At 46.6% G+C, this 72,089-nt stretch overlaps 1 protein-coding gene across 1 annotated transcript; it reads right to left on the bottom strand.

Annotated features, from left to right (window-relative positions):
- Window positions 1–18,047: 18,047 nt before the first annotated feature.
- On the bottom strand, window positions 18,048–61,531 carry CAPN13 (calpain 13). Its single transcript, XM_057743031.1, has 14 exons — window positions 61,334–61,531; window positions 52,228–52,306; window positions 50,514–50,629; window positions 47,165–47,298; window positions 41,559–41,733; window positions 40,556–40,630; window positions 35,907–35,992; window positions 32,157–32,231; window positions 31,001–31,146; window positions 29,110–29,249; window positions 25,328–25,339; window positions 22,715–22,917; window positions 21,226–21,282; window positions 18,048–18,102 (listed from the first exon to the last, which is right to left on the bottom strand). Exons 1-14 carry the CDS (start codon window positions 61,529–61,531, stop codon window positions 18,048–18,050), a joined length of 1,551 nt encoding a protein of 516 aa, XP_057599014.1.
- Window positions 61,532–72,089: the final 10,558 nt, after the last annotated feature.

Raw genomic sequence — 72,089 nt, 5'->3', positions numbered from 1 at the left:
CAGGCCCCACTCCCACAGATGCTGTTCAGGACCACCAGTCAACAGAGGCTGGCGAGGCTGGACTAGCTCCATCACACCCATGGCTCCAATGGATGGCAATGTCTCCACTTTATTCTTCAAAATCCCCCAGAGGCACCCTAGCCACCTACTCTGCCCTGCCTGAGTGCAAACCACAGTCCATTTAGCACCTGAGTGCCTACAGCAAAGTGGAAGGAGAGCTGGGGATCATATGTTCCTCTGACCCCCCAGGCAGGTTGCAAGGGCTGAGAACAGGGGCAGCTAGGATAACTACAACTCTGTCCTCTGGTCCAGCTGAGCTCTGGTCTGTGGCTGTGGACCCCCGGGGAAGAGTGGCTTTTCTCAAGGGCTTGTCTCTTGGATTCAAGTGACATTCTTGCATAGACATTTTTTCTACAACTATAATCAACCAGCTTTCCTGTCCACATGGTAAAGAAGCCGCCTCAACTCTTCTTCTCTGTCTCCCCCCCTCTTCTCTTGAGTCTTAAACTCATCTCTCAGATTATTTGCTAGTTTGCTTATTTATTTTTCATAGAAGTCTAGCCTAAGGTACATCATTAAAAAATTCAAAGCCTGAAGAAAAAACAGCAGTCCCCTGCTATCCGAAATTCCTCTCTCCAAACTCTTTTTTTCTGAACTCCTTACTTCTCAATAATATTTTATATGGTTACCCTTTGACTTACCAATTTTAAATGGCTACTGACTCCTCACGATGGAAGATGGGGCTGGGGTGCTCCCAGCCCACTTTCGTGCCTGTCTCTTCTCTCCCTCCATTCTCTAATATATCTATGTCACATTTTTTGTTAAATCAATACTCAATTTTTATTTTATTACAATTATGTATGTTCAGTTCACTGCTGAGTGAAGAAAAATTCTAGGTTCATATTTCCTTTCTTCTAGAAGCCTTTGTTCTTCCAGGTGTTAATAATTACCTCATTTAAAAAATCAGCTTGGTCTATGTCATTATCCTAATAATTCTTCCAAAACCCTCCAGCAGAAATTCACAATCCTTCTGAACACAATTTTCCCCATGATTAAGCGATTAGATAAAACTACTGGTTCCTTTTTTCCCAAAGGTCGCTCTTCCTGCTCCCCGCTGGGCTTCTGGCTCTCTTGTTCAGCTGCGCAGCCCTGGCCTTTGGACTTCTGTAGTGAGTGAAGGATACAGGGCTGGACCTCCTGTTCCCTCGATTCCAAGTCTTTCTCCTTCTTGGTTTATGCCCTTGGAGTGTTTATGTTATTGTCCTAGTTGGATACATTTCTCTTTAAAGGCCAGCTCTGGAAAGCTGCACACCTTAGGTGTGAAAGGTGTCTGGTAATCACCAGGTGTATGTTTGCCAAAGGAGGTGGGGAGTTTTCCTGTCACCAGAGGCAAATCTAGACTCCCAGCTCTCAAAAAGAATTTGTTTGGTCTGGAGGCTGGTGAGGTGGATTCATTAGGATAGACGCAGACCGACTCTTGTGAAAACTGCTGGTGGTAAATCAGCAGGATCAGGGCCACTGCTGCCCGGAATTCACCCTCATGCAGAGTAAGAGGAGACGGCCTATTTCGCAAGACATTTTATTTCCGTGTAGCGGGAAATTGTTCTAAATGCTAACTTTCTCAGAACAAGGCACTTTACTGCCATATTGACAGTAGATGAACGTGAATGTAGATGACATCATCTAGACAAACACTTAGCAGGGTGTGACTTGAGGTGTACGAAACCTCTAGACTCTGAAGTCAGTTAAGATCAAATGTCCGAGGACCATACCCCAAAGCACCAAATATTAGCATTCTTTAAAGAAGGAATTCAATATTTTTAAACAATTTTAACATAAACATTGCCCCCAGTGTGATAACGAAAACATGTGCTTTGTTCAAAAGAAACAGATATGATGGGGGGGAGGAAGAGGAGTTTTCTGGTTGTACATTTTGATATCCTAGTTTACTAAGTCAGAGGAGAGGAGAGCAGATGGGTTGAAGATGAGAGAGGAACAGAAGTGTTCTCACAATGGGAGTACAGCCCAGCCTGCCTGATGAGTCCAAGGGCAGGTAAAAGCTTCTTGCACATAGTTTGTAGGGAGCAGCCCAGCAGGGAAGCAGACTGGAGAAGGGCTTCAGCAACCCCAGTCTCTGGGGAGAAGCTCACATAACCCATCTAACGACACTGTCACTATTTCCTGTGACTGCTTCCTTGCACAGAAGATCAAATGAACGAGGAGAGGGAATCTGCCTCTGGATTGAGTGTTGGTCAACAGTGAACCTGGGAGTGATGAGAATCCTAGAAGAAAGTAACTTTGACTTTGTAATAGCAGAGTAAGGGAATGCTGGCCAGAGTTGAAATGTTCCTGGGACCCTGGAAAGCAGATTTCAAAATAGTGAGAGGATCAATAGATCAGACAATAGCTTTTATAAAAGACTACAGATCATGATGTACTGGATATTATAATAAGATAATGTTAACTATCTGTCTCCAGTAATCCCAGTGGGGAAGAAAATAGAAATAGCTGAAATAGCAGGCAGATGTGGATTTAAGACAATATTTACAAAAGTTGGGATGAGAACAAAACAAAGGAAGACACAGACCTGAAAGGACAATTCCTTTCAGTCATCTGAAAATTGTTACTGAGTGGTTTCTCTACATGGTAAGGAGATAGCAACAAATAAGACATACCTAGGCGTGCAGTGTAGCAGGGAATACAGATGTCAAGCAAATAATTAAAAGTATGTTGACTCAGCAAAGTACAAATAGAGGGGAACTTCCTCAACTTGACAAATGGTATCTACAAAAACCCCACAGCTAACATCATACTTATTGGTGAAGGTTTGAGAGTTTTCTCCCAAGATCAGGAACACAAGAATGTCTGCTTTCTCCACCTCTTCTCAGCATTGTATTAGAAGTTCTAGCCAGGACAATTAGACAAGAAAAGTGAATAAAAGTTATCCAGATTGGAATGGAGGAAACAAAACTATCTCCATTTGCAGATGACATGATTATATGTATATAAAACCCTAAGGAATCCCCTAAAAAATTATTAGAACTAAGAAATAAGTTCAGAAAGGTGGCAGGACATACAAAAATCAATTTTATTTCTACATATTAGCAATGAATAATCTAAACATGAAATTATGTATACTAGCATCAAATTGAATAAAATTCTTAGAAATAAATTTAACAAAGGAAGTGTAGGACTTCTACACTGAAAATCACAAATGTTGTTGAAAGAAATCAACTGAGATCTAAAAATAATGGAGAGATATCTCATGTTCATGGATCAGAAAATGTTATATTGTGAAGATGGCAATACTCCCTAAATTGATCTACAAGCTTATGTGACTGCCATAAAAATCCCAGCTGCCTTTATTTTCTGTAGAGTTTGTCAAGCTGACCCTAAAATTCATGCGTAAATGCAAGGACCTCAGAATCACCAAAACAATCTTGAAAAAGAAAAACAAGTTGGAAGATTCACACTTCCTGATTGCAAAACAAACTACAAAACTACAGTAATCAACATAGTGTGGTACTGTCATAAGGATAGACATTAAGATCAATGGAAGAGAATTTAAAGTTCAGGAATAAATCCTCATATTATGATAAACTGATTTTTGGAAAAGGTGCCAAGACAATAAAATGGGGCAAATAGTAGTCTCTTCAATAAATGGTGCTGGAACAACTGGATATACAGGAAAAGAATGAAGTTGGACCCCCTACATCACACAATATACAAAATTACCTCAAAATGGATCAAAGACCTAAATGTAAGAGCTAAACTATAAAACTCTTAGGAGAAAAACATAGGAGTAAATATTCATGATCTTGAGTTAGGCAATGATTTCTTAGATACAACACCAAAAGTGTAAGTGACAAAAGAAAAAACAGATAAGTTGTACTTCATCAAAATTAAAAACTCTGAAAATGATATCATCAAAAAACCTAAAAGACAACCTGCAGAATGGGAGAAAATTTTTGCAAATCACATACAATGATAAGGGACTGGTAACTAGAATATATATATGAAGAACTCTTACAATGCAGCAACAAAATGATAAATAACCCAATTTTTAAAACAAAGGATTTGAATAGACATTTCTCCAAAGAAGATATACAAATGGTCAATAAACAACAAAAAGATACTCAACATCACAAGCTATCAGGGAACTGCAAATCAAAATCACAATGAGATATAACTTCATACACTTTAGGATGGCTAAAATAAAAAAGGTGGACAATGAAAAACATTGGTGAGATGAAAGAAACTGAAGATGATTCAAGGAAATGGAAAGATATCCCATGCTCTTCTATTAGAAGAATTAATATTATTAAAATGACCATTTTAATTACCCAAAGCAACCTACAGATTTAATGTAATCCCTATCAAACTACCCAGAACATTTTTCACAGAAGCAGAACAAATAATCCTAAAACTTATATGGAACCACGGAAGACCCCAAATTGCCAAAGAAATCCTGACAAAAAAGAACACAGCTGGAGGTATAACCCTTCTAGACTTTAGACAATACTACAAAGCTACAATAATCAAAACAGCCTGGTATTGGCACAAAAATAGACACATAGATCAATGGAACAGAAGAGAGGGCCCAGAAATAAATACATGTACCTATGATCAATTAACCTATGACAAAGGAGGCAAGAATGTACACTAGCAAAAAGACAGGCTCTTCAACAAGTAGCACTGGGAAAATTGGACAGCCACATGTAAAACAATGAGATTAGAACATTCCCTCACATAAAACTCCTGGAAGAGAACATAGGCAGAATGCTCATTGACATAAATCATAGGAATATTATCTTGGATCAGTTTCCTGAGGCAAAAGAAATAAAAGCAAAAGTAAATGCTTTTGTACAGCAAAGGAAACCATCAACAAGATGAAAAGAGAACCTATGGAATGGGAAAAAAATATTTCCAAATGATGTGACTGACAAAGGGTTAATATCCAATGTATACAAACAGCTCATACAACTCAATATAAAAATCTAATCCAATAAAAATAATGGGCAGAAGATTTGAACAGACATTTTTCCAAACAAGGCATACAGATGGTTAACAGGCACATGGAAAGATGCTCAACATTGCTAATTATTAGAGAAATGCAAATCAAAACCACAATAAGGTATTACCTCACATCTGTCATAATGGCTATCATCCAAAAGCCTACAAAAAACAAATGCTGGAGAGGATGTGGAGAAAAGGGAACCCTTGTACGCTGTTGGTGGGAATGTAAATTGGTGCAGCCATTATGGAAAAACAGTATGGAGGTTCCTCAAAAAACTGAAGGTAGAACTACCATATGGTCCAGAAATTCCATTCCTGGGTATATATCTGGAAGAAATGAAAACTCTAATTCAAAAAGATACATGCACCCCAACGTGCATAGCAGCATTATTTATAACAGCTGAGACATGGAAGCAAACTAAGTTCCCATCAACAGACTACTGGCTTAAGAAGATGTGGTATATGTACAAAGGAATATTTACTCAGCCATAAAAACAAATGAAATTCTGCCATTTGTAGCCATGTGGATGGACCTAGAGAATACTATGCTTGGTGAAATAAGCTAGACAGAGAAAGACAAATACTATATGATATCACATATGTGAAATGTAAAAAATTATATAAATGTATGTATATGCAAAACAGAAACAGACTCACAGACACAGAATCTGTGGTTACAAACGTGGTTACCAAAGGAAAGAGGGGAGTGGGGAGAGACAAATTAGGGGTATGGAACGAACAGATACAAACTACTATATACAAAATAGATAAGCAGCAGGATATACTATATAGCACAAGGACTTAGACCCATTATCTTGTAATAACCTATAATGGAATATAATCTGGAAAAATACTGAATCACTATGCTGCACACCTGAAACTAACGCAGTATTGTAAATCAACTATACCTCAATAAAAAAAAAGCATTGGCAATGATGTGGAGAGACTGGGACTCATACACTGCTGGTAGGAATGTAAAGTGGTGCAGTTGCTTTGGAAAACAGTTTGGCAATTGCTCAAAACATTACACGTTGAGTTACCATATGATCCAGCAAGTTCACTCTTAAGTATACAAATGAAATGAAAACATACATCCATGCAAAAACTTGTAAACAAACATTCACAGCAGGATTATCCACAATAGTCAAAAAGTAGAATCTACCTAAATGTCCATCAGTTGATGAACAGATGAATAAAATATGGTATATCTACAAAATGAAATATTATTTGGCACTACAAAAGAATGAAGTACTAATGCATACTAGCACCTGGATGAACCTTGAAAATATTATGCTAAGTGAAAGAAGTCAGTCACAAAAGACCACATATTGCATGATTCCAACGATATAAAATGTCCAGAAGAGGCAAATCTGTAGATTCAGAAGTAGACTAGTGGTTAATTAGGACTAAAGGGATGGGTAAAAATAGGATGGGATTGCTAATGGGCAGGGGTTTCTTTCTGTGGTGATGAAAAGTGTTCAAATTTATATTGTGGTGATGGTTGCAAAGCTCTGTGACTAAATGGAAAACTGTTGAATTGTATACCGTAAATGGGTAAACTGTATGCCCTGTGAATTCTGTCTCATTAAGGCTCTAAAAAAAGGAAGAGGTGAGCAACAGCAATGAAAAAGTGTTTTGAATGTTACGATTTGGGAAGTGAGTTAATAATATGGGAACCCAATGAGGCCAAGACATGAAGGATCAAGAATGAGGTAATTAACCCAGGGCTGGGCAGATAGTAAGGGCAAAGGACGAGGTTGGGAAAAGAATAAAACACTGAAGGAAATAAAGGTAATGGTGATGTGGTGGAAGTCAAGTCTAGGAAGGAGGAGGGACACAAGGTGTGGTTGCATAGGTGGGCAGGGGCCAGAACACGCGGGCGACTTTCATGACTTTAGACTTTTCCTGAATATCAATAGGAAGACATTGAAGGGTTTTAACCTGGGGAGTGCAATGACTGCATCTGAATTTTCAGAAGTGTACCTAGACCATATGAAATTGATTTGAGGGACATGGGTGGATATAGGAAAATCAGATAGGGAACCAATGCAAAAGTTATGGAGAGAGATGATGTCTGAGAAACCCAAGTTTAAGGGGAAAGTGGGAGGTGAGGATGTGGAGACAATAAGCTCTTATATGAAGGTTGGCTGTAAAGCGAGAAGTGGGATGGAGTTGTAGCTGGAAGGAAATATGAGATGGAGGAAATGTAAAAGATAAGCATGTTTAAATGGGAGCTGGAAGACTCCAGAAGAGAGAGGAGAGCAATCATTCAGACTCTTCTGAAGGTGAACGTCCTCAGAGGGACATACCCTCTAGCATCACTGGAGGAAGGTGAGAGATGGTTACAGATGAAAGTGGGTTTTTAGATTTAGAGGCAGAATTTCATTCTCCTGACTCTGATTCTGCAAAGCAAACCATGAGCCAAGAGTGAGTGGACATGGTAGATCAGAGGCTCAATCCAGCTCTCCTCTCCCCAAGGTCTGATAATTTCTCTTGCTCCACACATCAGCCTTTCCTATAATGAGTGATAGCCTTTCCCCCTTGGAACTTCAGTGAAGAATTCTAGAATGAAACTGGATTGCTATTTTTTACAGTATACATAAACATCAACTCAAAAAGGATTAAGTGCTTGAACATAAGACCTGAAACCATAAAAATTTAGAAGAACACATAGGGGGTAAGCTCCTTGACATTGGTCTTGGCAATGATTTTTTGGATTTAACATCAAAAGCAACAAAAGCAAAAAAAGAAAAGCAAAAAGAAACAACTGGGAGTATATGAAACTAAAAAGCTTCTGCACAGGTAAAGGAAACCATTAACAGAATGAAAAGGCAATCTACTGAGTGGGATAAAAGAGTTATAAATCAAATATCTGATAAGAAGCTAATATCCAAAATATACAAAAAAACTCTATGACTCAATGGAAAAAAACCCATACAATCTGATTTAAAAATGGGCAGAGGATCTGAATAGACATTTTTCCAAAGAAGACATACAGATGGCCAACAGGTACATGGAAACATCACTAATTATCAGGGAAATGCAAAACCACAATGAGAGGGCTTCCTAGGTGGTGCAGTAGTTAAGAATCCACCTGCCAATGCAGGGGACACAGGTTCAATCCCTGCTCCAGGAAGATCCCACATGCTGCGGAGCAACTAAGCCCGTGCGCCACAACTATTGAGCCCATGTACTTAAACTACTGAAGCCCACGCGCCTAGAGCCCATGCTCCACAACAAGAGAAGCCACAGCAATGAGGAGCCCGTGCACCACAACGAAGAGTAGCCCCCACTCACCACAACCAAAAGAAAAGCCTGCGCACAGCAAAAAAAAAGACCCAACACAGCTGATAAAATAAAATAAATAAAGTTAAAAAAAAAACCCACAATGAGCTATCACCTCACACCTGGTAGAATGAGTATTATCAAAAAGACAAGTGTTGGTGAGGATGTGGAGAAAGGGAACGTTTGTGCACTGTTGGTGGGAATGTAAATTGGTGTCGCCACTATGGAAAACTGTATGGAGCTTCCTTAAAAAATTAGTAATAGGCTCTGGGTGTCTGCTCTCCACAGAACGCTGAACCAACTCCTAGGACCATCGGACATACGCAGCACTGGAGCGGGGACAGCATGCCACCTTTCACTTGTGTTAAGGAAGACTGTGAGCTGTGTGTCTTGCCCTCAGAGGAGGGCCTCCCGTGGCCAGCTGCCTGCACATTGGCCACTGGCTTCCTGGCTGGTGATGTCCTTTTGCCTTGAAGTCTCGCTAAGTTCATCCAAAGTATTCCATGTGAACAATGACCTCATCAACAGCCCACAACACCAGATAACCACTCTGAATCATTCAAGACTCAGCTCCTAGGCTGCCTCCTAGAGAGACATCACAACTTGCAGGCCAGCTTAGTTGTACCATCATCTTTGCATGAACCTCTGGGTTAGCCTTCACTACAGAGTATTATAATTGATCTATCATACTGATATTTACGTTTCTGTCTCTTCCACTCCATAGCAAGACCCTCCAGGGCAAGGACCGAGTTTGATTTCTCTAAAGACCTGTATGTTCAGCTGTCCATGGGAGATCTCCATGTGGGTGTTCCACAAGCACATCACCGTGTCCAAAGCTGAACTCATCTGAAGCACCCCCTCTTACTGTCCATGCTGCACCCAAGCCTCTTTCATTGCATCTTGTGTATTAGAGACAGTGAGGAGCTGAGGGCAGAAAGCATGTGAATTTTATTTATCTTTGTATCCCTGGCACCCGGCACAGTGCCTCCCATATAAAAGCTATTCAATAAATGGTCATTTAACTGAAAAAAAATTAATAATAGAACTCTCATATGATCCAACAATTCTACTTCTGGATATGTATCCAAAGAAAAGAAAAACACTAACTTGAGAAGATATAGACACCTTCCTGTTCTTTGAAGCATTATTTACAGTAGCCAAGACATAGAAACAACCTACATGTCTATCAATAGATGAACAGATAAAGAAAATGTAGTATATATGTATACACACACACACACACAAGAGAACATTATTCAGCCGTAAAAAAGAAGACAGTCCTGCCATTTGTGACCACATGGAGGAACCTCAAGGGTATTATGCTAAGTGAAATAAGTCACAGAGAGTCAAATGCTCTATGATTTCACTTATATGTGGAATCTAATAAAAAACCCACACTGAGCTCACAGATACAGAGAACAAAGTTGTGGTTGCCACTAGTGAGGGGTGAGGGGGTTGGTCAAAATGGGTGAAGGGGGTCAAAAGGTGCAAACTTCCAGTTATAAGATAGGTTTTGGGGACGTTAACATGCAGCGTGGTGACTATAGTTAGCAATACTGTGCTCTGTATTTGAAAGGTGCTAAGAGAGTAAATTGTAAAAGTTCTTATCACAAGAAAAAAAAATTGCAACCATGTGAGATAATAAATGGTAACCAAACTTATGCTAGTCATTTTGCAATATAGACATATATCAAAGCATTATGTTGTACATCTAAAATGAACACAATTAAATGTCAATTATATCTCAATAAAAAGAAATTTTAAAAGAGAATTCAAAATCCCCCACTTGTAACTTCCAGGCCACACTCTTTCATGAATGCCCACTGGTCTACATGGCTTGGATGAAATCTGCAGCATTGGCCTTGAAACTCACGGGCCAAGCAGCTGAGCCTTGGCTCACAGAGATAAGGGCTCTGTAATCTCTGGGGAGGCTGCCTTTAGGGAAAGTCTTGTGTGCAGTTCCTGGAGGGGAAGATGCATTGTGCCCTGGGAGGAAATGATTCTAAAGCTGCCATGTCTTACCTGGGCTCTGGGGTGTGTTCTCCTCCTGGCTTCAGTTGTACATCACCAGGTTCATCCACTGAGAAATAAGCATCCTTGTTACAACCAAACTTTAAACTTGCTAGCTTAACACAGAGCAGGGTAAGTGGCACCCTCTTCCCTTGAAAGGTCTCAACCTAGTCTCATCAACCCTTTCCAGCTAATTCCAACCCAAGCAGGAGGTCTCAGCCCTTTATCACAGCATATCTTCTGCTACTCTCTGAAGAGCCAGGCACTGAGAGGGACAGCTGAGGTCGACCAGCTGGCTGGGCCAGGAGGCTTTTTCTAAAACTCACTGGGAGTAAGTTTAATGTACAGTGAGCTCAGCAGGTGTTCCTTAGTTCCCTCTTGGATTTATGACTCCCACATAATCCTCTGCTTTATTAAGCTATTGGAAAAAAATAAAATCTGCCTGCCAAGATCCTCAAGCAGCCTTGGCAGCCAGCAATATATAAAGGCAGTAATTGGAGGCAGGGGGGCCGGCATCCTGGCTGGCCTTTGACAGACTGTTCAGTAGCCTCAGGGAGAGAAATGCCCCCTGGATTCAGGTGAGGAGAGAGAGCTTGGGGTTGTGCCCTGTCTCTGGGAAGGGAAGTTACCTCACCTCCATTTTTGTCAGATAGAGTCCTTTTCCATCCTTGGAGAGGTTCTGGAAAGCTTCTAGGGTAAAGAGGAGAGAGGAATCAGGACAGGCCTGGGCCCACGTGAGATGAAAGCCAACGTGGTGATTCTGCGTGAAGCCCCGGAGTGTGCTCAGCCTCTCTTCTGCTTCTTTTTCCAGCCAAACTCTACACCCGTGGGACAGCTCAGGGCTCAGCTCTCAAAACAGCTCCCTGACTGCTCTGCCCCACTCGCCCCTCCCACTCCAGTTTCCTAGCACTTGGCCCTCTCCACCTTGGCCAGGGGGACGCAGGGGCTTGTCTTAGCAAGTATTTCAGGGCCACCTCCCTTGTCCAACTGTGAATTCTCTGTAGCAAAATTATGCCTCTGGCTTCTCCTTTCCCCTCCCAGGGCTCTATTCTCTCCATCTTGTTAATTGCCTAGCTCACAGCTGTGGGGTTAGAGCTGTGGGCCTTAGTGCCACATGGCAGGGGCGGTGCAAGGATGAGAGCAGAGGCCAGATCCCACTTCTACCTCAACCACAGCAGCTCCATTTGGAGCTATAGTGTGGCCTGGGGTTTCATGTGAAATTTCATTTAAAACAAAGGGGTATGCTGCTACAAGGTGTCAAAACCTCTGGCCTACATAGCTGGATTGCTGAGGCCTTGGGGGGAACCTCCTTCCCCCACCTTCTTGCTGTGTGTACAATCCTTCAGCAGAGAGCAAACCATTTGTTGCATGACTAAAGAGTAGGTTTAAACCGTAAACACAATCTGGAGAGGGGCCACGGTGATTTAACCCTGCTCCTGGCGAGAGGTGCTGAGGATGGTGATAAGGAAATGAGATCTGGGGTGGGGAAATGTCCTGGGGAGACAAGGGTGCAGAGGGAGGCTGGGGACTCGAGCCAACTGCACCGTCACACAGGCTAACGTTGGCTCTGTCCCTTGGGACGAGAGCTCCTACACAGGGCTCCAGCCCACACCACTATGGAGGCTTTGCCCAGGCCTGGGGCCGGAGTGCACTCCTGGTCCTCTCCTGTGTCTTTTGGTCACTGTGAAGGTCTCCAGGATGGCCCCAGTGACACTCACTTGCCATGGCTTCAAGCCGCATCAGGAAGCAGACCAGGCTGGGGAAGCTGACCCTGCCCGTGCTGTCACTGTACCGGAGTCTCATGAGTTCCAGCAGCTCACTGGTGACGGAGATCCCTGCGAGGAAGTCTGGGACACAAGGGAGCCAGTGAGTGGGGAGGAGGCCGGGGGTGGGGGTGGTCCTGTCCTCAGAGCCGAGACCTCCGGTGGTGGCCTCGGGAGGAGGGGACAGAGCGGCCCCGCCCTCTCTGAGTCTCACGATGGTGCATGTCTAGTGATGCACTCCAGGGGGACAGCGACCCCACAGCTGACAACGGCAGGCTGAAGATCAGGGGGGCCTACGCACCCTGGTCAGCTAGCAAAACCCTGTAAACCAACCAGTCCATCGAGGGGACAAGGCTGGTGGCCTGCGGGCCCCGTACAGCCAGAGCCGTTCACGAATAAAATGTGAATTTGAACCCTTTCAGCAGCGCATGCCTCTCCATATTGCCAAATTCTCAGATCGCCCCCTCAGATCACATCAGCTCTGTTGCTCCGCCTGGCCCCTGCCAGCTGTTTAGTCGAATTCCAACTATTCTCTATCTTTGTCCCTCTTATTATTCGGGAGTCATTAGTGAGGTCTCCTTTAAAGGTCTCATCTTTCCCTGGTCATTCAGTCGTTCTCAAAGTGTGATCCCCAGACCAGGTGCTTTGGCCTCACTTGGGAACTTGTCAGAAATGCAAATTCTTGAGCCCCACCCCGGCCCTCCTGAATCAGAAACTTCCGGCGGGCGGTGGTGAGGTTCCGCACTTTCACAAGCCCCCAGGGGGTTCTGACACACGCACACGTTTGAGAAGCACAGCCCTCTGCTGTGAAGAATTAAGGGGAGATCTGTCCATTGGTGTGAGTGGGGTGTTAACGTCTCCTGCTATTATTGTGTTACTGTCGATTTCCCCTTTTATGGCTATTAGCATTTGCCTTATGTATTGAGGTGCTCCTATGTTGGGTGCATAGATATTTACAATTGTTATATGTTCTTGGATTGATCTCTTGATCATTATGTAGTGTCCTTCCTTGTCTCGTAATAGTCTTTAAAGTCTAATTTGTCTGATATGAGTATTGCTACTCCAGCTTTCTTTTGACTTCTATTTGCATGGAATATCTTTTTCCATCCCCTTACTTTCAGTCTGTGACATATATACACTACCTAATGTAAAATAGATGGCTAATGGGAAGCTGCTGCCTAACACAGGGAGATCAACTCGATGATGGGTGATGACCTAGAGGGCTGGGATAGGGAGGGTGGGAAAGAGTCATAGGAGGGAGGGGATGTGGGGATATATGTATTAATACAGCAGATTCACGTTGTTGTACAGCAGAAACTGGCACAACAGTGTGAAGCAATTATACCCCAATAAAGAGCTTAAAAAAAAAGAGAATTAAGGGGAGGATAGAGGCTGAAGCCGGGAGCAGCAGCTCAGATTACTACCCACTCCCCAGGCCGGGAGTCCAGGGAGGGACTCTGCCCTTCCAGCCATGACCTGTGGGAGTCTGATTTTACATTTTATTTGGGAAGGTGGTAATTTCCTGACTTAACCTTTTTGTTAGCCATTTCCCCCATGAGTACAGTGGGGATGGTGATTCCTGCCCTTCCCCGCTCCAGAGCTGTTGAGACAATCAAATGAGGTGACGTGAGTGCCAGTTCTTACTGACACATGAAGCATCTGCACCCTGTGGTGTTATCATTCTCCAGGACTGAAAGCTCTTGCCTCCTTGAAGCAGACAGATGCCATTTCATTTCACTTAGCCCCAGACCCTCTGTAAAGAGGGCGCATCAGCCCGCCTGTGGGTATTTAATCCCGATGGCCCAGATGCTGAGATGCAAGCGTCTGCAAGGCAAGCTAGATTTCTGGTAGGGTATCAACTATGCGGGGGCATTTTTGCACAATTAGTGTGATGGGGAGAGAAGGCAATCAGGAGAATTGACTGGCAGGTGAGACCTGAGGTGGGGGAGGGTGGAGTCTGAGTCTGGAGGTCTACAGAGGCCGGTGTAAACCAGGGGAGGGCACGGCCGCTGCGCTCTGCTCTCTCCCGCCTGCCCAGCACCTCCCTAACCAGTCTTGCCTACAGCATGCTAGGGGTGAGGGCAACACCCTCCCCCCCCCCCCCCCCCCCACTGGAGACCCTATCATCACGGCTCAAAAGTTGCCTGCTTTACCTGTGTCCTTTATGGCCTTCCACAAATCCGAGCTCAGGAAAACTCCAGAGTTCTTCCGGGAGTTCTGGAAAACACTCTAACATGGGAGAAGAAGCAAGAAGCCCGTGTGAGTCCCAGTGCCCACATGGAAGAGGATGTCCTGGAAAATCACGTTCCCGTCCCTGGAGGCTGCTTCGCTACAACACGAGTGGGTCCAGCTCAGAGGCCGGCAGGGTACACAGCAGGAGATGGAGAGGCAGGGTGGGCTCCGCTTGATAAAGCCGACCTGGCCGTGAACTGCGGGTCTGCGGGTCCCTCTCCCAGGCCCGCACCTTCCCCCCTCTCAACCTGCTCTCCTTCCCCTTCCTCACCCCCTAGATGGGGCTCCTGCACCCAGGGCAGCTGGCCCCTTCCCAGGGAGGTGGAGAGCTGTCTAAAGAGTCTGCTGAAGGTGGGGGTTAAAAGCACAGACTTTACAACCAAATTGCTGGGTATGAATCCCAGCTTGACTATGTACCAGCTGTGTAACCTGGGGCAAGTGACCCAATCTTTCTAGGCCTCAGTTTTCCCCTGTGTAGCACAGGGACAGTTACAGTATCTACCTCGCAGGTTTGTTGCAAGGAGTAAATGAGCACATCTTTATAAAGTGCTCAGGAGCGTGCTTTGCACAATAGTGAGCGCCTGTGTAGGCAGCACTGAAGGCAGGTGAGACCCGCCTCAGGGACCAAGCACGGCCGCGGGCTGGAGTCACCCGAGCACCCTGATTTTGTACAGGGCAGCTCTGCATCTGCTCAAGACTTTTCTACTTCTTCCTAATTCTAACTCAGCCTCCTACTTCCCAGGCGAGGCCCCAGATGCTCAGGCGGGTGAGTAACTTGCCTTGGATCAAGCAGGCAAGCACTGCAGGGCTGAACCTGGGACTCTTAATGCTGGCCTATGCTCCACTGCTGCCCAGGAGCTGTTTTAAAGCAAAACACCCCCAAGCAGGTGCGCAGCTGAGGCCGGTTAGGAGCTTGACAACCTTTTTCTGGCTTTCTTTGGCTTTTGTGAGTTCAGAGACCTAGCGTGTTCTCAATTAGGCACGAACTCACACATTCAGTCATGCATTTGTTCAATCGTCTGTTCAGCATTTTTGAGCGCCTGCTGTGTGCTGGACACTATGGAAGGCCCTGGGGAAAAGGATGAATATGAGGGATCCCTGCCCTGGAGGACCCCGCAAGCTGATGGGAGGACTGTCAGCCACTGCAATGCCCAGTGAGAAACCAAATGAAACCAATCAGCGACTAGGTGATATAAATAATAATATGTAAATAGGTGTTTTTATTTTATTGTTGTGGGTTCAAGCGCTAGGAGCTGCGGGGGGAACTGACTGCATTTGGGGTGGGGCAGGCAAGGCCCCCAGGAGAGGCCCCGCAGGGAAGGAGATTTTGGGGCTGGACTCTCTGCTGGGTGGGCACCCAGCAGGCTCCGAGTTCAGGGAGAGGAGAGCAAGGAGGCTCGCTCATAGCTGGGGGCCGAAGGAGCAAGTGAGATGAGTGAAAGGGCTTCTCCTGGACCCCAAAGTGTGTGCCAACTCAGAGGATCTTGTGTACAGCTGATGAGTTTCGACTTTGTCCTGAGAATGACAGTGAGGCCACAGACCACAACTGTGATTCTGATGTATGTCCTGGAAGATGGAGGGGAAGGGAGGAGGTGAACCAGCAGCCTGGGGGCTGCTGCGGTGGCCCAGGGAGAAATGGGGAGGGCAGTGCTAGCGGGAGTTTTAGCTACAGTCCACTGTGACCCCTTTCTCCTCCTGCCTCCTACAGCCGTCCTCAGCCTGCCACCTGACCGGTCACTGCCTTCTGCCTTCTACTGGTGCACCTACATCTCCCCAGGCAAAACGGGGACTCTCCTTGAGGGTGGGGTGAGGTTCCCCTTCTTTCATAGCCCTCAGCCCTGGTGCAGGATCGGGCACCCAGTAAATAGATGCTAAGCCAGATGGAATAAGAGTGTTGGTCAGAAGAGGACATGCAGGTACCTGGCAGTGGACAAGACGGCTCCACAGCCTTGAAAACTCCTCTTGATCAAGCCGCCCGTTCACCTTCAGCTTGGTGGGGAGTTAAGAGTCAAGCAGTCCTGTGTGCAATGAGCAGAGGGGCTGCAGGGATGGAACAGCTCCACCCACCAACTAGTAACACAGTCGGTCCAGGGTCACCTGGATGTGGTCCCACACCAACTGGCTCCAGCTGCTTACGAAAGGGACCTGGCTTAGATTTATTTCACAGGGAAAACAGGCAATGGGAAGGAGAAGGCAGCCCTGAGAAAGGGAAGCCAACATCACTTGCTTCCAGGGGAAGAGAGCAAGCCCCAAACACAGCCTCCACCCGTTGGGGTGGGGTCCCTGGCAGGGGGAAGTGGGCAGCAGCTGTGGGGAGTGCCTTGCAACTCCTGAGGCAGCATGAGAGGTGAGTGCACACGCTAAGTGTGCGTCAGTGGATGGACTGCACTCTGTGTGTTAGTCAGCCCTGCTCACTCCATACGATGGGTTTAATGAAAACTAATGAAAAGAATGGATCTCTGAGGAACTGGAGGTGAGCTGGCGGGTGAGCAGGAGGAAGGGTAGAAAAGACGTGTCTGCTTTGCAGGGGGTCCTGCAGACATGACCTCCCCTAGGGTTACCTGCCCCAGGCTGTGAAGCTATGGAGGGCCATTTTGACTCAACTGCAGAGACGAGCAGTGTCTCTGAGCGATTCTAAACCACAGCTAGCAGAGACAGGGCCTGATTGATGATTTCATCAAGAAGCCCTCTTGTTCGACAATGGCCAGCTTCACATCCCCAGTCGAGCCTCGTTAAGAGTGAAAGAGCCGGGGGATCCGTGTCACTCCAGGGAGACAGCACACACCTGACGGAAGAGCTGGCGGATATGCCCCGTGGAGCCAGCGGGGAGATGGGGAGGGCAGGGGAGAAACAGCTCAGGGGAGAGTGGAAGTCGGGAATGGGAGGCAGGAGACCCGGGTTTGGGTCCCAGTCCAGCCACTTGTGGCCACAGAACGTGGGCAAGTCACTGCCCTGCCCCAGCCCCGTCTCACCTGCAAGTGCAGCAGAATAGTAATAACGGGGTATAGCTGCCGTGCAGTCTGAAGAGTTCTCTACAAAGGCTGGTGGTTATTGAACTGGGGACTTGTTGAGCAAGGAAGTGGGAAGGAGAGGGGTGGAAGGAAAATAGTTCCCATTGGTGCTACAAGGAGGCAGTGAAGGGTAATGTTGGAACAGACTTTGGAGGCTGAAAACTCCAACTGCAAATCCAGGCACAAATTCTGACTGGCTGTGTGATCTGGGTGAATGGCTAAATCTCTCTGAACTCGTTTCTTCATTGTATCACGGGACTATACTTCTTATATCACGGGGATTATTGCAAGAATTACGAGGGAAAAATATATATATCACGACAATTCTTGGCACGTGGTAGATGCTGATAGATGGTAAGCATTGTTATTGTTGCTATGGGGGTTCTGAAGAGTCAGTGAGTTGGTACAAAATCCTTAAAAGCCCAGGGTCTTTGGTGAGCACTTAGAACCAAGGAAGAAGAGAAAATAGTGAGGGTGAGAAAAGGGTTCCGTAACATCCTAATTCGACCCTGGGGAAGCCTGCAGAGCAGACAGACTCAGAGCTGGGGGAGGGGGAATGACTGCAAAGGATACATCCATCAGAGCCACAATGCTCCGGCACTCATCCAAAGAGAAAGTGTCCCCTGGAAGTCCTGAGGGGGGAGAACAGGAAGGACTGAAATGTCAGAGAGGGTGGCAGTGGACTGGCGTGGCCGTGGGGATGGGGTTGGGGCCAGCAGCTCCTTACCTTTTAGGAATTGCTGGTTGAGAAGGCTCTGAAGCTGAGTAGCATCAATTTCCAGCCCCTGATCCAAATGAGGAAGGGATGCAGGAATCACATCAGTGCCCAGGAGCCGAGGGGCACACCTGCCTGACTGTAAAAGCACTGGGACTTCTGAGCACTTAGTTCCCATCACACGCCCATCTCCCCTTTGTGGTGAAGCCTTTCCTGACTGTGCCAGGCCATGGTGATCCCTCCCTCCCTGAATATCTGTCTTGCTGATTACTCCTGATATTTGGTGCCTGGTGTAGGTCACCTTGCATTTCTCTCGTTGTTCATTATTGGGCTGAAAGCAGTGTTTGTCTCCTGCTCCCCACCCTTACCTGGCACTTGGGAGCCCCTCAGGTGAAGCATTGTTGAATGAATCAATTCAGCCCTGCAGGTGTGTTTCCCCATCTGCTTCCAGAAAGAAGGGAGTGAGAGAAAACATGACGTGTGTGTGTGTGTGTGGGTGTGTGTGTGTGTGTGTGTGTGTGTGTGTGTGTGGGTGTGTGGGTGGGTGTGGGTGTGGGTGTGGGTGTGTGGTGAGAGGAGATAAAACACCAGGAATCCAGGCTGAGAGACGCTGGTCTGACTGAGCACATAACTTGGCATTAGCCTTCCCAGCCACAGAAGCAGAAAGGGAGACATCATAGTTTTCCCTGGATAAAACACAGGAAGCAACTGAGACTGAAGGGAGAGAAACTTTTCCTGGCCTGACCTTCTGAAGGCATTAACCGCCTTCACTTTTCTGTTGGGGACACGGAGCAGTGTTACGGGCGGCAGCTTCCGTGATGATTTTACAGAGAAGCAGAGCTGTGCTACACGCAGCCGTTTCTTACCCCCAGCCTGGTGAACACCGAGGGCATGATGGGACATCACCACCCTGGAGAAGCTTTTCCGTGGGAGAAGCTGGGGTGAGGGCTCCCAGCAGGTGGCTTTGCAGAGTGGCACTGGGTCAGGAGGAAGGAGGTGCCTCCTTGGGGTCTTCAGGGACCCAGCTCCCCATAGATGACAGATAAGCAGTCCCCAGGGTTGGCCTCACCACCCAGAACTGAAAGCAAAAGCAGCCCTGTGGCTTGTCCTTACGGGAGTCCTTTAGCTGGAAAAATGACCCCTAATGATGTCCCCAGTGGAAAACATCCTGCGGGCATCTGAAATGGGCCTTACATCCCCCCCCCCAACGTCTCACTGGTTGGTCATGCCAGGGAAGTTGGTGTGATGTGCCTGCCATTAACTGAGTTTTTTCCTCGAAAGAATCATGGCACCTCACTTTGAAGAGCAGTTGCCATGGTGAGGAACTCCCACTTACACAGAGTCACAACTAGCATGTAAGCAGCTGTGGGGCAGGGACCACATCTCCTACCCTAGGACAGCCCCTGACCTGACCTCTGCACCCAGTAACCACCAGAATGCTGGAAGAGACGAGGCTAGGAATGGTGATGAAAGTTGTCTGAACAAACTCCCAAAGAACTGCACGTTGGCCTCTACCACCTCAATGAAAGATCCCCAAGGACTGATGCTTTGCTTTCTTAAAACTGAGCAGAGTCTTGGAACATGCTAGGGTATGTGGTACATGTTTGCTGGTTGAATAAATGATAGATGATAGATGCGGCCCGTCCCAGAGGCTGTGTCTTCCTTTCCCACAGGCAGACCCTGGGTTATGGTACTATCACCACCACCATGGCCAATAAAGGGGTACCAGAGATGGGGAAACACGACAGTGAGTACCTGGATGAATATTTTGCTCTCAACTTTCCTTTGAGGACACAACCTCTGAGGATAGTTTGCAGGTTGTGCAGAATGATGCCAGGTTGGCCCTGCTCAAGGCTGCTGACCGAGGGGTGAAAAGAAGCTGGAGTCCAGTCTGGGTTCTACTCCCCAGCTGCGTACCATGGCGCAAAGCTGCATTTCTGTCTTATTCTAATTCCTACAAAGGCCCCATATGGGCTACCAGTTACCCTCTATGAGGATACATTTGGTTGTGGTTTGGAACAGTCCTGATTAGGGAATCTGTACCATTTATCATATTGCAAATTATATATTTTATTTCACATGCACAGGTGCATGGACCATGTCAAGGATTTTGCCATCTGTCCCTGAAGGAAGCTTGGTCTCAGGTACCTTAAGCCGGTCTTGCTGATCATCTCGGGGCAGTGACCTTAGCTAGAGCATTTGCTCTGGGGAAGCGAATCTGTCTTCACTCAGTGCAACTGGATTGAGTACCTTCTCTGTGCCAAGGACAGTGATAGGTGTTGGGGACAAGGAATGCATACGGTGTCAGCCCTGCCTTCAGGAGCTCACGGACTGGGCACATTAGCCGTAGCAGATCCTGCTTCACACCAGGTGAACTCCCTTCTGAGTCAGCCCAGATGTGGGCCTGGATCCTGGGCTGGTGTTGGTTTCAAGGAGGTTCATACTGAGCTGCCCCCTATGTGTACCCTGTGCCATACTCTTCATCTCTTTTTGTTTTTATCGCTGGGCCCAGGCTGCCTGAATAACTTCCCTTTGGGCTGCCTCCTGGTTACCACTGCACCACTAGCCTTCTGAACGCCTAGCATCTTCCTGCCCTTGGCCCCTGCCTGCCTGAGGCTGGCACAGTACACACCGATCATCTGTATGGCTTTCTGCTTTCCATACCGACTTGATGACTAATGGTAAAAGGCCCATCGTGCAGAGCCCTCAGCAACTGTTTTTTTTTTTTTTTTTTTTCCTCCTGACAAGTCAAGGAGTTCTTTATAATGGCTAATTAAACCACTAAGAAAATCCCCTGTGTGCATAGGTGCCTTGGCAGGAAGAAGGCTGTTGGTGCTTTCTGAAGCTGGCCAGCTCCTGGGAGGAAGGATGCCAACGTTGGTGGGAGGTGGCAGAGCGGGAGAAGGAAAGATTTCAAGGGGTATTGCCAGTTGCTTGTTTAAAGATTTAAAAGGCTTACTCCCCTATAATCAGCCTCTCCCTTTCCAAACTCTACACTTCATCCCAGATGTCACCCAGGTGGGGCACCCCATCTTTCCAGATCAGTTCTGGAGACATCCGGGGAGAGAGGCTGATATGATCACCCATCTTCCTCTCTCTATCCTGATAAGGCCCTGGGAGAGGTTTCCTTCTCTCTGGCCTCTCCATCATCTGTCCTATGTAGGGCCCCTTGCTACCATGCTAGGTACTGTACCTGCTGAGCATATCTGTAGAAAATGCTTTGTTGGGAGCCATTTCCTGGATGACTTGCCTGGATCTAAGGAAGAAGAGCCAACATCATATTTCTGGGGAAGGAGGCTGCCTGTCTGATACAGGGAGGGCCCGAGAACCTCCCACCTGGATCTGAGACAGAGGCTTCATCCAGCAACTGGATCAAACCTTTCTGGGGAAGGTGAAAATGGAAATTTATGGAAGGAAGATGGTTGGGTCCAGCCTGGCCTTCGAGGCCTGGTCTTCTTCCCTCGTCCCTGCCCCTTTGAGTCATCACCAGACCACTGTGGTCTCTGTGCTTTCACTGGTCAGTGGTGAGGTAAGAAGGAAGGAGATAGCTCTTGGGGATGGGACGTGACCCAGTGAAGTTTGCCAACCAAGCCTTGCCGCACACCTACCTGCAGTGATCTGAGGTTGAGACTGTCATCCAGGTTCCTAGAAAATCAGGGGGACAATGTGACAAGGATGACCAGCTCGCTATTCAAAGGAGGCTTATGCTTACATATGGCGGGAGCCCCTGGAGGCATTGGACATCTATGCCAAGGACACGAGTGGAGAGCCCTCGGCACAGCGAGCTGTAAAGTGGGCAGCTGTGGCGGTCAGCAGACAGATGAGCATCAGGCCCTCATGTCCAGTCTTTTGGGTGGACCCCGCCTGGTCTTCAAACCGTGTAAACTGTTGCTTTCACAACCAGATATAGGTGCATAGTAACCCCCCATTGCCAGGATGGGATAAATAAGATTTGTCTTAGGTTCCAACTCTGAATGGTGGCCCAGTGACCACCTGGCATGCTGGACTGAGAAGGCCTCATCCATGCTCAACTGTAAAGACTGCAGTGATTGTAGTGACGTCTGCCGTGGGGCCAAGAAGGGATGAGGTGCCCAGCAGGGTGTGTGCTTGTCAACCCCAGTCTTGACTGCCAACTTGGCAGTGAAGACCCTCCACCATCAGACTCTATCGTTCACACCCACCTTTCGCTGTCTCCCTGATGTACCCACATCCTGGCCACATTTCAGACAACAGCCATGCGTGCCATGTATGACCTTCCTGTGCGTATGGGCAACATCCGTTATCGTTCAACGAGCCCCGTGCTCACCCACTTCCCTGCTTCTGCTCAGGCCTTTTTCCTCCACCTGCACTGCCCTCTCCTTTGAAACACCGAGTTAAATTCTCCATCAAGGACTAGCTCACATCATGTCCCCCAAGAAGCCTTCCTCAGTCCCTCTTGCCAGGAGTGAATCCCTCCACTCTGTCCTCCCAGGCGATTCTGCATTTCTGTCGAGCAAAGGCCCCATCCTGTCTCTGGTCTACTTATTGGTTCGCAGACTCTCTTGCCCCGACTTTGTGTTGAGCTTCTTGAGAGTGGGGGCCGTGCTGTGTCCCCCTAACAGAGTGAGTTGTTGCATGAATGATGCAATGTGTTTTTATAAAATTAAGTAGAATAAAACCTTTAGAATCCCAGAATTCTGTACCTGTCACTGTCTGGCATCTTCAGGAAGATTCGGAGCAAGAACTCAACTGCTTCTCTGCCTGCAGAGATGACCACCACATAGGTCCCAGGGCTGAGACTGAAGCGTTCTGTAAGGTTGCACATGGTTTCAGAAATGATGCCCTTCTCAGCAATTCTGAATTTGGAAAAAAAGGTGGACGGCAATCTCTCTTGGAAGTGCTGGAACTGGAGGAGATGTGATGGTGGTGAGAAACCCCCTCTGTGCAGGCGTCCCAGCCACCAGGAGAGACCCCACCTCCCCGACTCCTCTCCATCCACCGAAACAGCACTACAGGCCCTGAAAAGGGAGACAGAACTTACCCGATGTCTCAAACTGCAATAGAGTTCAGACTGTTATTTAATATAGACTCTAACACTAGGATGAATTCAGGGAAATATGACACATGGTTTTACCTCATTAAATCTTACAGCATCCTGGGCTTCTGAGTTTATCTCTCTGCTTATATATGAAGACAAATCCCATGAAAACTAGTGAGATTGTTCCAATACTGAATTACGTTTGGAGCCCCTAAAGTCCTTTCCCTCTGGACCCTTTTGCAAAGCACTCCTCGGACCCCTGCGGCACTGCGGAGCTAGAGCCTTTTCACTCCCTCCATTTCATCTTTCCAGTAACGCCCTGAAATGCCTTCTCACTGGAGAATGATAGGCCCTGATCATTCTCCTTTTATTTCAATATTTTCTTAGAGATAAAACAATAAATATAATGCAGTTCCTATTACCGGATGTCACATACATATTACATAATAAAAACCTCTTACTAAATAAATTTTCCCCAATACAGTTGAGATGGGGATTCCATTTAGAATGGTCATGCAGCGTGAAATGATGGCCTGTGAGCTCTGCTTTGTGGGGGAGACGAGGAGAGGTTCTTTTCAGGGGGTGGGGAGCAGGCTGGGCTGTAAGAGGAGGCCTTGTCACGGGTCTGGTGTGCAGAAGGGGGTGGGCGGAGTATCCAAAGTGATTCTGCTGACATTAACAGCAGCCCCAGTGAGCTTGGAGCCTGAGTTGCTTGGGCCTTTCTGGCAAAGGCAAAAAATGCAACGATGTTGAGGGGGTGGGCGGGGGGAAGGGGAAGCTGGGACGAAATGAGAGAGCAGCATAGAGATATTTACACTACCAACTGTAAAATAGATAGCTAGTGGGAAGTTGCTGTGTAACAAAGGGAGATCAACTCGATGATGGGTGATGCCTTAGAGGACCAGGACAGGGAGGATGGGAGGGAGTCGTGGGAGGGAGGGGATAAGGGGATATATGTATAAATACAGCTGATTCATTTTGGTGTACCTCAAAAGCTGGTACAGGAGTGTAAAGCAATTATATTCCAATAAAGAGCTTAAAAAAAAAAAAGCAATGATGAGATCAGTTCTTTTCCAGAGAGTCAGCACTGTTCTCTCTCTCTCTCTCTCTCTCTCGTGTGTTTGTGCGGGCATGTGTGCACATGGGGAAGCAGTGTGTACAGAGGTGTGTGGGCTTGGAGCCTTCTGTAATCATAAGATCTGACCCTGTATTTCTAGGGATGGGTCTCGTGCCTTTTCTTTGAGCCCTCACCTCATTCTCCAGGTCTGGGAACTAGAAGCCTGACCTGCTCCTTGCACCTGAGTGCTTCCTTTGAAGCCCTTCCAGCAGTTCTAATTCCATGACTGGTGTGCCGAGAACCAGAGTTGGATCCTAAACCCAGCTCTGTGGCGGGGCCACCCCTGTGACAGGCTCCCTTGCTGTCTGCTTTCTGCCTGGGCTTCTGTGTATTCCCTGCTCAGAGACCTCCCATCCCAGCCTCTGCCTCTCTGTTGGGGGGCCTCTGGAAGGCCCTGCCAGCAGGCTGCAGTCACTGCCCGTTGGCTGTGGCTACATCCAGCTCCCTCCCTTCCATCCTCAGTCCCCGAGCAACTGCGTCTCCCCTTGGCAGCAACAGCACCACTGAGCTCACATCTATTTAAGGGGTTTGAGTGCCTGTGAGGTTAGGTTTCCCAAACTCCATCTTTCCATCTCCATCCTTCCTCATATTTTGGTCACCTTTCACCCATGGCAAGCCAGCATATTTACTGGGGTGGGGGCAGGTGGTAGGGGGTGGTGGGGAGGGTGGGTTGTGGCCGTGGTGTGGTTGTAAGAAGAGTTGGAGGATGTGCCTTAACCTTGCATTTGCATTCTATGCATCCTGGCTGTGGTGGGGTTGGGGGCTGACAAAAAATACAGGCGGCTAAAGATCCGCCCCTCCCCCACCCCAGGTACCCAGTAGCCCTGTCTCTCATCTTCACAGTGACCAGCAGTATCAGTCTTATCTATCAGGGCCAGATGCTTGAGGATGGTTTTACGGTTGCAGCCCCTCTGGAACGTCAAACCAGAGAACTGCCTAAGGAATCCAGCTTTAGACAAGGACAGCGGAAATGTTTCCTGCATTGTTGACCTGTTTGGAAGTTGGAAGCTTGTATCTATGACAGGACATAGCAGGACTGAATTGGCAGTCACTGAACAGCAAGAGACACGTCAAGGTCAAGGGTGTTGGAAGAGGCGTAACACTACCGACAGATGACAGCAGGGGTGTGAGGAAACCCAGTGAGGGCAGCGGTGGCCATACCTGAGAGTCGACCTGTGGGAAGAGAAGAAAGGCAGGTTTAGGATCCCAAGCTAAAACCCAAAGGCGAGCAGATCCGAGCAGCCCAGCTCAGGGCCCTGTGTTCCTTTTTCTTGTACATTCAGCCTATTTCCTGGAATACCCAGGGGCGAACGGGGACTGTCACTCATTCCCCATGTGGAGCTGTGACAAAGGACACCCAATTGCTCTAGGGAGGATGAACGGGAAGGAAATCAGGGGGGAGGAAGGTGTCTGAGAAGAGGAGGCTCTCTCTTTGTCATCTCAGCTTGGTTACTCTTCATAGCAATGACGATGAAATCGGAAGGAAAAGGGGCACAATGATGGGGACTGGAGGTAAGACAGAACCTGGATCAAATGTAAATTCCCCAATGCTGGTGCTCCAAGGAGAAGGAAACTGTTATTCCATCAGACCACTGTAAAGCATGATGGGGATTTGTTCTAGAGTCCCCCCTCCCCCACCACACCCCAGTGTTTGCAGGGATGTATGTGTGTGGTTGAAAGGGTAAATACCTATGTTCCAGTCTGTCCATGTTGCATAAGAAAGCACTGAAGATGCAGTCCCATTTTTAAGCCACTTCACGATTTGCAAAGTATTTGCATGTAATGTGTTGGACTGTCACAGTAATCCTAAGCAGATGCTATGCTCCTTATTTTATGGGTGTGGAAACTGAGGCTCTGCAGTCTAAATAGCAGAGGTGAGAATAGAGCAAGATGTGCTGCTTCCTTTGTAATTAATACCCACCACCTCCAAGCACTGTCTTCCATAGTTGGCATGAGTTTCAATTCTATTCTTCTGCTGATGTACAGACCATTTGATTTGCCTAGGCAGACTTCTCTGGAGATCAGGAGTGAGCTGGAAGGGAGGTGGAAAGTTCCAGCCTGGGAGAGGATGGAGCATGTCCACCCTTGCCCTTTTTCTCTGTCCTGTCTTCTCCCTGCCTAATTGTACACCATCCATGTTTGGTTTGATGCAAGGCAGAGCAGTGTTCCCATAGCAGTTGGAGAGTCACAGGCCAATACCAAGGTTGAAGCACTGTATCCAGCTGTCATCTGGGTAGTGCTATACCCACAAATACCATTAAAGCCCTGGAGACCCCAAAAGCCTAGTTTCTGGCACCAACACATCCTGTTTCTCAGCAGAACTTTGAAAGGAACCCAAGTGTCTCTTGAGTTGTCAAGGTCTGGACTGTTCTTTGGTGTTTAACTCAATCAGGATCCTGCAGGATCCAATGGGATCTCCAAGGAGCCTGAAGAGATCATGGGACTACATGCCCCTTCAGTAAAATGGGCAGCTCAGAAATAAGGCATCTCTGGCTGAAAAGTAGACAAATGGGCTTGGCAGCATTTCAAAAAACATATGATTACAATCTTGCTAGGGCTCCTGAACTGTAAAGACTTCGGGTAAATCAGTAAAGATAAGGCTTTACTGCTGTGTTGCTTAGCTCTGGGGCACTAGAATCATAGATGATAATATGAACAGCACCCCCAGTTTTTGTGCATGGTGGGCAGCCCTCATATCCTCTCTGGACTCCTGTCTCTCATTAGGAAAGGTAAGAGTTGGCTAAGATATTTTCAGTAGTCCTGTCTGGTGTCCTGAACTGTTCAATTCCTGCTGGTAGACCAGATGTTTCCCTTCCTAGCCCTTCCCAACTCCTTTCATTTTGTTCTTCTCAGAGGTGAGAGTTAGGGGATGGTGAGGATGAGGGTCCTCTTAGAAGGTACCTGAGTCACTTGGGATCCTTGGCAGAAAACAATGGAAACTAACCAGGGTGGGGTGAACAGAAGGTCATTTGTGGGAAGGATAAGCCACAGAGTCAATGGGAAATCTAGAGAATACAGCTTGGAAGGTGGGCAGGAATAAGAAGAGGTGGCTACAAAGCTGGACGCAACCACAGGATCTGCCTGCATCGTTGCTGCTGGGCCCAAAGATTTGCTGCAAAGAATTCCTCAGCTGGTCCCACCTCCTTCAGTTACTTCCTCAAGACTTAAGGCCTAGAGTAACCAAGAACACCTAATTGGACAAGCCTGGGTCACTAGTCTACCCCTTTGCATCCAAGGGCTGGGGAGAGGGAATATTTGGCCTCTTTGCTGCAGTGGGAGACCAGGCCCTGCCTCCCACCAAGGTCCCCGCTATGTGGAAAGGGTGCTCATCTGCCTCGTGGTGATGGAAACGACAGCTGCCCACTACTGCATCCTTAGATGTTCCCTGATAGTCTCTGCTGGTTTGAGGCACCCTGAAAGCATGGTGCTAAACCCCAGCAATTTCTTTTCTATTGATTTCATGCAACTAGCAAGTGGAAATGTGCTCAGAGAGAGCAGAACCCAAAGGGTTCTCCTCCTCCTAGAGCCAGAAGCATTGTTTTTCTTTGAGCTGCGAGCATCAACAGAAAGGCAAGTGCCTATGCCCCGCTGAGAGCCCTGGTCCTGGGACCACGATTTCTGATATCACGCACTCCCCCATCACCACCCAGCTGCATCTTGGGCAGGCCATTGATGCTCTCTGAGCATTGGCTTCCACATCTATAAAAGCAGCGGTACTGGGGCTTTTGAGACAATGAATGTGAACATGCTTGGAACTCCGGAGTTCTCTATCAGTGAGGCCTTCGTATGAGAGTGAACCACAGCCAGTGCACAGGAGCCCGGCCTGTCCACGAGGGGGCTGAGGCCCTAGTTGTGAATGTTGCCTTAGTCTCGGTAGACATTCCTGGGACCCTTCCTAGAGATGCCATAATCAGAGCTCCAGCCACGCAGGTGATGGGTGTGTTTGACTGAAGGCTTGAGGGACATCTGGCACCCAGTCCCCAGCTCTGCCATTAATTCTGACCATGTCACGTCACCTCGCTGGGCCTCTGTTTCTTCACCTCTAATATGGAGAGAGGGGATCCCAGCATTTGATGGTTGCATGACCTTAGTTATCCATGTCTGTGCAGAGGCTGTGTGCTACATGATTTGATAACCCTTGACTTTATTTTTGGGATGCATTAACTTATTTGGGAAAGGAGGAGGGAACGGAGGTACCAAATTTTCTTTGTAACTCCTTTCTTTTACTTGGTATTTTAAAAAACGAATTCCCTGATCACCTGCTCACAGTTAGGGCGTATGTGGGTGACTGTGAGTGTGTAGGATGGCCCCTTAGGAGCTGAAGCTGGGTGAGCCATCAGAGGGGAGGGGAGGCTAGGTGGAGAGGAAGACCTGACCTTGGATGAGTGGCCAGGCAGATGCTTGTAAGCCAGCCACGGAGCTTTAACAGGACTTTGGTGTAAGCATATGAGAAAAACATACCTCCTGTCTGGACACCCAGGATTGTTTTTTTTTTTTTTCCCTTAAACGTCTTCCAGTTTAGCCAATGATTCTCAAACATTCCTGTGTATAAGCAGTCCCAGGGGAGCTCATTGCAATGCAGATTTTCAGGCTCTGTCCATGGAGACTGGGATTCAGAAGGTTTGGGGGTGGTCCCAGGAATCTGCACTGTTACAACAGCTGATCTTGGACCAGAATACTTTTTGAGGAACAAGCATTAGAGCCTGTAACATACCAGGAAATGCTGACAAGGGGACAAGGGCAGGAGGTGTGTCCCATTGTAATCTCCTCTCTGTCTCAGGTTTTCCTGCAAATGTACAGAGCTGCACCAGCTGAACTCTATCGCCCTCTGGGTTTATCACCCTTCGAGTCTGTGGAAATCTCCCAGCCTAACCGGTTGCTTTCTCCGCCCAAGGTGTACGGAAATGTCCCCAACAGGCAAGCCCGGAAGCATGCTGCCTTACCTTGAACACCTCGAACTTTAGTGGAAATGTCCTGTCTTTTGCCTTTAAATTTTGTGACACAATGTTGAAGGACACGATGACGTTGTTGTTTTCCATGCTGTCTGGCACAGAGAAGATATACTGAATGTCCCTCTGGGGTCCTGCATGAGAAAGTGCAGTCATTGGAACTCAGCTCATGTCTGGGATTCCAGGATGGGACCATGGCCACTCCAGAGAGCCATGCCCAGTTCAGTGGGCTGTGGTAGAAACTCTGGATTTAGAGACCTAAGGCCTGGGCTGCAGTCCCCACAGTTACTAGCTGTGGCACAAGCTTCTTTATTTTGTGAGGAGGGAAAGTATACTTCCTGCTTGGTGAGAATGCTTCTTACACTAGAAAGTTGAGGGCTACGCTAATAATGAGTGGAATTCCAGAAGCCTCGGGTGTGCAGGAGCTTACGCACTGGGGACAACCACAGAGCTGTGAGATGATGTCAGTCCCCGAGGCACTGATGGCAACAGAGGAAGAGAGGCAGAGAATGGCAACTCACAGAACTCTGCTGCCCAAGAGTCCCTACCAAAGCCAGAGGGAGACAACTAATGAGAAAACCATTAGATTCAAGTGCATGAGAGAGAATGTATGAAACATAAATGAAGATAAGTCAAGCTAGAGGTGAATTTGTAGACTTCAGAAGGTTGGGTCACAACTGGGAAGCTCTAAAGGGGGAGGGGGTGACAGAGATGACCCTCATGGTCATTGGCTTTTTGTGAGGATCAAACAAGGTGACACACTCGAGTGCACTGGGCAGCACACAGCAGGTGCTCGCCGGCTGCCTCTCTCCCCTCTCTTCTTTGAAGGAATTACTAAAGATGGCACCAATGTAGAATTTTGGTTAGTTCATCGATCTGCACTAATATCTAGGGAAGAGAGTCTTGGCCCCACAGCCAGACAGGTGCAGCTCGGGAAGATGAATCCGTACACCTGCTGTCCAGGAGTGACTCATGGTTTCTTAGAATCTGGCTGTGGCCTCCGAGTGACTAGGTTCTCTGACCAGCAGAGTGAATACCCTGGAGGTGTGGAGTCATACAAGCATCCCACTCTCGACAGGCTGGTGCCAAGGAGAGGAAATGCATGTGTTGAGGTGCAAACATACATGCACACACACACACACACACACAAATATGTTGTTTGCACAGCCTTTCCTATCCAGGATGTGTAAGCACACTCAGGTTCATCTTCAGAGGGTGGTATTTCATTCATCCATGTCATAAGTGGGGAGCTGGAGGCCCAGTGAGCACATGTCACTCACTCTCTTAAAATCACATCTATAAGATTCACCTCCCGGGAGCCCAAAGACAGGTTCAGAGGTGCCACCCCTGGGGTCTCAGTATAGTGCTGCAGGATACATCAACCAACATGGACAGGAACATGCTCCCTGATGCCTGGACGGTGCTTTGTGGCTTCAAGAGGGAGACAGAGATGGCTAATTGCACTGTGTACAGTTGAGGAGACAGAGGACAGAGAGACCAGAGTTGCAAAGCCAAAATGTGGCAAAGACAATGGTTTAAACCAGGCCCTGACTTCTGTCCAGTGTTCTTTTCACAGCCCCCCTCCCCCGATTTCCTGGATTACTGAAGAGTAGCGGGCGCGTTCTACTCCTGGGAGGTGGGTGGAGGTTAGCAGAAGGACCATGGGAAAGCAAGAAAGCAGGGAAGGCACACTGGAGATTCTCCTGCCTACCCCCACCAGCAGTCATTCTCCCTGGAGAAGTATAGCTGTTCTTTTGGGCTGACAAAGTCCTCCTCTTCTTCAAGCTGATGGTCTAGAACCAAGGGCCATTGAAAGCTGAAGCCGGGATAGGTCAAGGGCTGGCAGCTTCCCCTCTGGCAGAATAATTACCAATGTCAAAAATACCTTCAGTGTTTCCTGGAATTAAGTGATTCTTAAACATCATTTGGGACCATCTTTCATGGAGTGTGTTTCCATGGTCCAGACTGATTGGAACTTGGTTACATATAAATAGACAGAAGAAGTTATCTCGGAAATCTTGACATGACATCCTGTAATAAACAGAGACACATCACTTAATGACCACTGGTTTGTCCCATCACTTCACTGCACCTTTGCCTGTCAACTATAGTATCCATTGATTTACCATGTCCTACCCAAAGACCAGAGCTCCATTCTGGTTCATTCATGGTCAAATACACTTGTGATGTCTCCAGTGGTTGGGAGGACAAAGACAGAGTCAAATGACAGGTTCCGCACATCCCTCTCATGGGCAGCAAGATGCCTGCCAGTCTCTTTCTGTTCTGGGTCCTACACGCTGCTAAGAAAACCGCCTTTCCCTAGGACCCTTTGCCAAATGCACTATCGAGGTCTTTAAATCACACCTGTGATTAAAGTTGTGATACTGGAAATATTTTTCCTCCTAATTTGTATTTGTCTCTCTGAGTCTTAATTACTTAGACCCAGTCTCTTTTTCACAAATGCTAAATTTTATTTAAATATGCCATTGAATAAACCAGACAACCTGTCAGAGAAATGTCCATCCTATCTTTTAAGATGTGAGCATAGGGCTGAGGATGTGTTGTAAAACATCTCGTCCTACATAGCTGCTGGGTGATGACACTGATGTCTCACCCAGAACTTTGGAGTCAGACCTAAGAAATTAACCCCAAGTTGCTCTTTTGCAATTCATGCCAGGAAAGACTGTGGCGCTCCAGGGCTCCAAAAAGATGGCAAAGAAGTTACAGGCATGATAACCATCCATCCTCATTTCCAGGAAACTGATGGTTTCAAAGCTTTGGTGCCAATATTCCCTTTAACCATTAACATTTCCTGCAAGTTCTAATATTTCAGAGTGGAAATACCTTTCATGCAAAGAGAGAACACACCATTCCCTTTTCAAAGCTTTGGTGTCTTGGTGGAGAAAATAGCCTCCTTCATATATATAGATCTCTACAAAGTTAATCTTTATTCTCACAAATGTTTAGGGAAAAGGGTGGGGATTGAGGGCTTGGGCAATAGCTAAAGATTTAAAGTATAGTTAAAAAAAAAGAGTAAGTACCAAAACTCGCCATCATCCTTATTCTCATACAACTGGCTTTTCCGTTGGTCATGGGTTTCCTGCCACTCCAGAGACCTGGGCATGGAGAGACAGACCACAGATGAGATCTCCTAGGATGTTTCATCCCAACCACAGGTGGCCTGACAGGGGACCTTTGCACAGGCCTCCAGTAGTTTCTGGGTGCAAGTGGACACTGTCGCTCTACCTGGTGATTCTATGCTGATGGCTTCCAAGCTGTCCCCAGCCCCACCCTCCTTCCTGAGCTTTAGATGGATACCTGCTATGGTCCATCTCTTGTCTCCACCAGAGCCCCACCATGACCTTGAAATCAACCTATCCCAAACCGTATTCATCCTCTGCCTCCTTCTATTGCCAGATTGAGAACATGAAGGGTTATTCTCTCTCATACCCTCCATGTCCAAGCCATCACCAAATACTACTGATTTATTGACTCTACCTCCTAAACCCCTCTCAAAGCCATCCAATTATTTCCATCCTTATTGCTGTTTTCAAATTCAAGAACCCTCATCTCCCTCTTGGATTTCTCACTGGTCTCACAGAACTCAGTCCTGCCCGCTTTCCTGTACATTCTCCACGCCTCCAATCAAAATGATCTTTCTAAAACAGACATCTGATGAGGGCAGTGCCCTGCTTAAAACACATCAGTGCTTCCCCTTTTACTCTAAGGACGAAGTTCAAACTCTGAAACAGAACTTGGCCTCTGCCTACCTCTCCAGCTTTATCTGAGCAGATCCCTGTCCTCCTGCCCTTGAACTACACAGTCCAGCAATAATGAACATTTTCATTTCCTTAGAAATACTGTCTGGTGGCAGCGGCAGCCCCCAACCCCCACCCTCCTTGGCTTTCACCATGATGTTCCCTCTGCCTGGAATACGCATCCTCCTTTCAGTCCTGTAACCCACTAACTTTTACCCATCTTTCCTCCTAAGTGGCACTTCTGCAGGGAAACCTTCCTTATCCCGGAGGTGGTGCCCCTCCTCTGAGCCCGTGTGGCACACTGGACCATGCCCGGCCCAGCACTTAGCTGTGTCTCTAGTGTTTGCTTATTTCCTACTGTCCCCCGTTAGACTCCAAGTTCCATGTGATCAGTGACCTTGAGCACCATTGTCTCATCCGTCATAGGGCTTTAACACAGTGCCTTGGCACACAGTAGAACGCCATAATTTTTTGCTGGCTTAATTAATTATTAAAGCTGTCTACTTCATTGGGATAATGTGTTCCAGAAGCTAGTCCTAGGGTCTGCGGTGAAGGAGGAGACCCTCACAGGCAGAAGGGAGCATCTGTCCCTTCTCAGCCCACTCCTCAAAGTGGAGGCACATTCATAGGTCATGGGCCCCCAAGGCACACAAGTGTAATGAGATCTTTCTCTGCGAGGGACCTGCATGGGGCCTGGGTCACCTCTGTTCTGGGGGGGTGGTGGGAGGGGGGGAAGGCAGGGGCCACTCAGGCTTCTGGCTGCAGGCTGAGCTAGTCAGATGCGTTATTGTAAAATGGCAATTTTATAATTAAGTGATAATTACGTTTTCTGCAGTGTGTAAGGGAAAATAAATGTCGTGTAAATCAATATGCTATTGATTCATGCAAGTTTGCCTTTACGTGGGTGTGACTGAAATTTCCATCATGGTTGAGATTAGACCATCCGCGCTCCCCATCCGTCTGCCCTCCTTAAAAAGGAGGGAGGAAATCGACCAGTGATGATGCAGCCACGTTGCGTCCTTCCAGCCTGGCTGCTGGTGGGGAATGGTACGCCTTGGCCCTCGGCCAGGGTACCTGATCCTCCAGGGTAGGTGCGGTGGGGTCCACCCCGTGTGCCTGCTCTGCACACTTCTGTTCCCCTTTCAAAGTCCTTTATGAGCCCCCATGACTGTAGGGTGCAAATCCAAACTTCTCAGCGGGCACCAGGCTCTCTGGCTCCACTTCCGACACGTCTCTCCTGGGTTCTTCTGCCTCAGGCCAGCTTCTTGACCCTAAACACACTACAAATGTTGCTGGCTCAGCACAGTGACTGACACTTCCCGCCTACCTAGGAATTGCTTCCAAAGTGAGTTATACTTTTTTTTTGGTTGAACTCCAGTTCAACCCCACCCATGACGCTTTCCCTGAACAGACCTGCCCATGGGGAGCTTCTCTTCCCCGACCTCTGGGGTCCTTTGCTGCCTTCACCGGCCATTTGATCTTTAGCGCAAGGGCCGTGGACAGAACATCAGCTCATGTGAACTTCTTGCCTCTTCTACTCAAGGGGAATGTGCCGCTGACATCTGCCCTTCCTCCGCTCCTACCGCAACCGCCAACCCTGAATCGCGATTCTGGCTAATCGGATCACCCCCTGGGCCGTCCTGGGTGATGAGGAAGCAGGACTAGAAAGGGCCATGGATACCCCCCCACCCCCGGGGAGGAAGAAAAAACAGAGGCTAGATAAAAGGAGAGAGGGCGGCAGGGAGTAAAAATACTGCTCAGTGGTTTGTGGTTTTGCAAGTTCATTCCCCTTGTGTGGAGGGAGGGGGATTCGGTTGCCCTGTTCTCCACGGGACACCTGAGGTCACACCCAGGTTTACTCTAAGAATTCATGTTACTTATTTCCTCTCTCTCTCTGTCTCTCTCGCATTCCTACCCTCCAGCTCCCCCCCCAGTGCAGGTGCCTCGGCTGTTGGGGCTCACAGGGGACCCAGCGGCTCTGTCACTGCCCAGCCTGGGGTATCAGGCTCAGAGCAGGAACGCGGGCAACTCTGCATTCGCCTCCAGAACACACGTCTCCCTGCACTGATTTCCACTGCTCGGGGCCTGTTCTCCTGTGTGTCTGGACTCAGTGCACTTCCTTTCACATCATGCTCTCCCCTGTGCTGAGCTGCCGCGGCCGGGCAGGGTGTCGGCGTTCTTTCTGTGGGTCTAACACAGGCCCTCAGAGAACCAGGGGCGGGCTGGGCCTCGCTGGCTGCTGAGAGGAGCCAGTTCCCTGTGGCTGGCCCTCCATCTGTCTCGGGACTGTCATCTCATTCTTAGTCAGCAAAGGGGTGGGGACCAGGGGCCAGTCCTCCTGGCAGCTGGGAAACGGCAGCCCAGCTCTCCAGGGACTGCAGACCACAAAGCAGGGGGCTCCATGGGTCAGTGAGCAACTGCCTGGGACACGGCCAGCAGAGGCATCTGAGACCCACTTAGCTTTGGTCACTCCTAGGAGCAAAGTGCGAGACCAGGCACTGGTTGAGGGAGTCCAGACCAATAGGGCGGGACGGACGACACAGGTGGACTGCGTTGAAAACTCAGCCAGGTCTTTGCCTCAGTTCCCCAGCTCCTCCCAGAATGAAGTCTTTTCCATCCTGATGACATGGCATCATCAGGATCAGAATCCCATGGGATCCTTGTATGGACGGAGGCTCCTTCTTTCCATCTCTGTCTTTGCATCTTCCATGCCCTGCCCCACCCCTGTTTTAACTTTTTACTTATTCTGAGTGTATGGGTTCATGGTTCAAGACTCCTCCCTTCTGGGAACAGTCATCTGCATGCATCCCACAGTACCCACCCAGCACAGTGGACTTAGTCCAGAGTACACAGCAGATGTCCAAATGATGCTTGGTGAATGGCATCATGGGAGTGAGAGATGCACTGACAGTCACACACAGGTGTGAGCTGGACAGACCTGCAGTGAGATCCACCTGTGGCCCTCGTGGGCCGGGGTGCTCTCCGAACACCAGGTCTCCGTGAAGGAGAGAGAGAGGTTTCCAGAAGCCATACCCATCGCTCCAGGGCCCTTTCCATTCGATCTTGCCCCAGGGGTTCCACAGGCGGATAAGATATTCCCAGCTCCTCCCGTACTGAATCTGCAAAGAACAGAAAAGGAAAACTGTCAGTGCTCTCCAGCAAAAGTCAGCAGAATGCAGCCGCTTTTCACCTCCAAGGACTCATTTAACTTCTGACCTCATTTGGCTGCAGCCAGAAAAAAAATGGAAAGGAAAAAAAAAAAATCAGCGTCTGCCTGTGTGGAGTTGGAATGAGACCGAGGAGAAAATGGTCCTTCTTTCTGTGCGGTGCCTCAAAGGGCAGGTGCCCCTTCCTCATTCTGTACGACTGCATCTTAAAACCTGCGCCAGCTGAGATTTAACAGCAGATACACAGCGAGGATGGTGCTGCGGGCTGCAGAGGGGAGATCTTTATGGGTCCCCTGCCTCCTCCACACCCTGTCACAGCCGGCATCTCTATTCCAACGAAATAGCTGCTTCCTCGCTGGCGGCCCCCTGGGAGCTGTGCTGGGGTCTCCACAGTGCTGTCTGGAGAGAGGCCAGTAGGAGGCTGATTTGAGCAAGACCAGGACAGCCTGGGAGTTGAGCCCCCCTCAGCACGCGGCCGTGGGGCTGCACAGGGCCCCGGCAGCCTGCCTCTGCCAGCGAGCAGGGCACCTCTACGGCCTGAACTTTCCTTCCCGTTATCATCGTTCCCAGATACGGAGGTCGGCACACGTGCTCCTTCAGACCACAGAGGCCAGAGGGCAGGACTGTTTGCTGAAAAGCTACAACAAAACAATCACAACCCTTTGAACTTACGTTCCTGGATCCAGGAGGCCTCCGCTTGGTGAGAGGAATTAAAGCATGACTGAGTTGCAGCGGAGGTATTATTGATCTTTGCTAATGTTGTCTGAGGAGACAGAGGCCTGAGGGCTGAGGAAGGGGCGGACTTGTTCAATGATTCCAGGTCACAGGAGAAAGCCCTGAGTGGAATATTCACACGTGGAAAAGAAACCCACGGGTGCAGGCAAGGCTCGGAGCCAGGCCTGGCTGAGCATGTGATATGTGCTATGGCCTTCAATCCTCCAAGGTAGATGTTCACATAACCCCTGTCTTGCAGAGGAGGAGACAGCATCAGAGAGGTTAAGAAACTTTCCCAAGGCTACAGAGTAAGTGGCAGAGTAGGAATTCTGATCCCAGCCACTGTCCGTCTCCAAAGCTCAGACTCTTAACTTTGGACTTGGGAGTGGGTAAAGGCTACAGCCACTCCAGGGCCCAGCCCATTCTCAGATGCGGCCAAGAACCTGACCTTGCATGTAAACCCTGGGCCAGCAGTTGGGTGGGGCCGCAAAAGAGCAATGTGGTCAGACAAGGGCCCAAGAATCTGGCTTGGGGAAGGTTCTTTTTTGTCTACTCTGTCTGGCTGACACCTCAGTGGAAGGCACTCTGACTTTTAATGCCACGTGGGATGGGTATGCCCCTCCCTGAATGTGCCCCCAGGCACCCCAGGCTTTGCACACTGCGTATTATGAACCACCAGCACGTGATGGAGCCCGTGGAACAGGGATGTGAGAAATGGTCATCCGGTGGCCCAAAGAGCTTAATGAGCCACCCTTAGTGCCTAAGGGACAGTCAGGGGCTCAGGAAGGCACAGGGGAGAAGAGCGGCCAGTGACAGGCAGGGACTGAGAGCAGGGCTAAATGAGGCGTGCAGAGAAACAAGCACCCCCTTGCCCCAGGGAGTCGCTGACCCAGCTAGGTGCATAGTAAAAAATGCCAATTTCATTTATCTTCTTTTCTGTGTCCCGCCCAGAGGGAGGATGAGCAGATTAAAAAGCACACTGCATTTACAGGCTGGTTTAATCTCAGCACTTGTGATCAGAGTTATAACCTCTTTCTGGAGGAAGAATCTTTAATCAAGTTCTTGGGCCCTTGTCTGACTGTGTCACTTCTTTTTGGCAGTGCTCTGTTGGTGATCACACGGGCCTTGGCCAAGTGCCTTGAGGGTCATCTTCGAGGTCAAGGTCACGCCTGCATCTGAGAATGGGCAGCCTTTCTTGTTTCACTCTCCAGGCTGCTGACTGTACCCTGACCCTGGTCAGATCCCTCAGAAAGGGGGGCACTGGGAAGAGGTGATCCAGGTTATCTATCCTAGGATAATAATTCCTTGAAAGTGTTCTTTTGAATGTGAGTTCCATAGGTGGTTCATAGTTACTCCTAGAGAAAATGGTTTCATGGCTAATGGTAGATTAAAACCAAGCCGTACTTATATTGTCAATACGGGCCTTCTCAGAGCCTTTAAAATGCTAATATCCAAATACTGCTTTCACAGAGCATCTCACCAGGCTGGCGCGCCTCACAGCACATGCTGCGAAGTGTCAGCAGCCACGGAGTTGCAGGACTGGTGGGAATGGACCATGCAGGACACACGGTCTTCATCACCTCCTGTCACAGGAGAGTGTCCTGCTCAGATGGCTCAGTGTATTATAACAACAACTCAGAGTGTGCGCTGTGGGGGCGGAAACATCCGGGCTGTGAGCAGAATCATCCGGAGCCCAAACCCCAGCTGAACGCACACGTCGACTCCCCAGTTCACCTCCACGACCTCGGCCCTAGGTGTTTACTTGGCTGCTCTGTAAGCTGGCAGTCACTGCCACCCCCATGCCCAGCCTCTGGGGGACTCACATTCCATGGCCATCTGGACCTCTGCATACACAAGTCCCTTCTCCCCCTGCATTCAGAGGAAAAACAAAGGCTGTCTCAATGTATAAAAAGGGCCTTGCCAGGAATGGCTGGCACACCCTGCAGGTACCACGGCTTTTTCCTTCCATGCCCAGCACAGATATCATTCATTGATCACAGTTCTCTTTTTCCAAATCTGGAAGCAGAGCCAAAGTCAGCACAGGAATCCAAACAGCATTGCCTGGACTGAGGCTGGCGCTCGAGAAAGCCGACTTGCTCTCCCGAGCCTAGACTCGTCCACATCTGGGATGGGGAGCTACGGGGAGCAGAATGTCCACCCGTGGCCAGATGTGATGATGGTATTGTCTGTCTCCACTGAGAATTCAGAGAAGGGCATGGCAGATTCCAGAGGAGGAGCAGCAGGAGCCCCTGGGACTGGGATCCCTTACGGCCTGGGTTGTTAAGGGCCTCTTCCTTACTCGTGGGAAATGTCATTAGCACGTCTCGAGTATGTTCTATGATGGAGGATCAGTGATGCTGTCTTCATAGGCCAAGGACAAATGCATTCATTCACTCACGCAAACACACTCATCCATTGATCCAACAGGTATTTATTCGGTGCCTAGTGTCCTCCAGGCGCTGTGCAGAAGAAGCATTCTGATACTGATTTCCTTAGCAAGGAAGGCGGGAGACAGAAGATTTTGCCTCTGTTTTGCAGATTGGAACATTCACCCAAACACAAAACAATGGAGCAACTGGCCTTAGGTCAACGGACAGGAGAGACAGACTGACACACAGAGAGGGAAGGCAGATACGAGAAGCAGGCCAGAAATAGAAGCTGACACTCTGCATTCCTTGGCCCCTAAATCCCTGTGAAAAATGGGCCCTTGGGTTTGCAACATTGTCTCTTAGGGCTGAGAAGACATTATCAGACCTCAAGAGTTGTGAGAAATACAGAGGTGGGGGAACATTTGTGGGAAATCATCACAAGGCCAGGAAGTGCTGTCCACGCATGGCAGCGCGATAAGCACAGATGGGAACTGAGGAGACGTGGTGTCTGGGCCCAGCCATTTCAAGCGGCTCTGTAACCCTGACCCTCCCCTCTCAGGCCTGGCTTCTCATTTATAAATGGAGGAGGCTGACTTCAGTAGTGTTTTCTGGACCAAATGCTACTGCACACATTGATGACATGCATTTTTGTCCACCCAAAGTCGGTTGTTGCATCAAGGCGAAAGCATGTCTCCCAAGAGCCATCCTCCCCGCTTTCGTGGGAATAAAGTTCTAGCTGGGCATAGGGCAGCCCAAGCAGGTATGTTTTCCAGACACCCTTGGGCCTTGGACTGGCCCATGATTAAGTCCAGACTCATGGGATCTGAAAGGAAATGTTGTGTGCCTCTACTGAAGTGAGCCTTCCTTATGGATGTGTAAGTGTCCTGGCCCCCATCTCCTCCCCTAGCTGAGAGATGAGGGGACCTGAGGCAGCTGCCCTGGGCTCACAGGTAGAAGCCCCACATTGCAGATGGCAGAGCTACCTACCAGCTCTGGAATCACATGCTTACCTGAGAGAGAAGCGAACTTGATCTTGTTTGAGCTCCTGCACTTTGGAGTGTCTTTGTCAGAGCAGCTGAGTTGGTATGTAACAAATAAAACTCTTTCGGGGCAAAATTTCTTCCAAAGTCAATTGGATAGTTAATTCTGCTTTCTTTTGGGGTTAATCCCCCAGCCTAGCTACATACTCTGCCTGTCTGAGGTCATTCAAGGATAGGAAGATTTCTGGTGGGTCCCTGGGGGTTGAGGATACCGGGCACCAGAACTTTTGGATGAAGAGAGGGAATGAGGTTGTCCGTGATGGACATGGACGTGGTGGGGGAAGGGTGACCCCTGCTCATTTCAGCTTTGTTGGGCTCACCGAGGCATGTGATTCTGACCCCCGCGTAGGGGAGCAAGATTCCTGGGGCACCGAGTTCACGGAGAGCCTCACCTGCTCAGCGCCAGTCACCGTGTAGGCATGGCGACTCACCAGCCCGTTCACCATCCTCGTGGACTCATCTGTCGGCTTCAAAGGAGGAAAGCAGGCCAAGCATTAAACATTCACACCTTCTTCAAAAAGATAGAAAAGCACAGTTGAAACAGCAGCGGGGCCGTGGCCAGATGAAGAGCCTCCCACTGACTCACGCTGGAATGGCATGTGTTCCTGGATCTCTTTCCTCGAGAGGCAGAGGTTGAAGGCTGCAGGGTGCTCGAGGCCCCAGCATTCCACACCTCAGGAGACCACCCCACGACAGACAGCAGCCCACCGTGTCCGGAGGACCCGGACTGCTGGCTCCTCCAGTTACTTGTTATCAGCGAGACACAACACAAAACATACCTTCTGGATGTTTTGTGGGAGTCGGGAAGACCTACCACCTCCAGGCTATGAGGAATTGGGGTTTAAAGTGCATTTTGGTTTCGGGTGGCATTTCAGACTAGGGGTGTGTGACTCAAAACCCACATGGTTAAAGAGTGAAGGAAGTGTCCTCAGAGATAGGGTGTAGGCTGTCTCAGAACAGACCCGGATAATTTGGAGGGTCACCCAAGCTTTTCAGAAGGGGGCACTCTGCCTGTGGGATGCTGTCTGTAGAACCAGTGAGAATCAAAGGGCCCCCCGACCCCTCTGGACCCCACTGCTTCTGGTCACAGGGAAGCACTGGGCAAAGGCTTCAGCATCAGACAACAGCATTTGAACCCCTGCTCGGCCACTCACTGGCTTTGTGACGGTGGGCATTTTACTTAGCCTCTCTGAGCCCATTTCTTCTCCTGTCAGTGAATTCTGCAATCCCTATTTCAGATGGAGGGCTGTTGTGAGGTTTAAATGAGGTGGCGTCGGTAAAGCCGACGTGATGGTCACTTGGCCACTGCCCTTCCTAGCTGAATGTGCCAGTAGCTGAACACTCCTGGGTGAGGAAAGGCTTGAACCAGTGCAGTGAGATTCCTGGTCTACTCACCCCAGCCAGGGTGCCGCAGGTCATCAGGGAGCCTGCCTCGGCTGCCGTCTTCACCACCGTCATCAGGTCAGACGAGGAGGAGTGCAGGCTGATGCTGGTGACCACCCCTCCTGTGAGGTCCACCAGGGCATCAGGGAGGTAGCCATAGTGCAGGCTGACATAGGACCCACGAAACCTGGGAGGAAGAGAGGCACCTCAACCCCTGTGGTGCCTTTGGTGTACCCAGGGAGGGAGGTTGCACACCAGACCTCTGCATATTTCCCGGGGAATGGACTTCCCAACCACCCCCGGGCTAGGGCCACCTGCCCACCTTCCATTCTCCTGGATAAAGATTCCAGCGATGTACCACCCTTATCACTTCCTTCCCCTGGTCTCCCGGCCGGGGCAGCCCCACAGGTGGCAGTATGGTCTAGGACTTAGGAACGCAGGTGCTGGAGCCACAGGCCCTCGAATCCCAATCTCACCAGATATTTGGCCGCTTGACCTTAGACAAGTTAGCCTCCTAGGGCTGGGCTTAGTGCCTGGCACATGGGAAGCCTTAATAAAGATCAGCTATTATTATGATAAGGTTCCACTGCTTCCTGTTTAACAAAAGCGGTAAGTACTGGCTGTGTGCAGGATACCTTGCTAGGCATTGAGTGTTCAAAGACGGGCGAGATTCCGATCCTGCCCTCCAAGAGCCCACAGTCAACAACCCTGATGCCAGCTGTGGCCATAAGCAGCTTCTGTTCTTACTCTGTGTGAAGCTTCATCCAGAATCCCCATTCCCATCTTCCGAACTAGCCCACTCCCCCCAGAATCATCAGGGAGGTAACATCACTGAAGGTAACACAGGTGAAGGCAAGGCTTACATAACACATCCCCAAAGCAAACCACCTAAAACTCCCAGACCTGGTCTCCAAAATGCCTCTTTCAGGACTTCCCTGGTGGTCCAGTGGTTAAGACTCCATGCTCCCAGTGCAGGGGGCCTGGGCTCGATCCCTGGTCAGGGAACTAGATCCTGCATTCTGCAACTAAGAGCCCGCATGCCACAACTAAAGATCCTGCATGCCTTGACTAAAGATCCTGCATACTGTAATGAAGATTCTGCATGCGGCAACAAAATATCCTGCATGCTTCAACTGAGACCCGGCACAGCTAAATAAATAAATAAACAAATAAATGTTTTTTTTAAAAAAGCCTCCTCCCCCCTTCCCACGGAGTTTCTGCCTCTGGGAAGAGAAACCCACGCCCTGAGAAATGCCCGTCCTTACTGCCCCTATCTTGCCCTCCTCCTAATTCTCCCCGAGTCACTCCTGGTAAGGCAGATAGTCTCCAGGCTAAAGAGCCAATCTGCTCAGGCCAACCCCTGGCCTCCCCTCTTGCGAGCTCTCCTCTCGGGCAGGGGGCTGAGCTTTTCCAGGCCCCCTTCGCTCCTCCGGGGAATGGGCTCTTGTGGCGGTGCTGCCAGGTGAAGCACGCACAGCATTGTGGACAGGGTCTGGCTCACGGAGGTGTGCCTGCCGCGGGCACTATCGATCGGGACAGCAAGTCCGCGTCCCGTGCTTCTGCCACCAGACTCGTCCGCCCTCCACAGCAGCACTCGCCACCCAGACGCTCTCCCCTTAGAAGGACACGTCAAGTGGCTTTGCCTTTCTTGGGTGTCTATTTGCTGTGAGAGCATGTGGGTCACCTTGGAACAGAGAGGAAGTGACTGGGGGTCCTGGGAAGGCTTCTGAGAGGGGGCACGACTCAGAACTGAGTTTTATCCAAGTAAGGACAGTGGGACGGACATTCTGGGGAGGAAGAATCAAATCCGGGAGGCTCCGGAGCCGGAAGAGCGTGGTGGAGCCGGGCTGATGGTGGACTGACAGGCGTTCCCCGGAGAGAGGGTGAGATGATTGCTCACAAGGAGAACCACTGAAGCAGGGGCAGGATGAGGTCAGATTTGTTTTGAGAACTTGAGTTCCTGTTGTGGACAGGAACTCAAGTTCTCAAAAATATAGGCAGGGCAAACCCTCAACCACATGGAGCTGAGCCAGGCTGGGCAGGAGACTCTGCCTCCTGGTGTCAAAGCTGCCCGGTGGGCATGTACCTCACCATTGCCTCTGGCCAGGGACCTGAGCTTTCCTGTCCCTGATGGGCAAGCAGAGGCCAAGCCCCTCACAGGTCGGTGGCAGCAGGAAAGCTCCATCCGTGGCTTGATTTCTGGTAATACAAAACCACGTGGGGGCCAGGCGTGGGTCCACCCTGCTGTTGCATCTACTGGGGCTTACAGCCTCAGACAAGACCTCTCCCGGTCCTGAACCCTTCACTTGGATCAGCTCTGGGGCCCCTCAGACACCCCTCTCTCACCGTACTTTCACCTCTGCCGTTCTCTCCCCCTGAGGTCCCCCAGAATTCATGTAAACTCACTGCAGCAAATACAGATCAAGCAGCTGCTCTCAGCAGGACACCATCCCAGGCACAAACGCTGTGGACGGCTTAGAAAGTCTTGTATTAAAGAAAGCAAAGTATCCACAGAACCCGAGGGCCATTCTACAGGAACCGGGTGACAGATGGATCTCAACTCGTTATGAAACTGGTTCTAAATCTTATCTTTCTGACTCTCCCTCTCACTGACCAGGGTTATGTCTGATATTAGACTCTTATCTCTGCAGTATTTGCTTAGTCAACTGCAAAGGTTCCCTTTGGTCACGGTTGGTGTCTGACTCACTTGATTTTCCACATGTTTTCTGGCTCTGGGTCCTAGATTAAGAGGGCTTTGCTGAGGTGCTGGAAGGTCACCCAGATCAGGGTTCTGGAACCCATTCCAGAGCCCACCAGCATGACCCCCCGCCACCACGCCCACACTTCCACACCCCCTTCTGGCTTCAAATAGAGCTTCACCAGAGGCGCACCAGGAAAGCAGCTGTTGGCCCTCCCCTGTCACCTGGGGCCAGTGCCTCAGTGTGTACAGGCCTCGTCTGATGGTCTGACGTCATGCACCCCCACCCTCTGCAGTCACCACAGAGACACCCAGCGCAAGGGGAGGGACCCGCGGCCAGCAGCCCCCTCTCTCGGTGTCTTCCACAGCCTTCTCTCGCTGCGTCTCCACGATGCCCACGAAGCCTGTCCCAGCAGCAGCTGGGTGTTTAGACAAAGAGCTCTCTCCCTGCTTTCCAAACACGAGCTCACGGATCCTGCTTCTGCTTCGGGGACAGGGCAACTCCCCTTAGTCCCCCTTGCTGACAGGAAATAGGGAGGGAGAGAGAGCACTGTGTTCGCAACACCTGTCACTACGCCTGTCACTCGAACCCAGGAATTCTGAGAGAGGCTTGTCCTTACCCCTCAGCTTCAGCCTCATTTGGGGGAAATGTTTACCTGCCTGGCAATGACATGAGAGAGAGAAGAAGTTGGATGTCAGATCGGATCCAGAAAAGACGCTGAAAGGCTATAATTCTGAGCTGCAGAGATTCCAGAAAGGACGTTAAGGCAGCCTACCAGATCTTATCCCCCATGCTCCTACTTTATGACCTCTAGGGGAAAAACCTGCAAACAGAGATTTTTCTCCCCCTCCACATTTGAGTCACTTGACCAATTCATTTCCAGATTCCCTGGCTGCAAGAATGGTTGAAAGTTTGGAATTCACGTGTTCACTTGCTATTGCCTACACACTTGGAGGGAAAGAGGACCACCTCTACCTGCACAGGTGGGTTCTCCATGCTTGCGCTGTGGTCCCTGTGTGCCAGACACTGAGTTCCAAAGAAGCAAAAAGACAAATCCTTTCCCTCTAGGACTGACAGTATCAAGGGATGGTGGAAAAGCATGTGACTGGGGAAGACATATCTGATCCCAGCTTGGCCTCAAACACTGAGTGACCTTGGGCAAGTCATTTCATCCCCCTGAGCCTCAGTTTCATCTTTCAGAGAAGGTAGGGTTTGATGCTGGCAGAGGCTCCATGCAGCTCTGATGTGCTATAATTCTATTTGATTTCCTCTTGCGTTCTCTAACCCCCTTCTTTGGATGGAGGGAAAAGCTTTTAAATAGCTTCAGAGTTTGAAACATTTTTTTCCTGTGCTAGATTTCTTTGGGCAGTGGAATGGGGATTCCGGGTCCAGTTTCCCATTTCTTTTCAAGCTGAATGATTGCTGTTAACAAAATGGGGTCAAAGTCATCATTTTATCCGTGAGCTTTCGAATTCTCCAAGGGAACTGCCATGCTCCCGCCTTTCAATAAGGAAAAAAACGAGGCCCTGGAGTGGTAAGCACTGAATCCACCCCGGAAAGATAATGACAGTGTTTGCATACGTCGCTTAGGAGTGAATTAACCTCCCCAAACATATGCATCGCTTCAGCCACCTCGCCTGTTATCTGGGCTTCATTTTCAAATGCTAAGGACCAGCTCTTCCTGACGCTGGAAATGAGAAACAGCTTTAGTTTTGCACAAGCTGGCTCAAAAGGAAGAATGCACAAAAAGAGCTCCTGAGATGCGCCCTCTAGAAGGACAGGGGCTGGGGTGGTATGTAGGGTTGTAACCACTCCTCAGGGCCTAGGATTGGGCGGGACGGGGTCCTCAGTCTTGCCAAAGGATGTCGCTTGATCAAAGGACCAAAGACCTCAGTAGACTCAGGTTAGCCGCTTACAGCTGCCGTCACAGCAATATTCGGAGTCTTGGCTTCCCCACTTGTCATATGAAGCATTGGTTAGGAAGATCTTTGGGGAACCTGATTCCAGGACATTCTCCACTATCCATTTTTCTCCTGAAATGTGGGGTCCCCTGTCCTTTTGTCTCCTAGTGTTGATTTCTAGCTCTGACATGTTCCCGCCTGTGTGGGTCCTGATGACAGCGACCTCCTACACACGCACGTACTCTTGCACACCCCGCCTGAGCCAGCCTGAGCGTCTCTGCCAGCGCCCAAGCACGGTGCCTGCGCTGTGATTACATGCACCACACACATCTGTTGAATAAAAGCCACCCAAACTAAGTGAAACACGTGCCTTGGGGACTTTACAAGTTCTTGAGCTTGTTAACACCAGAAAGTAGTCCCTGACTCATGGTGTTTGGGCCATATAACGATAAGCAGCTCCTGCCCTGCCCCCCACATAAATGCAGTCTCATGACAGCCACAACAGGCCCCAGACCGTCCCGCCCCGGTCACTGCTCAAATCATGCCCATTGTTGGGGAAGCCTCCCCCCATGCCTCCTCTCCTCCTCCTGAAACCCTGCCCATCCTTCAAGGCCTCGCTCAATGCCACCTCCTCTGTGCAGCCTCAGCTGAGCCCCTGTGAGTCGCAGAGTCAGAACTGCTGTCTCTCTCCTCTGCCCTCTCAGCAGATTTTGACCATGATACTATATTTTGTTTGGGCCCGTATACCAGCCTTTGCAATGATACCATTGCCGGTGCCCTCCTCCTACTGGATCCCTCCCAGTGGCTCCAACACAGCCTTGCACGCAGTGATTATTTATAGAGGATGCCCAGCAAGGTGGCAAAGGTTCTGATGCCCCCATCCCAGGGGCATCGCTTGCATGGAGCAGAGCTGCCAAAAGTCTCAGGGCTGGCTGGTGGGTAGCATCTGTCAGGGCAAGTGGCTGGGCAGGCAGGGCCAGCCTCCAGGCCCTGGGCAGAGGGACAGGCCCATCCTTACTTGGCATAGGCTTTCTCCAGCAGGCACGGCCAAAACTCTTGTTTGTGGCGAGGATGAACAAAGAGGTACTCGTTGTTCAGGACAGGGAGGCGATCGTCAATCACCACTTCCACCCACTGGCCACAATGCCAGAACTGGAGGAGAGAGAGAGAGAGAAGACATGCCTTAGTAGAGCTGGGGCAGGAGGGAGGTGCTGGCCCCTCAATCCAGGCCAAAAGATAACCGTCATCGCCACGTGACCGCCACAGCGCAACAAGGAAGTCTATGCAGAACAAAATCCCAGAATAGGTTGGTGGACAGGGGACCGGCCTGTCATCTCCACTGACAGGTGAGTCACAGAGCAAATTAATCAAGGAAAATACAGGCAGGGAGGAAGGAGTCTTGGGCTCTAGCTGGACTTTGCTACTAACTCCTGCCTCACTTTGGCAAGTCCTCTGTGAACTTCAGACACACACAGGACTCTCCGGGTACACCTCGTGTACAAAGTGGCAGTGGTGGCAGCAGATGCCAAATAGCAAAGGAGAACAGGAGACACAGAGTGTTGTGACGGGGAAGGAGAGCCTTCGGGGAGCTGAAGGCTCCAGGGAGGAGGCAGGATTCCAGCAGGTGGCGATGAGCAGTGAAAGCATCGCAGATGGTGGTGACGGTGTGGGCGGAGGCCTGGAGGCCCAACAGTGAGGTTGCTCGGGAGGACTGAGCAGTTACAGCCTCGCCCTGGCCCTCCTCCTCTCCTCACGTCCAGCTGGCCCTGCCATCAGAGCAGCAGCAACGAAGCGGGCTGGCACTGTTGCTGCTAAGAGCGCGAATGAACCAGATGTTCCTCTCCAAAACAGACTGGTTTAATCTCGAGCATTCAACTCTTAATGGTTCACCCGGGGACATCACCAAATGAGGAAAATTCCTAACAAAGCCAGCTTTTTGGAGTTTGTTCGCTGGTCTTTGGATCAGCAACAGGGCTTCTGGCTTCAGGGCTTGCCTGCCTCAAGACTCCGACAGGTGGGCTCAGAGTAAAGCAGGGTGGATGCAATCCGTCATCTGCTCGGTGGTGACAGGAAGCCATCCACGTGGCCTTGTCCACAGCTGGATGTCCCAGATGTTAGGCTGTTACATCCAGATGAGGATGCACTTTTGCAGGAGAGGAGGAGACCAAGACAGAGATGTCAGTAGAGACAAAACAAAGAAGATATTCTCACGGTCTTTAATGAACCAGTGTAGTGGAGCTGGTGTTGCCACAGGTGTGGATCTGCATCCCGACTGCAGGAAGATGCACAGGCGGGTGAGGCTGGGAGCCAACAGGGATGCTATTATAGTGAGATCATGAAACATGCCTGAAGCACCAAGGAAGCTAATCCTAGCTCCTAGAAGGAGGGTACTGGAAGGACAGACCCATCTAAATGTTGGGTTTAATTGGATAGCAAAGTGTATCCAGGCAGTGGGACTGTGCTCCAGTCCTGGTTTTGTTTTCTGTCCTGAGCAACAGATATTGGGTAAGACACTTAATTCTCTGTGACTCCGTTTCCTCATCTGTCAAATGGTGGTAACAGTAAGAACTACCTCATATGATGATTGGGATTAGATGAGTGTGAAGGTGAGATCATAGTTTTGAAAGTAGGAACTGTTTTTCAAGTTCAATAGAAAGAACAATGAAAATTGAAAGTTGAGTCATTCAGAAACCAATACAGCAGATTAGTTGGATTAAGAAAAGCTGGATTAAGAAAAAAAGGAAAAATAAACATAGTGTAGGGATTGATAAAGTAGACTCAACCACAAATTAGAAGAAATTAAATAAATTTTCAGAGAATTATATAAGCAACTTTCAGGTAATAAATTTGGAACTATAGAAGAAACAGCTGATTCTCTTTCTCTTGGCAAAATATCAATTTCAAGAATTAACTCCAGAAGAAATAAGAGGCCCAAGCAGATCAATAGTTATTGAACACATTGGAAGAGTTAAAGAGATCATATTTAAAAAGGAGATAGGTCCAGACAATTTAACTATTGTCTATTTTACTTTCAAAGAACAGATAATCAATGATTAACAACCATTATACAAGCTATTTCAGATCAAAGTAAATCTCAGTGGGTTCATATTAAAAAGCTAGCATAACTCCATAGTAAAAACAAAAACAGTGGGAAATCAATTCTACGTGTGATACATATGTAAAAATTTTAATAAAAGTTTTAGCAAATTGAATCTAACAGTGGATTAAAAGAATGACAAACCAGAAAAGTATATCACTAAAATCAAAAGAAGGCAGGACTTTGCTCTTGTCACTCTTATTCAAAATTGCAACCTTCTAATTAACACAACAAGGCAAAAGAGTAAAATCAGCTCTATAAATATTAAAAGAGGGAACAAAATTATCTTTGTTGATAATATTAAAAATCCAGACACTACTAAAGAAAAAAATTTAGAACTAATAAAAGAATTTGGTAAGGTGACTAGATACAATTTAACATAAAATAAGGAATAACTTTCCTCTTTTTGGCAACTTCTAGTTAGGAAAATCATTCACATTAGCTACAAAATTGTAAAATACCTGAGAATACATTTACCAAGAAGGGTAGAGCATGAACATCAAAACATAACTGTAATATTTTATTGAAGGGCATAAAACTAGTTCCGAATAAATGGAAAGATATACTGTGTTTTTGGAAAGGAATAATTACAATAATAAAAATGTGATTCTTCCAAATTAATACATAAATTTGACGCTGCTCTATTCTGTATCACAGTCTCTTTTCTTTTTAATTAGATACCATGATTTAAAAATTCTCATAGAAGTATACATGTGCAAGAATCACCAAGATAAAATACTTTTTTTTTTTTTTTTGGCACACGGGCTTAGTTGCTCCGCAGCATGTGGGATCTTCCTGGAGCTGGGATTGAACCCATGACCTCTGCATTGGCAGGCGGATTCTTAACCACTGTGCCACCTAGGAAGCCCCAAGATAAAATACTTTTGAGGAAAAAATAATGAATAATGAAGGAGAACTTATCCCACCAGAGGTTACAACTCACCCTAAAACTACAGGAATCAAAATAACAAGATATGGCACAGGAATAGACAGAGGGGATATTGATGACGTGCAGGGATCTTGATCAATGACTCTTCTTTACTGATTGTTTCTGCCATTCTTTTTATTTGCAGAAAACACTTTAACTTTCATCTTCCCTATATGTTGTCGGACTATGAGCTCAAATCCTTCTGGGGAGCGAATGCAGAGTAACTACACGTAAGTGTCTCTTCCACATCTCGGGGTGCCAGACTAAGAGAACGTTCATGACAGTCACCTCCCTGTGCTCACAGAGAATCTCATTTAAGGAGCATCCCAGCAGCAGACTTACCCGAAAATGGAAAATCCCCGCATATTGGTATGAAAAGCTTTGGTCCATGAGGATACTCTGCAGATACTGTGGGTTCTGTGTCAAGGACCCCAGTGCTGCCAGGAACCAACAATCTCCTGGGAGGAAACAGAAGCCGTGAGAAGCTGATTGGACACACCTGGAAGCCCCATCCCATGCACTGCACAGAGTCCACCCATCTCCTTCTGAATAATGCATTTTTTTCTGTCTGAGAGAGGAGAATGGGGGGAAAGATTCACTGGGGTCAGTTCCAAGCAAGATAGAGAAGGTGATGGTGGTGGTTATGGAGATAGGGGTGGTGGTGATGGGAGTGATGGGGGTGGATGTCGTGATGGGGTGGAGTAGTATTGGGGTGGGTGTGATGCTGGAATTGGTGCTGATGGTGATGGTAATGAGGTCAGGAGAGCCCCAGCCAAATTCTGGCAGAGCTGGTGGGTCAACCTGCTTTCTGATTCTCGTTTTGCCAGCGGTGCCCAGAACTAAAGTTACAGCAAGTTTAGATGCCAGCATTGGTGACAGTGGTGCTCTCTAAAATGGGGGAAAACAGATTTATGTTTTACTTTGCTGATATTTACTCAGTCCGTCCCTGTCACGGAGCCTCTCCAGCCCACATAGAGATTCCCCCCTCCTCCCCATCAAGGGAACGTGGCCTTGAGTTTCTCCTTGAAGGTCTCTGTGAGCCCTTTTGAACAAGCTCAACCCCTTCTCCTGAGTCTTCTTTCCACCTTCACACAGTCAATGACTTGAATGCCATTTCATGTCAGGCATGGTGCTGGGTGCAGAAGCCACAAAGATGCCCTCGGAGAGATCCCTTCTCCAGTTAGCAGGTTACTGGCTGGAGGGGACTTTTCCTAACACAGAAAGCAAGCCAGGCAGGCTTCTATCAACTTGGCCCAAGATGCTATGATTCACCAGGTGAAGTCCAAATGCACGGGCATAAATTAGAAAGTGGCATTCGAAGGACATTGAGTTGGCTCTCAGAAGGGTTGTCGTCTTATTTTTCTGTCTCTGGGCTTCTTGTCCACTTTCCCTGCCCAGGCAGTCCCACCCCTTCACTCTTGGCTTCTTGCTCAGGGGTATCAACTGGCCACAGCTGATACCACCCAGGGGCCTCCCTTCAAGGCAGGCCCTCCTCTCCCCCATCCACACTCCTCAGCTCTTGGCAACAACTTCGCCCCGTGCCTGTCTGGTGGGTGGAAGGGAGTCACATAGCCCTGGATTTGAACCCAACTCCATCACATATGACTTATGTGACATGAAGGAAATTATTTTACCTCTTGGACCCCTCAATTCCACATTGGAATGTTGCAGGGTGTTGATGAAATAGCATATGCAAAGTATCTAGGACAGCCTTACAAAAGTTCAATAAACGTTTGTTTCCCTCTACTCAGCGCTCAAATTAAACTCTGTGTCTACTTTCTCCTTTTCTTTGATTAATTCCTCTGCCCACAGGGCTCTGCACACCCACTGCTGAGCCAACTTGCAGGCTGAGGGTCTGGGCAGGAGTAGTCCACCCACAGCAACACCAAGCGTGCCAGCCTTGCCTCCTCAGAAGCTGGGGCAGCACTCTGTGGGTGCAGGTGGGCACTGCCCTCCCCGTGCCCACCCCCCACCCCCACCCCAGCCAGTACTCAGAGGCTGACTTTGGGCAGTCTGCCTCAATCCAGGGCTGGAAAGCAAGAGGTGGAGTTCTTACCTGCCTCTCCTTGTTGGATGTCGAATCTGCTTGCACCTTCCAGGATGAAGTGGGGCTCTGATTTACCCTTCAGTAAATCCTTAGAAAAGGGGAGGGGGAAGCCATAAGAATCTCTCATTCCTCTATCTCCCAGTGTGGTACCCAAGACGTCCCTCTCCTTGTCTTTGAGGGGTAGAGGTTACAAGTAACTTCTTAAACAGGTGTTTAAAATCTGAGCTAGGAAAGTTGCCCTCATTCTTCAGGTTTTATTGTTAATAGCAAGACAGATGTCAAAGGGGTATATATGTAACTGACCAGACAGGCAATACATGAATAAGCAAACTGCATGAAGAGATAAGGGTTCAGGATCCTTACATCAAATGATCAGCCATCCTGGTCCAATAGCAGTGTTTCATTAAGAGTTTATAAATAACCAAAAAAAAAAAAAAAAAAAAAGAATAGGATGCATTTATTACAGGAAAGTTTTATAAGCATAATCACACTTTCCTTGTAAAATGTCATCTCTGTGTAGACATTCTGAGCTCCAGGTTCAAGTGCAGCCACGTGCTGTACAGGATGCAGGATGTGCATCCCCCAGGTCTTTGCCCACTCCTTGGTTAACGCACAGACTGATTCCAGAAGATCCCAGGCAGCCTCTAGGCTTTCCTGCTGCCAGGAGCCCATAGGATTATCCTCAGCATCCTCTCTGTGAAGCTCTTCCTGGATTTCCATTGCATGGATTTGCATAATTTGGTAATTGTTCCTGTATCATTTCTTTTCACATTGACAAATAAGTCTGCAGAGAGAAGGGCTGCAAAGTGGAAATGGATTCATCTACTCAACAGCCACAAATGTGTGGAGTCCTGTACCTTGTGAGACCTGTGAGCCTTTTGTAAACTGCTGGTTTCCTGGTGGAGCCGCCAAGGGGCAAACAAGTGAGCCATCCCACCTCACCAGGCCTCCTCCCACCGTCTTCTCTGCACAGAACTGGCCCTCTCTTATGGCCAGGAGGGGGCCGCTCAGGCTCAGGCCCTGGCGATGGAAGCATTGAGCTGACTATGCTTTACCCCTGGCTGCGCAGAACTCAGGGTCTGTCCCAACACCAGTAGGAAGGGCAGCGCTTTCCGCAGGACCCTGGAGGGAGCGACACTCCCAGTGTCAGAGCAACGTGGGCACTTCAGTGGCTTTAGCTGTCCCCTCCCCTTCTACTGGGAAAGGGAACTCAAGGTCTCAGTGGAGGCCAGCTGGAGATCCTCCACTGGGGAATTAAAGAAGAGCGTAGAGGTCACTGGGTTTTCGGACGGGGAAGACAGACAGTGTGGCTTAACTTTCTTGACCCACCCACAATCTCAGCGTCTTCGTCATTTACCCCTGGTTTGCCCGTGGCGGTGATGGGCAGAGGAGGGGTGGGTGTGCTGAGAGTCAGCTTAGCCAAGCCTGGTGGGGAATCCTACCCACATTGTTCCCTGGGTGACCTGGAGCAACTCCCTTTACTTTGCTGAGCCTCAGTTTCTTCGTGTGTAAAACATGTAAAATGAGAAAGTCATTGGTACCCTGGCTGCCGTTACCAAACCGTCGCCCAGGACTAGATGCTTCATTCACAATGGTCTCCAGACAGACTTGCAAAGCAGGAGTCTTCGCATTTTACAAATGAGGAAGGATGTGAAATACTTAGCATAGTATCAGACAACGGACCTGTTCAATAAATATTGATTCCCTGCTTCTGTAATATTTGCAAAATTACAAAGACCATACTCATGGATAAACCCAGCATCTCAAATGCATTCATTATTAAACAAGAGAGAAAAAAATGTGAATTACACAGTCAACTTATAGATACTAGAAAGAAAAAAGACAAAGAGCCTCACAAACATAGGTGGAAGAAAATGAAGAGAACAACTGGTGAATTACAAAATAGAAACACAGCAAGATCGGTAAAGCAAATGCATTCTTGTGTTTGGGGAGAAGGTTTACTTAGATTCAAACTTTGGCTGATATGGTAGAGAAACCCAAATAAAGTTAGAAATAGAAATGAGGTTTTAGCAATATAAAAACATGATGTAAAATTCTGTACTAATTAGTTTAAACATACTGACGATTTTCTGACAAAAATTAACATGCCCCCAAATGAGCCAAATTGGTAAATAATCTGAAAATCAATAACCTTGTAATAATATTTTTCAATGATCAAAGAATATCTCCCTAATATCTCTGTCAAGGCTTCTAAGTACACACAATTATCTTGCTGAGTTCTCTCAAATTTTCAGGAAATAATTCCTATGTTGCTTACAGTTTCAGCGTTTAAAAAAAGAAAGAATCCTGCCACCATTTATTTTAAGAACTCAGCACAGCCTCGATGCCCAACCTGAGAGAAAACACACACACACACACACTCTCACACCCCACAGACTGATTTCACTTACAGAAATATACTGAAATAAATACCCGGCAAATGAATTAACCATAAATTATACAACTAACCCACTATCATCAAGTAGGATTTGCCATACAAATGCAGGATACCGGGATGGTTTTCTATCAGGATATCTAATGCTATAAAATGCCATGACATGGGCCAAAGGAGAAACAACTGCTCTCTTTCCAATAAATGCCTTAAAGGCATTTGATAAATGCAAACTTTCTCTGATTTATCAAAATAACAAAATTGAAAATGAAAAAACCAAAATTTTAGTTAATTAGGAATAGAAGGATACTTCAATGTTATGAAAATTTAAGGGCAATTATTTCAAATAAAGAAATCAACTGTCAACATCAAGTTTATGGGCAAACACTAGAATTATGTGCATCAAAGTTGGGCACCAAACTGGCATTTTTGTCTCCTGTCCTGAGCTGCCTGTTCCTTCCTCACCCTGGGCTTTAGAGGGGTCCTGGGTGATCTAAAAAGAGCAAAAGAGGAGGAGGCAGAAATTACACCCAGAAGCAGTTCAGTCTGCCAGGCTGACTTTCTGAGGCCAGGCCCACAGAGGAAACAGGTCAAGATGTTGGAAGATAAAAGCCCGCTGGCTCTGGGCAGGCCCCCTGTCACCAGGTGGGCCAGGCACACCAGGGCAGTGAGTGAGTGTTGTAAGACTGTGATGGGCAGTCTCCACCCCAAGTGTGACTCAGAATCACCCAGGAGCTTCGCAGACACGGAGACTGCAGGAGGCCGCCTCCCACCGCTTGGATTCAGTAGGTCAGCGGGAGGCAGAGTTCAGGATGCACACGGCTCCTCAGGTGATCCTGAGGCCCGGCCAGGGCAAGGAGCAGGCTCAGAGAGGTTAAGTGAGTTATCCTAGGTCCCACAGGAAGCAGCTATGCATCAGGCACTCCACCCCCAGAGTGCCTTCCCCACGGACCACACCAGCGGGCAGGGTCTTCCGTGTTCTCTGATTCTGTGAAATGGACTGGCCCTTTGTGGTCTCTGCAACATATTTGTACAGAAGGAAGCTGTGGTGGTTCATTCTGTGTGTCAATTTGACTGGCTCATGGAGAGCCCAGATATTTGGCTACACATGCTTTCTAAGGAGTGTTTCCAGATGATATTAGCATTCGAATCAACGGACTCAGTAAAGAAGATTGATACCCATCCACGTTGGGGAGGGCAATCAATCTTTTGAGAGCCTGAATAGAAGAAAAGATAGAGGGAGGGAGAATTCACCCCTTCTCTGCCTGACTGCTGAGCTGGGACACTGGTCTTCTCCCGCCCTGGGACTGGGAAGTACATCCCCAGTCCTCCCGGTCCTCAGGCCTTTCCACTTACACTAAACTACACCATCAGCTTTCCTGGGTGGGACGCCTTTGCCTCCATAAAATTATGTGTGCCAATCCCTCGTACTAAATAAACAGGATATATCTCTATAGTTCCTATTGGTTACGTCCTATAGCAGATCTCAACCTCTCCCCTCTTTCCCTCTGCATCCACACCCATCCCCATTTCTGAGTGGTACCAAACCAGGCACTCCCCTACACTTGTCTCTGGAGGTGTCCCTTCTAACGCAGCATCACTTCCCATGTTTTGGACAGTGAATCCTGTGCTCTTTTCAAAGGCTCCTCGTGCCTTCCTCCAGATGGTGTGCTGCTCTTGGACGAGGAAACACCAGGTTTAGCGTGTAGGCCTTCAGACACAGGCCCTTTCAGCTGGTGGCCAGAGTTCAGGCTGGGCCAGGTGGCAGTGTCACTCCCCTTTTCTATTTTTTTCTAGAGAACTTTGCTTTATTGGAATCAAAGTTCTTTGGCGCAATGGCAATTGGCTGTTGGCGTGTTCTCTGTCGCCCTCTGTTACCTATTGCCTTCACAACCTACATTCAGAGCGCCACTTTGTTAACCCCTTCCTTTCCAGAATAACTCATATTGAAACCAAGGTGAATCATTTCTAGTAAATGATCCTTTGGGAAAGTCTGCTCTGGTTACTTGGAGGGTGAACATTGTTGTCTGGATCAGCGATGCTTCATGCCGGGGTAGCCACAGGCCAGAACCCACAGTGGGGCTGGGTGCTGAGCCCTGAACATGTTTTGGGCCCACAGCCCATCCTTCAATTGAGCAATGAACATGTTTTTCACTGAAGAATGGGGACAAAGATGAAACTTCAATCCCTCAGTCTGCCATATCGGTAACTCTGCTGTGGAGATCTATGTCCACAATTCTGTGCTTTCCAATATGGTAGCCATAAGCCATATTAGCTACTTACATTTAAATTAAATTAAATCAAATCAAATCTTCAATACCTCAGTCATACTAGCTACATTTCAATTGCTCAATACCAACATGTGACTAGTGGCTACTGTACGGACACAAAGGACATTTCCGTCATTGCAGAGAGTTCTATTTGACAGCGCTGATCTACTAAATGAGGATAATAATATCTACCTCATAAGCCTGTTATGATAATTAAATGAAATGTTATATGTAAAGTGCTTAGATTAATACCTAGCATAGGTACATGCTTGATAGATGGAATTTGTTATTATTCATGAAACAAAATTTTCAGAAGAAAGTGACCCTAAGTGCCAAATTCAGTTCAGGGAGCTATCACGTAGAGTCTCCAAGTATAAGTGTAATTCTCAGCACTGTCTCTTGCTGAGGCTGGGGTTGCAGAAAGCACTGAGGATGAGGAGTGGGGTCCTTCCAGTGCCATTTACTCCAGGCACAGTCACAGGCATTTACGGAACCTGACTGCCTGCTAGTGGGAGGGAGGGTATGGGGAGTGGGTTACCAATTCCTTAAATTTCTGGGTAGCCAGAAATTTCTGGTTACCCAGAAAAGCTGAAGGAAGCAATAGAAGGAGCTTCTACAGCAGCAAAATGGATTAGGGCTAATTGTTAGAGAGAGGGAAGGTAAGAGGAAGGAAGAGGTAGGCAAAAGGGGAGAGAGAGAGAGAGGACGTGAACTACGGATGCGAAACAACTTTTCTTCTTCATGAGGCATAGAAAGCTGAGCCTAATTTCATGCCCCTGACTCTCGCACTGTTGTAGAACCTACCAAGCCTGGCTGAGCACTCGAGGTAGAATGATACCCATGATGGTTTAGCAGTTGCCTAGAGTATGAAGATTTCCCGTTATCTAGAAAAGCCTAGAATGCAGAAATGGGCTAAGAAGAACTGGTGCCACCTCGGTCATTATATAACTGAAGTTTAGGGGATGCCAGTCAGGCCTCTGGTCAGGCACTGAGCAAGCTCCAGATTGGGAGGCAACCCTCTAATAGTGACAGGCAGCAGAATGTGAGAAGAAATGCACCATGCACACTCCCTGCCAGGCTCCCCTGGGCTCCCCAAATGGTTTCCTCTGACCCACACTTCTCCTTAAGTGTTTTCTGAAATTGGCTGAAGACTGAAGCTAAGATGACTGGACAGTGAAAGTGCAAGGAATCCTAGGGGATGGCCCCCGTGCTTGCTACTCTACGCCATCCCTTTCATCATAGTAACAACAGCTAGTGTTTAGTAAGTGCTTACAATGTGCTAGACAATGTTCTAAGTATTGTCTTCATTTATTCCTTAAAATAATCTTGTTAGTTACTGGTACCATTTTTATCCTCATTCTTTTCACCTAAAAAAAAAAAATTGGAAAGAAGGGCAGAACATACACAGAGATTGATTCCTCGTTACCCAGACAAAGGAGCAGATTCTATTGGTGCACAAGATATTATTAGCAGCAAACAGGAGCCTAAAACACATCAGGAGCTTATGATGAAGCCTTATGGGAGGCAACAGAGTGTGGTGTCAGGAATGAATTCAAATCCCTGCTCTAACACTTGAGGCAGGTCACTTAATTCTCTGTTTCTGTTTCTCATCTCTAAAATGGGGCGAATAATAGTACCTCCACATAGCGTTATTATGAGGATTCAATGAGTCAAAGCACTCAAACCTGGCCTGCCATGTGGTCACACTAAGTAAGTGCTGGTTATTACAGGTAGGATGGGGCCACACCGGCTGGAGCTTTTCTTCCGAGGCCCTTTTTAGCCACAGCTGTGAGCTGTGGCAGTCAGGGACGTCACCAGGTTTAAGGGGTGAGTACATCGGCTTTCTCCTCTACCATCTTACTTGGAAAACAGGTCAACTCAAGAATTCTCTATTATACATCTGGAGCTTGAAGCCCATTTCAGGTGCCTGTGGATAGAGTCACTCATTCAGGCCCTTATTCATTCATCCAAATCCTATAACAGAGTCCTGTGGGGCATACAATCCTATGTGAGGAAAAGTGCAGTATGTGGAGTCAGATATTTTAGTTTAAATCCTGGCTCTTTCCCTCACTGAGTCACTTTGTGCAAGTCACATCATCTGCCTGACCCTCTTCTTTCACAAAACTGGGAAAGAACAAGCAACAAAGAAGACCTATAGAAAGCTCTGGAAAATACTATACACGTGTAAGTGCTGCCAGCTGTGATAAGGGACACAAAGACACACGACACATGCACATATATATTTTAAGAGAAATGCTGGAATAAAACATGACCGCCTGGTAGAGTTTTTGGGTGGGTAGGCTTTCGGTTGAGAAAAACATATGTGGCCCCTGGCTGCCTCTATTTTGGGTTCCTAGCATGATTCTCTGCGAGTCATTTCATTTCTGTTTGCCTCAGTTTCTCCTTGACCCCAAAAGACATCACAAGTTAGGGTATTTCTGGAATTGGATAAAAAAAATTCTCAACCCTTTCTAAATAAAAATGTTATAAATTCTATAAATATGGTCTCACATTTACTGCTCAGTACCTTATGAAAAAAAATTCTAAAAGAATCTCATCTGAAAATAACAAAGGGAGAAAAATATAATCCTTCCAAGCTTTAAATAGAGTTCTCTGCTCAGCTTTCCTTAGGGGTGAAGTCCAGAAGAAGGGAGTCATTGTTGGGGACTTATTGCCTCTGGCTGGTAAGATGCGGTCTAGAAGCTTAATCAGCCCCTTCTTAACTAAGCCCCACCTGATCCCCACTCACTCTTCCCTTCCCCAAAGCTACAAATCAGTCCTGAGTTAGGACAAGAGTTAGTACCTCCAGAGTTTATATCTTGTTCTATGTCATCAGAAAATACCTATTCTGACCTATGGTTGCCAAGGGGGAGAGGGTGGAGGTAGAGGGATGGGCTGGGAGGTTGGGGTTGGTAAAAGCAAACTATTACATTTAGAAGGTCCTACTGTAGAGCACAGGGAACTAGACTCAATATCCTGTGGTAAACCATAACGGAAAAGAATATAAAAAAGAGAATGTATATATGTGTATAACTGAATCACTTTGCTGTACAGCAGAGACTGGCACAACATTGAAATCAACTATACTTCAATAAAAAAGAAAAAAAAAAAACAAACCTGTTCTTATAATCTAACCTGGATTTACTGAGTGCGTTCCAGAGTATTTGGCGTTTCATTCGCATTCAGTAAGACTTGCTGATATTATAATCATTAGCTTACTAGACATCATATTCTTTTCTTTTATTCTAGGTTCTGCTGGCTGCTTCTGGAAGCACGAACAGGGGGTTTGAGCATCAGGGCCCTCAAAGTGGCCCTTAGCCAGTTACTTTGCATCAATGAAAATGCTATTATGAGAATGTTGAGTGGGCTGAGAAATTTCTTTTGCACCTTCATGCTCTGAAACTGAGATAGTTCTAGAAAAACCAACAGGGCTTGCCTGGTGGCAAGGTGGAGTTAGTGGTCATCTACTTGGCTAGGGGAGTCAGGGGTTTGAACATTGCCGTGAAATATCTCCCTAATTTTGCAGCTGATGTTTAAAACTCTTTTATAGGTGATCGGCCTTTACAAGATTGAAAATAACAGATATACATGAAAGAGGAAAGGCAATTATTGAAATTCATCCTATTGTATAAGGGACTAACACGTTATCTTTCCTTTGAGTAAATTCTAATGAGGAAAGAAAAGAGATAAAGACAGTGATACGTGAACAGTGTAAAGGGCGAGGACTTAGAGGGATGGGACAGGGAGGGTGGAGGGAGTTGCAGGGAGGGAGGGGATATGGGGATGTATGTATAAATACAGATGATTCACTTTGTTGTACAGCAAAAACTGGCATAACAATGTAAAGCAATTATATTCTAATAAAGAGCTTTAAAAAAAAAAGAAGACAAAGAATAAAAGAGCAAAAGGAACACATAAGGAAGAGAGTAAAGGCCTAGGATGCAAAAAGATACAATATTTGTCAAAGGAATAAATGAGGTAGAAAGAAAAACAGATGTCATCAAGAGATGTTCCTTATTAATACCTATATCACAACATTGTAAATCATTTATACCCCAATAAAAATTTTTAAAAAATAAAACATACTATTAAATTAAAAAAAAAAAGAATGATGAAGACAGACAGGGGGCTCATTTCTGGAGATGGAAGAGACCCCACAGCTACTACTATCATCCTCCTATCCGTGCTTTCCCATTTTTCATATGGGAATCCTGAGGCATGTAATCTACTGACATGCTGTGTTAGAACTGGGGTCCTGCTTCCTGGTACAGGGTCTTCCCATCCCACTTTGGATACAACACCGTAGCTGAGGTACCAGGTGAATTTCAGTCTCCTTGCAGTTTGGTTTGGGCCATCCCTGAAAACCAGGCCTCAGGCCCATCCTTTCAGTGGGAGGTACCATAGTCAGAGGGCCCAGCAGCTGGGCATGTCCCTGGCGGGGAGGCTCACTTACCTTGGGCCGCATCCAGCTTAGGTTGGAGAGGTTTTTCCCCTCGAGCAGCTGCAGACCTATAGAATAAGTCTCAGCAGGGAACGTGTCATCCTCAAACAGCAGGCCTCTGTCTAGGCAATAATCCCGCAAGGAGTAAAAGTCCTGTTGCTTGAACTTGATGACGGGGGTCTTAGCTAGATGCTCCTGGTTGTGTGCCATGACTCTCCTTAGAAGAGGTATAAGGTCTTTCCCTTTTGATGAGAAAAAGAGATATTTTTAGGGATAAGCCTTCAAATCTTTTGCATCCTGGGATGTGAGCCCTGGAAGGGCATTCAGATGTCCCCCACCTTTATAAGTGAGGAGACTGAGACCCAGATCAGTGCTATCCCTGGTGACACAGCCAGTTGGTAGGTGAGCCCAGACTATAATCCAAGCATGCTTCCTTCTAGTTCAGTTTTCAATTTGCTGTACTGAACAGCTTCTCAGGACGCTCCTAAGTGCACGAGAGACTGTTCGTACATTAGTGAACATTTACTGAGTACTGACCTTATACCATGCACTTTTCTGAATGCTGGCAATCCAAAGACAAATATGACATGATCTTTATCCCCTGGAGGCTCATTATCAAGTGGGAAAAATAGATTAGACATTTCAACAACTAGCTATCATTCAACATAAACAGTCTAATTAAAAAGGGTACAAAGTCCTGTGGATATAAAGAGGAGGAGCTAGGGACTGCCAAGCAGAGTCTGGAATGGTTCTCCCACAAGCACTGACATTGGAACTGACCTTGAAGGAAGTAGAATTTGCCGGGTGGAGAACTGGTGGGTAGATTAAAAAAGAAAAAAAGCCCCTCCAGGTGCCCTGGGTAGTTAGTACATGGAGGAGTTGGACTGGAGAGGTCATGGGTGTTAGAGGGAATGCGAGGGGCTGGAGGGTCAGTGGGGTGGGAGTTGGGGTAGGGAGTGTTGGCAGACAAGGACAGGAAGGTAGGTTGGAAAGCTGGATTGTTTTCATCGTATACCCTGCAAGCACTGCAGGGCCACTGGAGGGGTGGCTTATGATCAGATCTGTGTGTGAGATTGTGGAGCAAGTTGGAGGCCACACAGCAGGATGGGGAGGGTCTGAGACAGGGCAGAGGCGAGGATGCTGCTGCATTTGTCCATGGGACGGACAGTGTTAGAGCAGTGGTAGTAGCGATGGTGGAGAGACAGATTTGAGACAGATAAGTAGAACCCATAGGATTCGGTGATGAACATAGGGGCAGAAGGTTGAGGATGTGGGGGAGGAAAGAGAAAAGGCAGTGTGGTGAACAATCAAATGAGTTTTGAAGTTTGCTCTCTACTCCCACCACTTACCTACTGGTTCTGCAATAGTGAGTTAGTATTCCAGCCTGTGAACTATTTCTCCACCAGTATGGATTAATGACATCAACCTCAGAGGGTTTGTTGCTGTATTAAATGAGGTTGAACCTAACAGACTGAACAGAGTGGCTGGCAAGCAATAGTCACTCAATAAATGTTGGCGTCCTAATTTCTCTAGATAGAAGCCAAGGAAATCTGGGTTTTCCTGTTCAGGAAGCCACAGGAGTGTAATGATGCTATTTACCAAAATGTGCATCATGTCCTCTATCTGCAAGGCGAGCTGGCTTGGATCTGAATCCTAATCCACACTTACTAGCTGTGAACCTGGAAAACCTCCTTAGCCCATAAAGTCGTGCTTTTCAAGCTTCTTTGACCAGGGTCTAGTAAGGTGACACAAAAGACCCCAAGGTCTGTATGTCCTATCCATACCCACTTCCCAGTGAAAAAGGAATCAGGTAATGATGAAGAACTAGAGAGGAACATGAGAGAACAGCTTATCAAGAAAGAGTATGAGCTTACAATCAAGATCTCGGATCACAGAAAAAATATGCAAACTTAACTTACAAGTTTCCTACAATTAACATATAATAGTAGTATGTTGCAAATTATTTAGATAACACAAATTCATTGGCAAGATAACACCAATAAGTATCACTGTCCACACATATTTGGAGGGAATGATGCATACAATTGTCTAGCAAAAGAGGTAAGAATAATTTATATTTGAACTATTATGTTGGACCATATGAAACTGCCATTTTCATAGGTCAAACATGGTCGAACATAGTTTCATATGGTTTCACCTAAGGTAAAAATGATTGAATGTGGGCAATTTCATGTGGTTTAGCAAGTATGATATATATATTTCTTCAATCTAGTTCTTGGAAAATAACTGGTGAAAATATGTCCGTGTACCTTACCACTCACTATCGGTGAAGAGAACCTACAACAAATTATGTAAATAGTGATAAAGCTGAAATAACAGTAAGGTATCATTCAAGAACGAGAAAATAGTAATAGAATTTGGTTGCCAACCGAAGGCAAAGGCAATGAATGACGCCTGCTAAGGGAGAGTTGTGAGGATTGTGGGTCTGTTAACTGTACATATACCTAGGGATGGTGGAACCACTATAGCACTGCCAAGTCATCTGCTTACAGTTATAAGCCTATTATCAAGCAGCTCTTAATTGTAGGTAAAAGTGAGCCTGAAGAGTTTGGCTTGACTTCTCCATCATAATCTTGAAAAATCAGCTTACATTTGGGGATCAGTTCCCAGGCTCATCTGTAGGGCCCTTGCTGCCACTACTGGGCAGTGCACCAGCTGATTTTAGGAATCCCCCTCCTCTTACTTCCCTCCTTTGTGACACCATTAATATGCATGATATAGAGTTGCTGCAAGACTCAGACGAAACCACGTTTGTCGAATACTTAGCACTGTGACTGGTAAACAGAAAGTGGTCAATGAACAGTGGTTATCAGCATAATTAACATTATCATCATTCCAGCCATGAAAGGACAGTGTAGGAGCCCCGCCCCCTCTCAGAGGGGGACTTGCTCTTATGAATGACAGGTCAGGTTCAGAGGGGCCTACAGGGGTGAACGCCAGGGGTGGGACATCAGCCCCAGGCCCTCAGCTCTGCACCCGAATTGGAATTTTCATCTTTTCCAGATATTCCGGATCATATGGCAGTTCTATTTTTAGTTTTTTAAGGAACCTCCACACTGTTCTTCATAGTGGCTGCACCAATTTACATTCCCACCAATAATGTACGAGGGTTCACTTTTCTCCACAGCCTCTCTAGCATTTATTGTTTGCATACTTTTTAATGATAGCCATGCTGACCAGTGTGAGGTGATACCTTGTTGTGTTTTTTTTAAAATAAATTTATTTATTTATTGGCTGCTTTGGGTCTTGCTGCACATGGGCTTTCTCTAGTTGCAGAGAGCAGGGGCTACTCTTTGTTGCTGTGCGGGCTTCTCATTGAGTTGGCTTCTCTTGTTGAGGAGTGCGGGCTCTAGGTGCTTCACGGGTGCTTCAGTAGTTGTGGTACATGGGCTCAGTAGTTGTGGCTTGCAGGCTGTAGCGTGCAGGCTCAGTAGTTGTGGCACATGGGCTTAGTTGCTCCGCGGCATGTGGGATCTTCCTGGACCAGGGCTTGAACATGTGTCCCCTGCATTGGCAGGCAGATTCTTAACCACTGTGCCACTGGGGAAGGCCCCCTTGTTGTGGTTTTGATTTGCATTTCTCTGATAATTAGTGGTGTTGAGTATCTTTCACGTGCCTATTGGCCATCTGTATGTCTTCTTTGAAGAAATGTCTGTTTAAGTCTTCTGCCCATTTCTTGATTTTGTGTGTGTGTGTGTGTGCACGTATGTGTGTGATATTGAGCTGTACGAGCTGTTTGTATATGTTAGATACTAACTGTTAAAGTCCTTAAGTTGAGAACTGTGTGAGCTAATGAATCAAGCCTCAGAACTGGGATGAGAAGCAGGCAAGACGTAGAGTTGGTGGTTCAGGTCTGTTCTTCTGCTCCCATCAGTGTCTATAAAGTGAGTTTGATTCCGTTTTTCCCGCTGTCCTCTGTTGAGAGTTGGGCAACTGTTTTAGTCTGCTCAGGATGCAACAAAGTACCACAGACTGGGGGCTTAAACCACAGACATTGTTTTCCTCGCAGTTCTGGAGGCTGAAGTCTAAGATCTGCATACCAAGCCTGGTCAGACTCTGGTGAGGACTCCCTTCCTGGTTTACAGACAGCAGCCTTCTCACTGAGTCCTCACATGGCAGAGAGTGGCAGAGGGAGAGGGAGACCTCTGTCTCTCACTTTCTCTTCCTATAAGGCCACAGACCTATTGGATTAGGGCCCTACTCTTACAACCTGGTTAAACCCTAGTTACTTGGTTAAAGGCCCTTTTTTTCCAGATATAGTCACATTGAGGGGTAGGGCTTCACACTGAATTTGGGGGAAACATGATTCAGTCCATAGCAGTGACTAACCCCAGGCTGTGCTAACAACTCTCCCAGCCCTGGCTGCATGTTTCAGGGAGTGTGTGGATCAAAGAGGAATTGTGGACATACCAATACTTAGATCTTAGTATCTTTGATCTGCCAGCACCTAGTGCCAGGCCTGGTACAGAGTAGGAATTCTATAAAATTCTTATGAGTGTTGGTGGAATAAATGTCACATGGCAGCTATTCTCAAGTGTGTTCTGCAGAGCAGAAGCCTCCATGAATAACAAATTATGAGGTCAAATTGTTTTGGAAAATATTTCATATCAAATAGACTTTATGAAGATTCACAAAAGACTCCAAGAAGTCTTTCAATAAAGAAACAAATTTAAGTTTGCTTTCAGTATTTCAGACATGTATAACCAGGAAGTCTTTTTATTGGAAAATTCTTGTTAACATATGGAGAAGATGGACAAAAGTTAAAAGACTTTAGAAGAAATAAAAAGCCCCCAAATTAAATGACTGCAGAAGATCCCAACTCAAGCCTTTATCCTGCCCCTATTAGCCATATGAGCTTGAGGAAGTTTTCTAAGCACTTAGAACTTCAGTTTCCTCTTTTGTCAAATGGGTACAATGGTACTTTGTTGAAAAATAAATTGAAAAATATGTGGAAAGGGATTTAAATCATGAAGCAATATACAAAGATAATTATTTATTTCTGACTCCAATAATCTTGTTCTAACCTTTCTTGTATTTCTCCCACTCAGAGATGGATAGTTGTAAGAATCCACAGGTGGATGATCTAACTACTTCTGTCTGGATACAGGATAAAGGCATTTATCCCACAGATCAGACCCTCCCACCTGTGCTGGTGTTCTACATGGAAATTCACAGCCTGGGTTATCTTTGGAAATGAAGATAAACATGTATGGGTGTGTGTACAAATGTTCTTGGAAATAAGTTTAATATATACCAAGAAAATTTCTTGTGAATTTTCCTAATGCTTTTTTTTTTTTTTTTTTTTTTTTAAGAGTAGTCATCATCCTCTCAAGACAAGTGAGCTTCAAACATATTTAAGAACAGGATTTTTCCCCCCAGTGAGTCTCTCAGTTAATAGAAATTTTCATAAGGATGGCTTAACAATAGGTAATCAAAGTCTTTAAACAAACCATTATATTCTTTAATTTTTAACTTAGGCCACTTTTTTTTTTTTTTTTTTTTTTTTTGGCACACGGGCTTAGTTGCTCCGCAGCATGTGGGATCTTCCTGGAGCTGGGATCGAACCCGTGACCTCTGCATTGGCAGGCAGATTCTTAACCACTGCGCCACCTAGGAAGCCCCCACTTTTGATACATATAAGCGAGTTTGTAAGCTATATAGGTTATGAAAGATCATAATCTCATGAACACCCATAAGCCTACCACCAAGGTTATGAACTTACCAACACTTATGAAGGTACCTGTGCTTTCCACCCCGATGCCACTCCCTCACCTCCCCCAGAGGAGGCCAACCTCAGAATGCTGTGTTTCTCATTCTCTTGCTTTTATTGAAAAATAGCTTTATCACATATTTATGCATCTCTACATGCATTATTTTAATTTTGCTTGTTTTTCAGCTTTTAAAAATTATACACGTGTTCCAATTCCTTTATGGCAATGTAAGAAGTCCCCTATACAGCCCACCTCTCCTGCTGATTATAACTATAGCCTCTGGAAACAATAAAACGACTACCTGGGAATCTGAAAACAAAAGCTGGCGAACTCAATGGGGGAGTCAAAACTCGGAGAAGAAACAAGCATGAGGGTGAATTTCCAGGTCTTTGCTTTTTCTCTCTCATGTTTTTGCCATGAGGGTGGGCTCCAGTCATGAAGTGGCCTGGTGCAGATAACTGAAGCTTTGATGGGAACCCTGCCATCCTTATGGGAAAGGAGTTCCTATAGACCCTGGGGGAGGACAAAAGGGGAGAGGGCACCAGAGAATGAGATCCTCTAATTATGTAAGTAAACCTGCACAAGTCTCAGCCTAACCCATCTGTATTACAGACGTGTGGTCTGGATCCAAACCAGCACAGCAGAGGCTTAAAGAAATGAATTGAGATGTGAATCACTGCCCACAGAACGTGAGCTAGAATGCATAGTCTGAACTTAATCAGGTTGATTCCTGCTTAAAAACAAAACTAAACAAAAACAAAAGCAACATTCCCCAGAGGATTATAATAGAACACAAAGTCTACCCAACATAACACTCACTTTGTCCAGGATATAGTCCCAAACTTCTCAAAATAAAAGAAAATGTGACCCATTCTCAAGAGAAAACAATTGACAGGGGACAACACTGCAATGACCTGGGTGTAGAAATTATAAGAGAACGATTTCAAAGCAGCTACTAAACTATGCTCCACAAGATGAAGGAAAACACACTTGAAATAAATGAGAAGATAGGTGATCTCAACAGAGAGACAGGAGTTACAAACAGGAAACAAATGGAAACTTAAGAGTTGAAAAATATAAAATCTGAAATAAAAAATTCCCTGGGTGGGCTTAAGAGCAAGATGGAGGTAACAGAGGAAAGAATAAGTGAGATGAGAGGAAAGAATGAGATCAATAAAAAGTATCCAACTCAAGAACAGACTGAATAAAACATTGAAAATAAAGAAGAACAGAACTACAGGGAGATGTGATGTAATATCAAAAGGTCCGACTTCTGTGTAACTGAAGGTCCAGAAGGAGAGGATCAAGATATTAGGGCAGAAAAAGTATTTGAAGAAACAATGGCCCCAAACTCCCCAAATGTGCTGATAAATGTATGAATTCAAGAAGCATGCAAAATCAAGAAAGCCATAACCAGACACATCATAATCAAGCTGTTGAAAACCAAAGATAAAGAAAAAAATCTTGAAAGAAGCTACAGAAAAATAACACATTAAATAGAAGGGAACATGGTGACAATGAGGACAAATGTGTCATCACAAGCCATGGAGGACAGAAAACAGTGGAATAACTTTAAAACGCTGAAAGAAATGTTAACCTGGAATTCTATATCCAGGGAAAATTTCAAGAATAAAAGTAAAATAAAGATATTTCAGAGAAAAAAAAACTAAGAGAAATCACACAGAGAACATGCCTCAGAAGAAATGATAAAGGAAGTTTTTAAATTTGAAGGGCAATAATAACAGGGAAAACTGAATTTCTGAAAATGGCATATAGTAAATACCTGAATATAGGACTATTTTCCCTCTTAAATTCTTTAAAATACATATATGTGTTTAACATTGTTGGGAGAGGTTTCAAATGTATGCAGATGTAATTCACGTGACAACTTTAACATAAGGAACCGTGGAAGGGAATTAAAGGGGCCTATATCGCAGCAAATTTTCTGCATTTGACAATGATATGGTACAACAGAATGTGAAAGGTTAGGTATATGCATTCTAATTCCTAGACAACCACTAGCAAAATAATAAAAAGATATATATTCAAAATCCAATAAGTTAAAATGGCATACAAATACATATTCAAATAATCAACAGAAATCAATGAAGGTGGAATAGTGGAAACCAAAACAAATAGTGAAAACAAACAAAATGGACCTAAATCTAACCATATTAATAATTAAATATTAATTTAATTCCAGTAAAAGGTAGAGATTGACAAAACAGATAAAAAAGCAAGAGTCAACCATATGCTGCCTATAAAAGACACACCTTAAACACAAAGGCACAAAAAATTTGAAAGCAAATGGATAAAAAGAAATATACCATACAAACAGTAAGAATAAGAAGGCTGGGAGAATGTTAATAGATTGATTAGTCAGACTTCATAACAAAGAGTGTTACCAGGGATACAGTGGGGCATTTAATATTGGTAAAAATATATAGAGAAGAAATAAAATTATGACTGTGTAAGCACCTAATAATAGAACCTGAAAATATATGAACCAAAACTTAACAGAATTAAAGGAAGAAAGGAACAATTCCACAATTATAGTAAGCTTTTTCAGCATGCATTTTTCAACAATTAATAGACAAACTAGACCAAAAAAAAAAAAAGAAAACATAGACTCTCTGGATAACGCTATCACCACAATCTAACTGACACATATACTACACTACATTTATGAACTGCAGTACATACTTTCTTTTCAAATGTATGATACACATTCATCAAAAAAGACAGTATCTGGGCCCAAAACAATATTATTTCCAAGGATCAAATCACATAGAGTATTCTCTAAACACAACATAATTAAAATTAGAAATCCATGACAATATTTAAGAAAACCCCAAATATCCGGAATTAAACACACTTCTAAATAATCATGAGTCAATGGTGATATCATAAGAGAAATAAGAAAACCCAAAACAAGTAGAAGGAAGTAAGTAAAGAGAAGACATTAATAAAGGAGAAAAACAGAAGAGAAAATTAAAGCAAAAACTGCTTCTTTGACAAGATCAAAAAAAACTGACAAACCCAGAGTCAAACTAGGCAAGGGCAAAGAATGAGAACACAAATTGCTAATATCATCATTGATAAAAGAGTTATCACCACATATCTTACAATCATTAGAGATCTAATAAGAGACTATGAATTAGTTAATGCCAACACATTTTATATGACATGAATAAATTTTCTGAAAAATATAAACTTACCAAAGTTGACACGAGAAGAATCTGAATAACCCCATATCTAATCAAGAAACTGAATGCTCTTAAAAGCTTTCCCAAAAAGAAACCCCCAGACCCAGGTGGTTTCACTAGTGAAATATATCACAACTTCAATGGGAAAAATGGCACTAATCTTACACAAACTTCTTCAGAAATTAAAGGAAAAGGGAAACACTGCTAAATGTATTTTATCATGTCAGCATAACACTAACAACCAAGCCTTATAAAGGAATTGACCTTCACCCCGACCCCCCAAAATTATGAATCAGTATCCTTCATGAGCAGAGATGGCAAAGATCCTTAAAATTTTTGCAAACCAAATCCAACAAGATAAAGAAAAAGGATAATACGTCAAGACTAAGTTGGATTTATTTTGGGATATAAGGTTGGTTTAACACACAGAAAAAAATCAGTGTAATAATCATATTAAAAGGCTAAAAAGAAAGCCAATAATTGAATTAGAATTATTTGACAAAATTCAACATATACTTACGATACAAATTTTCAGAGAAGAGTTACCTAGAAAAAGTGGGTAATATCCTCAAACTGGTGAAGAACATCTATGAAAAATCTACAGCTAAAATCATACTTGATGGAAGAGTGTATTTTTTCCCTTATGATCATAATTAAGGCAAGAATGCCTGCTGTCACTTCTACTTAACATTGTACTAGAGGTCCTTGCTAGTTCAATAAGAAAAAAGGCAAAAAGATCAGAAAGAAGAAAAAAAAAGGTCCCTATTTGATATTTGAATTATAGAAACAAAATCCACAAAGTAACTACTAGAATTAATGATCGAACACTTAGCAAGGTCACAAGATAAAAACAGCAAACCACAGGAAAATAGTAGCACTTTATTAAAGATGCTTGGGGGAAAATCTAACTAGAGACACCAAGCTCTCTATATCAAAAACTACAAAGCTCTGCTGTGAGAAATTAAAGAAGACCTAAATTAATGGAGAGGGAGATCAGCTTCAGTGATTAGATGGCTCCGTATTGCAAGTCTCTCCAAATTAATCTATGGATTCAATACAATCCCAACCAAAATTCTAGTGAGCTCTTCTTTTAGAAATTGACAAGCTGATTCTAAAATGTGTATCTAAATGCAAAATTCTTGGTTTTAAAACCAAAGAATTTTTAAAAAAGAAAAGGAAAAAAGAGGACTTTTGATAACTTTTATACTTGTTATATTGGCAAAAAGATAGACGAAGAGATCAATGGAGCAGAGCAGAGAACCCAGAAATAGACCAAAACATATATGGTCAATTAACTTTTGACAAAGTTCCAAGGCAATTCAGTGGGGACAGAAACGTCTTTCAAAAACTGATGCTGGAGCAACAAGATATCCATGTGGAAAAAAATAAACATGAACCATTACTTCATACTATCACAAATATCCAATCAAAATGACTGCAAACCTAAAATAAAACTTAAAATTACAGCATTTTTAGAATAAAACATAGAAAATATTGGCAATCTCGGGGTAGGTAAGTGTGTCTTTGATAGAACACAAAAATATGAGCCTTACAAGAAAAAAAAATGGATAAGTTAAACTTCATCAGAAGTGTGAAAGACACCATTAACAAAAACAACCATGGACCAGGAGAAAATAGTTGTACATAGCACATATATTAGGCAAGGATTTGTTTCCAGAATATATAAAGAACTCTTATAAGTCAATAATAAGAGGAGGACAACCCATTCAAAACAGTCAAGAGATTTGGGCATTTTACCAAGAAATATATAAATATAGGCAATAACCAACATAAAAAATGTTCCACATCTAAAGTCTGTGAAATGGAAAT

This window comes from Hippopotamus amphibius, chromosome 7, assembly GCF_030028045.1.
Source record: "Hippopotamus amphibius kiboko isolate mHipAmp2 chromosome 7, mHipAmp2.hap2, whole genome shotgun sequence".
In the NCBI taxonomy this organism is placed as follows: Eukaryota; Metazoa; Chordata; class Mammalia; order Artiodactyla; family Hippopotamidae; genus Hippopotamus; species Hippopotamus amphibius.
Note: the sequence above shows the minus strand (reverse complement) of the source record. Positions and strands in the feature narration are given on the sequence as shown.

Coding starts and splice junctions, on each gene's coding strand:
- CAPN13 (XM_057743031.1), bottom strand. CDS start 61,531: ATGGCACACAACCAGGAGCATCTAGCTAAGACCCCCGTCATCAAGTTC. Junction 47,299..50,513: donor CGGGGATTTTCCATTTTCGG/GTAAGTCTGCTG, acceptor TCTCTCCTCCAG/TTCTGGCATTGTGGCCAGTG. Junction 41,734..47,164: donor CTGGAGAAAGCCTATGCCAA/GTAAGGATGGGC, acceptor TCTTCCTCCCAG/GTTTCGTGGGTCCTATGTCA.